Source organism: Apium graveolens, chromosome 9 (genome assembly GCF_009905375.1).
Source record: "Apium graveolens cultivar Ventura chromosome 9, ASM990537v1, whole genome shotgun sequence".
NCBI classification, from domain to species: Eukaryota; Viridiplantae; Streptophyta; class Magnoliopsida; order Apiales; family Apiaceae; genus Apium; species Apium graveolens.
Window position 1 is genome coordinate 54107755 of NC_133655.1, and position 72089 is coordinate 54179843.

The 72089-nt window shown below is 37.1% G+C and overlaps 1 protein-coding gene across 1 annotated transcript; it reads right to left on the reverse strand.

Moving 5' to 3' along the window:
- Positions 1 to 14498: 14498 nt before the first annotated feature.
- LOC141685261 (uncharacterized) lies at positions 14499 to 16963 on the reverse strand. The gene is made up of 5 exons (XM_074490374.1): positions 15182 to 16963; positions 15020 to 15105; positions 14862 to 14928; positions 14676 to 14774; positions 14499 to 14588 (listed from the first exon to the last, which is right to left on the reverse strand). The coding sequence occupies exons 1-5, from the start codon at positions 16961 to 16963 to the stop codon at positions 14499 to 14501; spliced, it is 2124 nt and encodes a 707-aa protein (XP_074346475.1).
- Positions 16964 to 72089: the final 55126 nt, after the last annotated feature.

Below are 72089 nucleotides of genomic sequence, written 5' to 3' on the forward strand. Positions count from 1 at the left end.
ACTGTCAGTACTACGTTAGGTAGTCCGACTATGAACTTGGCAAGAGTTCTTATTATCTTAGTGAACTTATTATCTTAACGTCCCATCATCTCTGAGGTTTATAATGCTTAGCTCTGATACCATTTCTGTAACACCCCCAAATCCGGGGTTGGGGATCCGGGTTGTCACGAGTTCCATTTCCCTTAATAACACCCACTCTTAATAAATAATCAACTACTCTGTACTGTGACCCCACAATAAACACACACACCACAAGTTATAGTCTCAGAGATGAATATCCAAAAATAATCACAAGTCATTTTATTCCACAATTATATGCCAATACACCTTAAACAGGTTTCTGAATAAATTTACATTTCTTTGCCATTATTACAATTCATAAATATACATAATCTGATACATCAAAAGTTGAAAGCCTAGCCTATTGGTAGTTCCTACCTCAGCTACAGCGACATCAACGCCTATAGGAAGCTGCGGAACGTTTCCTATCCGCTCGCGAATTGGGAGCTTGGTCCTGTTCATCTTGTCTATCTGATGTTGTGTTATGAAAGAAGAAAGCAAGGGTGAGCAGCAAGCCTACCAAAATAATATGTATAATGATTAACAATATATGAGCCTTCTCATAGTACTCATGAAGGTCTTGGTCAAAAGAAATGAACCAAGATGATATCTTAATGCGATGAAGTCGCAAAATATTCAGTATATATATACATATATACTTTTCAAAATATTGGAAGTCCTCTTCCATGCATAATACACATAGAGTTCCAGTGTATAACTGTATAAAAATATCGTTGCAAGGTGATCTCATATATCTAACCTTGTCTCAACATTTTTCTGAAAATCTTTGTCATGCATAAGATAATCATTTACTAGATATAAGTTTAAAAGATGAAGTTACAAGATACCCCAATATACTTATATCTTTTCCAAATACTACTTGAACTACCACCATTCAAGTTATAATTAGTTTCCAAATTTCATCACATAGATGAGACTACAAGACCAGATTTGAATAGATTAAATCTTTAAAATATCATCAAAATAAAATGAAGTTACGAGATACTTCATTTGATGCAAACATCATTTTGAAAACTTGACCCTGCCAACACTCAACAATCGCCCAACCGTAGCCTTTCTATCGAAGTGCTCTGGGTAGTGTTGCAGAAATATCCAATTGGATGATGAACTCATTACGGGAGTTTGCCGCGCCAGGAAGACCACTTACGATGATCAGTCGTAGTAGTGCAACCCCACCATTTTCTACATGTAGAGGAGAACCTGTCGGATTTACTTGTCAACCGAACACTGAACTCCTAAGGAATGGACCGCCTTAGCGGAACTTCCAGGCCATTTGGGCCAATATAATAAGGCTGGGCCGGCGCCACTCGACCACTTACGCCACTCCTAGTTCAGATGAAATCCATGACTCTGAAACGTAAAGCTCGTCCCCCTTTCCCCAAGTAGAAACTTGTTGGTATGGCTCCACCAAGAAGTCATATCTAGTTGGAAAGGAAAACTCACCAATATTTCCCAGGCGATGCCTGTTAATGGATTAACTTGTTCCAAGAATTTTACTTCCCGAGTGTTGGGTAAGTAATCAAAAACTCTTTTATCAGAATAGCAACCTTGTTGCGAATATAAAATACACCACAGAGCCGGATCCCTCAGGTTTTGAGCGTGTATTTAAATCCCCTTCGAAAGGAGGATCTTAAATATAAAAATGAGTTTTGGGATCCGCTCTAACTTTTAAAAATCATTTTGAAGACTCGAAAACATTTTTAAAAATGTTTGGAGTGATGCTGATTTAATAAAATAAATCAGTCCCAATATATAAAAATATCTGAATATTATTATTTAAATAATATTCCCATAAAGAATAATCTTTATAAAAATAATTGAAGTAGATGTTGTATAACTTATACTTGAAATGACTCTTAAATAACCAAAGATATACTTATACGAAAGTAATATCTTTATATGAATAATCAAAAGTAAGTTTGATTATCGACACATTATTCTTTAATAAAATAAAGAATATTATTAAATAATAAGCGGAGTCATAATACCTCGAATGAATATTATAAATAATATTCATTAAATAAAATAAGCTGAGTCATAAGCCCTTGAATGAATATTCGAAATAATATTTAATAAATAAATAAGCTGAGTCATAAGCCCTCGAATGAATATTATAAATAATATTCATTAAATAAAATAAAGGAGTCATACATCCTCAAATGAATATCCAAGTAATATTCAATAAATAATATAAAGGAGTCATAAGTCCTCGAATGAATATTCAAGATAATATTCATTAATAAAATCAAGTTATCGAATAAACCTTATTCGATTAATAGTTTTGAAAACTATAAACATATATATATATAATTATATATATATATAAAATCTACTCGGGATCCTCGACTCCCGGTTTTAGAAAATGTTCTCACCTTTCGGTCCCTATACTAAGGGTATATGCAAATTACTGCTATTCTCTAGCATAGGTATTATCAACTGAACCAACAGATATATTTGGCAAGAATACGAAACAGGCATGCATATATATATACCATATCAGCATGCTTCAATATATCGCAACATTTGCTAATTAACCAACATGCATCTATCGCAAGATAATGCATATACATATATACATCACAACAACAGTATAACGGATAGAAAACTTGTCTGAGCGACTTGGGGTGAAAAAAAAGCTCGGAACGAGTCTGGTAACCTATAAACAACAAGTAAGTTGGAATTAAACCAAAGTCACTTGTAAATCTATACTTTAACTAACTTAGACTCTAACACTTGTTTTGCGCTTACTGATTTGCTTAAGTCACTCGGGTACCCTCGGCTCCACCATTTTTAATAATTTAACCTTTACGAGTTTTAAGGCGATTCCTTCGCGAGTGTCTTACCAACTGCCTAACACACTTACCATAAATGTTTCATACATTAATTAACCCTTTTTGGTCTTTAACCTATGTTTCAAAGTAAAGCGAGGGGAAAAGTTTCGTTCGCGAAACGCCGTTACTTGAAACGGTCGTTTCTCCTAAACCGTACATCGGAATCAAACGAACTACATATCAAAACGAAGCTCGTAACATGAACTATCTAAACACGGCAATGGTCAAAATCTAGCAGGGTGTTCTCGGGTCCAAATGTTATGAACAAAAGCAGTCTAAAGTAAATCAGACATTACGACGGCTATGTTTACGCGATTACCAATGTTTAAACTACTCCAATTAACCACCAACCAACTCATAACCATCAATACAACAAAACTTTACCTAAACCATACGACATCAGTCCATAATCTCCAAGGTTTTCAACTCAAACAACCACAATCAAGACCTATGAACTATAATCAAGCTTCAATTACCAAAACACTTCCAAATCAAACCAAACTACTAATAATCACAATCCATGCTTCTCATTTCACAAAACCAACCATTAAGCATACTAACAAATAAAGTAAAGGCTAGGGTTTGAAGTTTATACCTTCCTTGGGAGGTGTTAAGTTGCTAGGAAGCCTTAGGGAGCCTCCTACAAGCTTGATCTTTCCAAAGAAATCAAGAACACAAAGTTAGGCTTTGAAGTTTCTAAAAGTCCGATTTCAAGAACTGTAAAAATGAGGGTCTTACCATGATTATTTGGACGAGACTTGTGAACAAGAGTTGTAGGCCATCTCAATACCTTTCCAATGAGCTATAGAACACAATATTTGAGTGAGAAATGAAGGAGATACAGCAGTTTTAGTGTGCTGGTTCTGTTTTGGCCGAGAGCATGAAGAACAATGCCTTGGTTTCTTTTTGATTTTGATGAAAAATGATTTTCTTGGCTTGGTTGGTTTGATTTTTGTGTTTGTTTTAGTAAATTACCTAGTTGCCCTTGATTTTGTGTGGTTAAAAAGCCACCACATCTCCTTCCTTCCCATGTCATGCTTGTGTCATCCTCATGATGTCATCCTCCCCTCCTTGTCCTCTTCTCATTGGTTGGGTGACATCATCCTCCCTAATCCCTTTGATTAACTTCCTAATTGTTTGCCTAATGACCGCTGATCTGTTATACAGTTCGCTTAACTTTCATTTTCGTTTATCGTTTGAGGGATCATACCCGGGATCTTATTACTTAGGTTCCCTTAACCTTTCTCAATACATTATATTCCTTTTTATGATCCTCTATTATAATCCTTTAATTTAAATCCTTTTATCCTGTTACCTTATACTCAATTCTTTCCGTATCTATTGGATTTCCGGGAAAAATCAAAGTGTTCGGATTTGGATTCTGACGATCTTTACATACACTTATATCCCATATAAAGTACTAATAAAATCTCAGAATATCCATATCAGAACCCCTACATAGTGTGGCATGAAAAGTTTTCTCATTCAGCTAAAACACTATTCACAAGGGTTACAAAAAGTTCAAAATTTTGGGAGTTATTACAGTCTCCCCTCCTTAAAAGGATTCCGTCCCGGAATCAGATAGAAAACAGTTGGGGATGCTTTTCTAGCATTGTGCCTTCTAACTCTCTAGTCAATTTCCCACATTATGGTTCTACAACCAAACTCTGACTAGTTTGATAACCCTTCCCCTAAGCACTTGTCCCTTTTCGATCTATAACCCTTTCTGGTTGTTCCCTATAGGTTATGTCTGGTCGCATGCCTATGCGCTCATATGCCCCTATTTATCTGGCATCTGAATTACATTTTCTTAACATTGATACGTGGAACACATTATGAACTTGCTACATATTCGGGGGTAGGGCTAGCTCATATGCTATCTTCCCAATATGTCTTAATATATCCAAGGGTCCAACAATTCGTGGACTTAGCTTCCCTTTCTTTCTGAACCTCATCCTTCCTTTCCAAGGGAATACCTATAACAATACTAGGTCCCCCACTTCCTATTCCTTGTCCTTTCGTGTCAAATCAACATACTTCATGTTCCCATCTTGGGCTACTACCAGCCGTCCTCTGATTAAAATTTATTATATCCTTGATCCTTTGGACTACTGCGGGTCCGAACATCTTGCGCTCTACAACTTCATCCTAACATAAGGGAGATCGACATTGTCTTCCCTCAAGGATCTCATAAGGCGATATCTCAATACTGACATGTGATCTATTATCGTAAGAAAACTCAATCCGTGTTAAGTGATCATTCCAAATTCTTTCAAGTCTATCGCATGGAATTTTATCACAGCTTCTAGCACTATAGCTTTGGCGTCTCAATACCCATTCTTTTCCAGTTCGTAATCGCTACTACCTTCCGTTCCTAATATTATATTGGTTATACTTTTGCTCGTTAGCGTTCTATAACCTTTTAATAACCACGTCAACCTTAGTATCATGAATGTATTTCCATTCCGAATACTACCACAACTTTATTACTCCTTTTTCAGCTGTTTCTATTTCCCAAAGTTTGATCAATCATATAGAAGTAAATGAATTTGTTGAGAGATCACTATGATCATGAACACTTGTTATATCGCTTAGTTAGTATAGAAGGTGGCCAGCCTTTAGTACTTGACAAGCAATTTAAACAATAGATGGTATCCTACTAGGCTTCTATCACACAGATAGATAGTCATTCGGCAATACCTCCCCTTTCTGGAAGGGTTGTTCTTCTCAGCTTACATGAAATGAAAAGAAGAGAAAAGAACGAATTGAAGAGAATTGTATATATGAAAAATATACTGCCATAAAATATCTGGCTTGGAACCTACCTCTGAACTATAGAGGTTTGTCATAGGAGAACAAAACATATATGTATTTATATCAGCATCAAGTATTATAGCATCATATTTCCCATGCCTAAATATTTCTATTCCGTCCATCATTCTATGGACCCATGCTCTTCCTCGAGCTTATACACAATCACCTTTGAAACTCCCTCGATATCGAAAATCGAATCTGGGATCTCATTCTAGACATCGTCGTTACTAGAATTCTATGCTTGCACCGTAACCTTCCTCGTATAATAATATGACTCTCTATTGATAAGAAAGAATAAATATTCAATAGGTAGATACTCTACTTAATTAGTCTATCAATGTTCTATCAATGATAACTTATACACTACCATGACCCGATTAGTGGTACTCAATCTCAACACCCATTCCAATACAACTCTCACGGTTGTAATCAACTCATTACTCGCGGAATCATTACTGCATTACTATGGTCCACCACTGACCTACTGTTGTCATTCACCTTTCCATAAAATCTTAATATCTAACCATACGGAGTCCATACATGTCGTATCAAATCCTTCTAAGGAGGTAACATAATCATCATTCATGATTCATGAAGAACACTCCTGATCCTGACATACATACATGACATGAAGCAGATAAAAGTGCAGAAGAGTTTCAATCAAAGCAACGATAGCAGGTTAATACCATTCTTAATCATACGCCCTAAATAGAAGACTTAACTCAAGGGTTCATCTAGTCCTTTTTGAAACATGGTCCTGGCTTATCTCAAGATAGGACCTTCTAAGATAGATAGCCCGTTCATGGCGATTACACGAATTAAACCTTTACCAACTACTATTACGGTTGGGTATTGCACAGTCATCAGGAGGAATGTCAATCTTCCAAACCATAATTCAACCTTCACAGTTTTAACCATCATCACTGTATTCTTTTGGCACAAGCGCCTATAATTATCCTCTTACCTTCAAAGTGTCGGCCACCTCTTTAGCCTTTCCTGATAGTAAAATTTCCTTACAGTCAATGTCATTTTAACCACCTCCAAATAAATTTTCTACCTTATTTCAATCACAGCTTATGTGAAAATGCTTTCCTTAAAATCTGATGAGTAAAAAAAAATCACCATTTTTTTTCCATAAGTTATTGCCTCAGTCTTTAGAGGTTAATCACTGTCATGACTGACTCTCAATCATAATTAGAACATCTTTTATCTTAAGTCCTAATTGCCCTGAACAATTTCGACCATTACTGGTTCGATCCATACTTTCTCGTGGTTTAACACGTGCCCCACTTGGCAACATTATAATTATGTCATATTTCCTTTATCAACATTTTTATTCTTGAGAATTTTGAATATTTCCTTTCTCCTTGTAAAACCTCTAAGGTTATCCTTTAATCGTTCCTCCTGTATTCCCTATATACAGGGCATATCAAAATACCACTTACTAATACTAGAACCATTGTCTATATACTTCTGAAGAATTTCTCCACTGATCCTTAAAAGTTATTATTACCTTAATCCTTTCCAATTCATACTGTCAAAACTCATACTATCCCTATTAAGGGTGAAATTCCAACCTTTATGCATTCCCCGAGGATTCATTTTAAGTTACCGATGTTCTATCCTTAATTCCACCTTTAAAAGGTACATGCATCCTTCCATGTATAAATCAAGTCATATATCCCTGATAAGGGTATCTTATTCAATCATTCCCACCTCGATAGTATATGCCTAATTTCACAATAACATCTGTATTCAAAATGAGGTCAATCAATATGGCCTCCAAAAGATAAGAACGGTTATCCGCTTTTCTTGCCTGATTCAGTAATGATAATAGGGATGTTCTAGAAGATGTTTGTCGTGTTCAACGTGAACCTTTTAGTTCTAACTACTCATTTACCTCTTTTATTTATCTCAACAGTCATCTCAATGTTGGGATATCTTTCATACCTGGCGTCTCCCTTTCTGGGTATCAAGCCACCGGTCTTACACTTCACATTCTTGAAGGTCACTTCCATCATCCAATTTTCCTAATTTCTTACTTCCTTGTCTCCTCAGTCTATCCGCGTCTCATTGTTTATCCTTCGAACTATCTCAATGTTTCCTCGAATCCTCCCAACTTAAAGGGGATAAAATATATGCATCTCTTATGCCTTCAACCGTCAACTTTAACTCATGGTGAATCACCCTCATCCTGACGATCATATACTTTTCTATTTCTATTAATATGAGTCTTTAGGGTTTCCTCATACCCAACTCCCTTATCATTCCTCTAACTCTGTTGCCTTTATATTCCTTTCCACTTCAATTCCTTTTTATTTTCCTTTCTCTTATCATTATTTCATGAACCAACACAACATAAGCAATGATTTCAAATATCCCGTCATTCTGGATTCGCGTCTTCAGAACGAATCTTAACAACTTTTACAGCTTAGATTCATAATTCATCATACTCGTCTGCCTTTGTTCTGGCTCTAAAGATTTTACACTATCTCCATAACCTTGGGAAGTACTTTCCTGAAAACAATTGACTGAACTTAAATCAGTTTATTATAATCTCTTGCTCCGTGCCTTCCTTGGCCTTTCACCAGCGGGTGGTCTCCCTCTTAGGAGGGTAAGTGACAAAAACAGTCTTTTGTGATTCGTCAATCATTCAGAATCTCAAATGATTCCTCTATTTCCTTTAGCCAGGCTCTTGCCTCGACTGGGTCAACCTGTTCCTTGGAACTCTGAGAGCTTAGAGATTTACAGGTCCTGAAAGAATTTCCTATCGCATTGTTTCCTCAAGGTGGTGGTTGGGGATAATAGTCTAAGTTCTGTCTAGACAGGTCCATGAATTGCCGTATAGGAGTACCGTCTCGGGTCTCCTTTCCTTACTCGACTTTCTGTTTCCTTAGTATGAAATGTTTCATCCTACTCCCCATAATTGGGGTCATCTTTTAATTTAAAATCCTCATTTTCCACTCCATTATGTCATGGGTTCCTTCTATCTTGATGGCGACCTCCCTGACTATCACGTTCAGGGTTTGCTCTAAATCTTATTCCTCAAACTATGGCTCTCATCTAAGTTCTCATCCTTACGCTCTTGAACTTTCGGAACCCAAATTCTATAGGAATACCTCATTATTCCCTTATCATCTTTCTCGGTATTAATCTCATATTTATTTGTTGGCTCTCTGCCTTCATTCATCACCTTTCTCTGGCACCGTATGCTCTTTTCCAATAATTCGATCTCTATTGCAATCTCAAATAGCTTTTCGGTACCGGCTCCGGTTACCTTCACTACTATTTCCAAAATCTCTTATAAACTCTCCCAAAGACATTATCATCTTGAGTCTCTCCTTTTTACTAAGGGCATCAGCCACCACATTGGCTTTCCCCGAATGATAAAGAATCTCCCAATCATTATTCTTGATTAGCTCTAACTGCCTCCTCTGGCATATGTTGAGCTCTTTCTACGTGAAAATGTACTAGAGCACTTATGGCTTAGGTAATTCTCGCACTTCTCTCCATACAAGTAGTGCCTCCAATCTTTAGGGTAAAACTATTGCCACGAGCTTAGGCGGGGATATCGAATTTCATATTACCTTAATTGTCTTAACGCGTACGCGATTACCTTGCTGTGCTGTATGAGAAGCACCCTAATTCCTTATGCGAAGCGTCACTACACTTCACAAAATCTCATTTTCCATCCGGCAACGCCAACATAGGGAACGTCACCAACCTTTGCTTCGGTTCTTAAAAGTTGTTCTCGTATTTCTCTGTCCATTCGAACTTCTCAGTCTTACGAGTAAGCCGCGTTAAAGGGGCTACTATCTTTACAAACTTGAACGAACCTCCGGTAGTGACTGGCCAATCCTACCTCTGGGAGTTGCCCTAACCATGGTCATCAATTCATCAGTGGTCCTTTATTCATTCTTGTCAGGATCCTCCACGAGATCCTCCTCAGCAACAATCCCATCTAAGACAACATCCTCAACCGCTACATCCTCAATATCAACATCATCCGGTCCTGCATTAGGACACTCTATCGGATCCACAATCCGATCTCCAATTAGTAATAAAACATCATCGCGCTGTTGCTCCTCAACCTCAGGGTTCGGAGTCCCGCTACTCTATACGATAACGAACTACGCTTCTATCGCTAAATTTATAAGGGTTCCCATAAGGGTTTTAACTGTCAGTACTACGTTAGGTAGTCCGACTATGAACTTGGCAAGAGTTCTTATTATCTTAGTGAACTTATTATCTTAACGTCCCATCATCTCTGAGGTTTATAACGCTTAGCTCTGATACCATTTCTGTAACACCCCCAAATCCGGGGTTGGGGATCCGGGTTGTCACGAGTTCCATTTCCCTTAATAACACCCACTCTTAATAAATAATCAACTACTCTGTACTGTGACCCCACAATAAACACACACACCACAAGTTATAGTCTCAGAGATGAATATCCAAAAATAATCACAAGTCATTTTATTCCACAATTATATGCCAATACACCTTAAACAGGTTTCTGAATAAATTTACATTTCTTTGCCATTATTACAATTCATAAATATACATAATCTGATACATCAAAAGTTGAAAGCCTAGCCTATTGGTAGTTCCTACCTCAGCTACAGCGACATCAACGCCTATAGGAAGCTGCGGAACGTTTCCTATCCGCTCGCGAATTGGGAGCTTGGTCCTGTTCATCTTGTCTATCTGATGTTGTGTTATGAAAGAAGAAAGCAAGGGTGCGCAGCAAGCCCAACAAAATAATATGTATAATGATTAACAATATATGAGCCTTCTCATAGTACTCATGAAGGTCTTGGTCAAAAGAAATGAACCAAGATGATATCTTAATGCGATGAAGTCGCAAAATATTCAGTATATATATACATATATACTTTTCAAAATATTGGAAGTCCTCTTCCATGCATAATACACATAGAGTTCCAGTGTATAACTGTATAAAAATATCGTTGCAAGGTGATCTCATATATCTAACCTTGTCTCAACATTTTTCTGAAAATCTTTGTCATGCATAAGATAATCATTTACTAGATATAAGTTTAAAAGATGAAGTTACAAGATACTCCAATATACTTATATCTTTTCCAAATACTACTTGAACTACCACCATTCAAGTTATAATTAGTTTCCAAAGTTCATCACATAGATGAGACTACAAGACCAGATTTGAATAGATTAAATCTTTAAAATATCATCAAAATAAAATGAAGTTACGAGATACTTCATTTGATGTAAACATCATTTTGAAAACTTGACCCTGCCAACACTCAACAATCGCCCAACCGTAGCCTTTCTATCGAAGTGCTCTGGGTAGTGTTGTAGAAATATCCAATTGGATGATGAACTCATTACGGGAGTTTGCCGCGCCAGGAAGACCACTTACGATGATCAGTCGTAGTAGTGCAACCCCACCATTTTCTACATGTAGAGGAGAACCTGTCGGATTTACTTGTCAACCGAACACTGAACTCCTAAGGAATGGACCGCCTTAGCGGAACTTCCAGGCCATTTGGGCCAATATAATAAGGCTGGGCCGGCGCCACTCGACCACTTACGCCACTCCTAGTTCAGATGAAATCCATGACTCTGAAACGTAAAGCTCGTCCCCCCTTTCCCCAAGTAGAAACTTGTTGGTATGGCTCCACCAAGAAGTCGTATCTAGTTGGAAAGGAAAACTCACCAATATTTCCCAGGCGATGCCTGTTAATGGATTAACTTGTTCCAAGAATTTTACTTCCCGAGTGTTGGGTAAGTAATCAAAAACTCTTTTATCAGAATAGCAACCTTGTTGCGAATATAAAATACACCACAGAGCCGGATCCCTCAGGTTTTGAGCGTGTATTTAAATCCCCTTCGAAAGGAGGATCTTAAATATAAAAATGAGTTTTGGGATCCGCTCTAACTTTTAAAAATCATTTTGAAGACTCGAAAACATTTTTAAGAATGTTTGGAGTGATGGTGATTTAATAAAATAAATCAGTCCTAATATATAAAAATATCTGAATATTATTATTTAAATAATATTCCCATAAAGAATAATCTTTATAAAAATAATTGAAGTAGATGTTGTATAACTTATACTTGAAATGACTCTTAAATAACCAAATATATACTTATACGAAAGTAATATCTTTATATGAATAATCAAAAGTAAGTTTGATTATCGACACATTATTCTTTAATAAAATAAAGAATATTATTAAATAATAAGCGGAGTCATAATACCTCGAATGAATATTATAAATAATATTCATTAAATAAAATAAGCTGAGTCATAAGCCCTTGAATGATTATTCGAAATAATATTCAATAAATAAATAAGCTGAGTCATAAGCCCTCGAATGAATATTATAAATAATATTCATTAAATAAAATAAAGGAGTCATACATCCTCAAATGAATATCCAAGTAATATTCAATAAATAATATAAAGGAGTCATAAGTCCTCGAATGAATATTCAAGATAATATTCATTAATAAAATCAAGTTATCGAATAAACCTTATTTGATTAATAGTTTTGAAAACTATAAACATATATATATATATAAATATATATATATATAAAATCTACTCGGGATCCTCGACTCCCGGTTTTAGAAAATGTTTTCACCTTTCGGTCCCTATACTAAGGGTATATGCAAATTACTGCTATTCTCTAGCATAGGTATTATCAACTGAACCAACAGATATATTTGGCAAGAATACGAAACAGGCATGCATATATATATACCATATCAGCATGCTTCAATATATCGCAACATTTGCTAATTAACCAACATGCATCTATCGCAAGATAATGCATATACATATATACATCACAACAACAGTATAACGGATAGAAAACTTGCCTGAGCGACTTGGGGTGAAAAAAAAGCTCGGAACGAGTCTGGTAACCTATAAACAACAAGTAAGTTGGAATTAAACCAAAGTCACTTGTAAATCTATACTTTAACTAACTTAGACTTTAACGCTTGTTTTGCGCTTACTGATTTGCTTAAGTCACTCGGGTACCCTCGGCTCCACCATTTTTAATAATTTAACCTTTACGAGTTTTAAGGCAATTCCTTCGCGAGTGTCTTACCAACTGCCTAACACACTTACCATAAATGTTTCATACATTAATTAACCCTTTTTAGTCTTTAACCTATATTTCAAAGTAAAGCGAGGGGAAAAGTTTCGTTCGCGAAACGCCGTTACTTGAAACGGTCGTTTCTCCTAAACCGTACATCGGAATCAAACGAACTACATATCAAAACGAAGCTCGTAACATGAACTATCTAAACATGGCAATGGTCAAAATCTAGCAGGGTGTTCTCGGGTCCAAATGTTATGAACAGAAGCAGTCTAAAGTAAATCAGACATTACGACGGCTATGTTTACGCGATTACCAATGTTGAAACTACTCCAATTAACCACCAACCAACTCATAACCATCAATACAACAAAACTTTACCTAAACCATACCACATCAGTCCATAATCTCCAAGGTTTTCAACTCAAACAACCACAATCAAGACCTATGAACTATAATCAAGCTTCAATTACCAAAACACTTCCAAATCAAACCAAACTACTAATAATCACAATCCATGCTTCTCATTTCACAAAACCAACCATTAAGCTTACTAACAAATAAAGTAAAGGCTAGGTTTTGAAGTTTATACCTTCCTTGGGAGGTGTTAAGTTGCTAGGAAGCCTTAGGGAGCCTCCTACAAGCTTGATCTTTCCAAAGAAATCAAGAACACAAAGTTAGGCTTTGAAGTTTCTAAAAGTCCGATTTAACGAACTGTAAAAATGAGGGTCTTACCATGATTGTTTGGACGAGACTTGTGAACAAGAGTTGTAGGCCATCTCAATACCTTTCCAATGAGCTATAGAACACAATATTTGAGTGAGAAATGAAGGAGATACAGCAGTTTTAGTGTGCTGGTTCTGTTTTGGCCGAGAGCATGAAGAACAATGCCTTGGTTTCTTTTTGATTTTGATGAAAAATGATTTGCTTGGCTTGGTTGGTTTGATTTTTGTGTTTGTTTTAGTAAATTACCTAGTTGCCCTTGATTTTGTGTGGTTAAAAAGCCACCACATCTCCTTCCTTCCCATGTCATGCTTGTGTCATCCTCATGATGTCATCCTCCCCTCCTTGTCCTCTTCTCATTGGTTGGGTGACATCATCCTCCCTAATCCCTTTGATTAACTTCCTAATTGTTTGCCTAATGACCGCTGATCTGTTATACAGTTCGCTTAACTTTTGTTTTCGTTTATCGTTTGAGGCATCATACCCGGGATCTTATTACTTAGGTTCCCTTAACCTTTCTCAATACATTATATTCCTTTTTATGATCCTGTATTATAATCCTTTAATTTAAATCCCTTTATCCTGTTACCTTATACTCAATTCTTTCCGTATCTATTGGATTTCCGGGAAAAATCAAAGTGTTCGGATTTGGATTCTGACGATCGTTACATACACTTATATCCCATATAAAGTACTAATAAAATCTCAGAATATCCATATCAGAACCCCTACATAGTGTGGCATGAAAAGTTTTCTCATTCAGCTAAAACACTATTCACAAGGGTTACAAAAAGTTCAAAATTTTGGGAGTTATTACAATCTACATTAACCAACCAACAACAAATATATAGCGAAAATAGTTCTAACACATTATCAAACATGCATCTTACAAATTCGATCATCAAGTACATTATGAAACCAGAATTTACAGTAGCGAGGCAAGGAAATTTACAATCTACATTTTGTCTTGAATGAAGTCGATAACATCACAGCGAACCTGGTCTAGCTCCTCTAGAGTGTAAGACTTGCGATTCTTGGTCGCCCACTAAAAATTGAGTAAACCGAAAAGGGAAATCATAAAAAAATGCATCTAAAATGCCACATTCAGTCATACAAAAATGAATGTACGGACCTTAGAAGTAAAAGAAATTTCCCTGTCCTCAATAATTTCCTTCATGTACCTCATGACCACATAACCACATTCAACCCCACCAGGCTGTTTCGGGGATCCCTGTTAAGATAAAAAAAAACTGGCTTTACAAACCGATTAAATTAAGATTACTGTCGTACTATAAAAATTATAATATAAATTACTTACTACAAGATTCTTGATTTTAGGAGCTTTGTTACCCCTTCCTGTTTGAGAATTAACTTGTTTTATTGTCCTGCATATTATAATGACACGGTGTCAAGAGTCATATTTCAAATACAAGAAATAAATGAAAACAACCTAAAAAATAAAAGGAATAATGTTACTCTGATAAAGCTTTTTCTAAATCATCAAAATGAGTTGGATGAGGCAAAGGATTGAGAATGTAAATGTCGCCATCCCATATTACGAGCTAAATCATGACACCATATCAATCATATCATATCAATCATAGACAAGAATGAGTTCAACACTTTCTTTTTTTCAACCTTCGACAAAGTAAAAGGGGAAGGAGGCAGATAAGTCTTCTTTTCTCCTACTTGAGGAGCTAAATCATGTCCAACACCCATATCAATCATATCACGATGTGCCGCCTCACTATCTTTTGACTTTCGCATATTTAATAACGTCCCAAGCAGATTATCACACATATTTTTCTCGATGTGCATAACATCGAGACAGTGGCGAACATGATGATATTTCCAATATTCTAACTCAAAGAAAACAGATTTTTTCTTCCATGGACATTCCACCTTCTTCGACTTCTTCACCTCTTTTCCAAAACAAAAATCAATTCGTTCCTGACGCGCTAACACTTCTTCTCCGGAAAGGGGTTGACATGCGTTCCCCAACTCTTGTTGTCCGTTAAAGGCCGCCTTCTGCCTCCTATAAGGGTGCTGCCTAAGCAAATAACGGCGATGACCTTGGAAGCACATCTTCCTACTGTGACTTAAATATTTAGCCACAGTATCGTCACCACAAATTGGACAACTCTTATAACCCTTATTCACGCAGCCTGACAAGTTTCCATATGCTGGAAAATCATTTATAGTCCACAATAAAATTGCTTTTAGAGTGAAATATGATTTACTATAGGCGTCATAAACGTTTGGTTCACCTTCTTCCCAAAGTTTCTTCAGATCATCAATCAAAGGTTGTAAATAAACGTCGATGTTATTTCCCGGCTCATGTGGACCAGGAACTAAAACTGACAACATCATGAACTTCCTTTTCATGCATAACCACGGAGGAAGATTGTACGTTACCAACACTACTGGCCAGCATGTATATCGATTGACTAGCCCATTAGTATGCGGGTTGATACCATCCGCTGATAAAGCCAACCTAATATTCCTAGATTCACTACCAAAGGCAGGCCACCGGTAATCGATATTCCTCCAAGAAGGAGAGTCGGCCGGATGTCGCATCTTGTCATCATTTATTCGCTGATTTGCATGCCAAGTCATGAGTTCAGCAGTAGAGGGAGATTTAAATAATCCTTTAAATCTTGGAATTATAGGAAAATACCACATGACCTTGGCTGGAACATTGACCCTAAGTTGGCCATTCTTCCGTACTTTCCAACGTGACAGCTTGCAATGAGGACACTGAGAAGCATCAGAATGTATGCCCCTATACAGTATACAATCATTGGGACACGAATGAATTTTTATATACACTAGACCTAAATCGGATAAAGTTTTCTTCGCTTCATATGCGTTAGGAGGCAACACATTATCTTTGGGAAGGATCGAGCCAACTGAAGAGAGCAGCTCAGTAAAGGCAGTGTCGCTAATACCAAACCTAGCTTTCCAGTTGTGCAATTTTAACATTGACTCTAACTTTGTGCACTCGCTGCCCTCAAACAACGGTTGTTCCGCATCAACAACAAACCTCTGAAAATCATATGAATCCTTATCGTAATTACCCGAATTAAAAGCCACTTCACAAACTTCAACAGTTTCTGATGCAACAAAGTGCTCTATAGGTTGGTCTGAAGCAGGATGTGTACTACCTATAGAAGACCTAGTACTCCTAGTAGATTTTTCTTTAGGCCAAATCCAATCAACATACCCCAAACTAAAACCATGATCGTAGATATGTCCCCTTATGATTTTGGTTGAGAATTTTTTAAAATTCACACATCGACCACATGGACAAGGAATTCTTTTAGGATCTTTACAATTTTCTTCAGCGAAAATCAAGAATTCTTCGACGCCAATTTCAAATTCTAAAGAATCCCTATCTTTCGATATCCACGACTTATCCATAAATGAAAATGTATGACCAGCAATCTAGCAACCTAACCACCAGATGGTCATTTCAACATCAAAGCGCGAATTAATCAATACAAGTGCACATATTCAAGTGCATATAAACAAAACCAAGAAAGTCAACATTGTTTAACTAGCATAATCAATACAAGTGCACATATTCAAGCGCGAATTAATAACAAACATGCCCTTAAAAAATTGAAAGATTTTACACAAATGACAACTAGTACATTCATGGCATCTCATCTATTAAAAGAGAACGATACACTAAATCTGATACATAAACAACAATCCAAATCAAATAATGTATACCTAAATAATGACAGATCGGTTACTGGTGAATCCCTTCCTACATAATGTATACAAAAAAAAGGAAAAAAGCAAACGAATAAGAATTTCTAACCTCCTTCTTGAAGTAAAATGTGCAGGCACTGTCAAATTCCGAGACTTGATGAGATAATCTGCAAATGGACAAAATCGAATTTAAAAACATACTATTACTTAAAACTTTAAACGGACAAAAATCGGAAGATATCAACCAGAAAAGAAAAATACATGCAAATATCAAACCTAATTGATATATTTAGGCAAACCTAAATATATATAGACAAGAACACAAACCTAATTTATGTTAAAAAATACAGATTTATGTAAATATATATACATGCATATTTAAAACAACTCAAGAAAAAATATAAAATTAGAGTACAAACCTTATTTGGCTCAATGAATTTCAAAACCTGTTCAAAAAGGAAAAAACCCATTAAAATTTATGAACAAACCCTAATTGAACAAATGTAACCTAATCGAACATACAAACCTAAATGAACAAACATACCTGTTCAGAAATTCGGGTTTCTCGTAGACGGATTTTGATTAACTGATGGTGTTCTTCAATTTGGGGTTTAATTAAAACCTATGTACTTATTATAAACTGATATGGTGTGTGTGTGAGATAGAGAGAGATGGAAGAGAGAGAGGGAGAGAAGCAGAGAGATGGAAGAGAGAGGGAAAGAGAACTAGAGAGAGTGAGCTCAGAGAGAGAGAGAGCAGAGAGAGTGAGAGTAAGAGAGAGAGCAGAGAGAGAGTGAGAGAGAGACAGGAAAAATAATTAGGGGGGAGAAACGGGTTTTTTTTTGTTAAGGGGGGGAATATTTGGGGAATAAGGGGGGAAAGTTTCCGCATTTTTTTTAATTTTTTTTAAGTTAACCATCGACAACGGTTGTAAAATACAACCGATGTCTATAAAACAAAGACATCGGTTATATAGAAAACCGATGTCTAACTAACGTTTTTCATTTTTGAAAAATAAGTATAGACATCGGTTATTTTCTGGACCGATGTCTAAAACAATAAGTAACATCGGTTTTAAAATAACCGATGTCTAAATGAACTTTAATATCGGTCGTCTGAGCAACCGATGTCTAAGGACCGATGTCTATTGACAGAATTCTAGTAGTGTGTCAACAGAAATTTAAATTGATCACCCGTCGGGTACATGCTTGTTATTCATCGGGTAGCCTTGTTGATCATCCGTCAGGTAGCTTTGTTGATCATCCGTCGGGTAGCCATTTATCACTTGACTCCATTTCATTTGTGCAGAATTACAAGACATCTTATATTTACATTTAATCAACCTATTCTGCACATCTACTAGCAGTCTACATGATTCATAAGCTACTATAGAATCTATACAAAGTTGTTTACAGGAATGTGCCACAATACTTATTATCACATAAGCTACTCACCCGGTGGATATCAATTAGTCATCCGTCGGGACTATATTGAATCATCCATCGGGAATATAATTAATCATCCGTCGGGTGCTACAAAATTCACTAAGTTAAATCCACTAAGGTGTTTTGTTTAGCTTATCATCAAGTACACAACATATTCCTAACAATCTCCCCCAATTTATGTCTACTGGAATTATAGCCATAAATTAAGAGAAACTTGATGATAACAAAACATCCTAAAGATACAGATTGAAAAATAGTAGATAAAACTGATAAGTGTTATAATTTGCTGAAAATTGAACAATGCAAAGTACACAAAGAAATTGCTCACAATTGTTATCAAGGTGCTCCTCTAGTCTGAGCAGATAAATTTATTTTCTTGATTGTCTGGATTTCTTTCCAAGCCTTCTGTTGCTTTTTTCAATTTGATTCTGGAGTTGTCTGTGGAATTCAAGTTCATCAGTTTCTGAGAGATCTAGCATTTCCTACATTTTCAAAAGAGTCTCATTGCTAGAGATACTCAATTGCTCCTCCAATCTGAAGAATCTTCTAACTCCTTTTTCATCCCTGAATTCCATCAGCCAATAGGGCCTCATATGCACTCTCTTTCCTGTGAAGGGAATTGAAAGAGTCTTTGGTAGAGCATATTTGGCTCTATAACTCCTCAGCTCCTCAATATTCTTTAGAACTAATCTTCTTGCTGTCACATTGTATCCAAAGTTCTTTTTGAATGAAGAGTACACTTTTATTATCACATATTGGCTTTCTAAAAGAATCCTGTGAAGTGGCCATATGATCTCTCTTCCTCCCATGTATTTGAACACCAGCCTTTCAGGGAGATGTCTGTGAGCATCAATTCCTCTAACTTCTTCCAATTCATCTAAGTAAAGGTTTATGTCAGAAAACTCCTTGATATCACAGATGTACAACATGTCTCCCTTGTTAACTATAGATTTGGCTTTGATTGGTGTCTTGGATCTGAGAATTACTGGATTCACTTTCTTGATAGCTCTTGTGTTTTTCTTCTTTGTCTTGAAGATGGAAAAGTTCAGCTCAGGAATTGGTAATGTAACGCCCCCAAATCCGGGGTCAGGGGATTTGGTCGTTACTATGAAACCTCAATCCAAATCAACCTGTTTAATCAATAAATAAATTCCAGCGGAAGATATTTAACATAAATGACCCCAAACTAATCCAAGATCTTTTAAGGTTACAGTTCTAGAAACAAGAATTCCAAATTCCATCAATAAATTCTTCACTTCCTTTTAAAACTCTTTTCAATAAATTCCAACTCAAAACTAAACCACTAGTAAAACTTCGAAGAGAAGTATACTAGGCCCAAAAATAACACAATTATAATATAATATATTATAAACAACTTTACACAATAAAACTTACACTAGCCCGCAAACCATGGACTAACCACCTTCCAAGAGCTTTTCTTTGCTTCCTCGAATTTCGCAGCTAAACAACGCAAGCTAATCCTCACTGGAGGTTAAATTTGAAAACAGGCAAGTATGAGCGAAAGAAATGCTCAGCAAGATCATTATAGCGAATATAGGGTCGTTTTGATATAAAACTGACATCTACATTAGAGCAGAACATTTAAAATCATAATTACTGAATCATAAAATTTTAGTTGAGGAATCCCAGAATTAATTCCTTAATTGTATTCAAAACCATTTTGATATTTTTGAGCGAAATACTTCAGCAATACTTTAAATCTTGACGAGAATAAAACTCGTAAAACAGTGTTTACGGAAATATCGTAAACAATAATAACAAGAAACAATGATTATGGATTGAATCATAACTTTACTCCAAACCGAATTCTCCACATTAATACTTATTTTGCTATCATATCAAATTAGATATCAATACAAACTTTGATGCTCACAACACCCATACTAAAGTCAACATCAGTCATCTATACTAATACCACATTTGATATTTAACAACAACGTAAGTATCAGCATAAATCAGAATCTGAATCAAAATTGCATTCACCATTATTCCAAAATGAAAACAGTTGATAAATCATTTATTCTGTGAATATCAAAAATGATATGATAATTTAGATTAGGATCATTCTCCGACGGACATACTATCACATGTTGATCAGCCCGTGTGATAGCACAAGGTCATGATTCGTAGAAACGTGACCCCAAAAACACGAGTACTCAACAAAAAGGCAATGTACATGCCTGTGGCAAAAATTGTGTCATAATATTCCATATGGCACTTAAAAATAGCCCTCCGCTGGACCGTCCGTCCTGGTCACTTACGCAATTATGATCCAATCTTAAAACCTTTTATTGAAATGGGGTAATGATAATCGACACCCGAAATAATTTTATTCCCCCAATTCTTGGGTAGGAATATTCGCAACCAAATCACTTTTCTCAAAATCCAAAACATTTATAAATCCGATAATTCGATAAGTAAAATCACTTGACTATTCTGAACATAGAATAGCAGATAAGTATTGGCATAAACATAATTATTTAATTCAGCGATATGAAAACATTTATCGATTCTAAACTGAGAATAGGGAAAGCAATGCTTGCATCAAAAGATTTATAATAAATATCACTTGAACAATAAGTGATGATAGGGATACTTGCCTTTGGATTTTAGCAGTTAGTCACACTCGCAAAGACGCATCTATTTTGACATTCTGCCTCAAAACATCACCGTCTTTATTCAACTAATCATTTGGTCTGCTGCTCATGCAGTGCTGCAACCCAAGATTCCATACTATTCAACTCTACTCTTCACCCATTCCATCTAGTCCTGATCGACTTGAGACATCCGCATCTATAATTAAAATATAGAACTTTAATCGTCTAAACGATAATCACTCGACGAACTGCGCATCAAAAGCCTATCGTCTACCCATACGATAGCCAACACATAAATATAACAGACAATCACAGAACTCTTGATCCACATACACACATAATTCATATAACACGTAATCACATAACTCACGTATCACATAATTCATATAACACAGGACTCTGTACGTTTAAAACTGAAATTGGTTCAAAATACGATTTATCGATCAATAATCGACTTAGAATGACTTGTAAAACAAGTAACCTTTCGAAACAAAATGATTTGGGTCTCAAAAGTATTTTTAATGAAAGCGGAATATTTTTCTGAGTCTGTACGCGTTCGTTTCGTATTAAACAGACGAACGGTTGATTTATTATGAATTTTTGAATATTTTTCGGAATTAAAACGGGTCTCCGAATCATTTTATAACTAAATAATAGTGCTCGAACACCCGAAAATAACTTTATAAGAATTATTGAGCCTGGACTATAATTTAAAATAATATTTTAAAGCTTCGAAACTATTTTTCGGAATTTTTAAATCATAAGACATAATTAACTCGAATTCAATAATCAATTAAAATTCATTAACTAAATAATTTGGATTTATTTTCGAATAATAATAAAAATAATAATCTTCAGAACTAAAAATAGTATTTTCTTGGAAATCGGACAACACCTCCTCTATTTCTCGGACTGCCAGTCGATATCATATCGACACAACCAACAACAATCAACACAATACTTTATATTTACGCGTATAAACACTCCAGAAATGAATAACACGACCACCTGAACCAAAACTCGGACCAAAAGTGACTTCTCCAACAATTTCTAAAAATTATGAAATAAATATATAAATACTAACATGATATAATATACAAAAGTACGAAGGCGGAATTTTGGAATCGTTACCCAAAATAAATTTTGATCAACCCGAAGAGAATATCTAATGTCCGGAAAATATCTCCAGAAAAATCCAAAATTAATAGCCATAGACATATACACGCTGAGATGCCATGTGGAGTAATCACCACCGTCATACTCCTTTTTAATGTCCCGAAAATAAATTAAAACGGAAATATAACGGAAATATGTCCCGCAAATTTTCTTCTCAAAACCTTGCAATATATATACCTATGCGTAGGTATCAAAGCACTGATCGTTTATATATATAATAATTGAAATTTGGATATACGGTTTGCAAGATATGAATTTTGGAAAATTAAAAGTATATAAATTATACCAAAGAAAAGGGAGCAGAGATATAAATGGAAAGGGGGGTGTTGTTGCGTGCAGGTGAGGGGGGCGGTTGAACAGAGAATGTGAAGAGGAGGCGGTGGGTATGGGTTGCATGCGTGTGTTTTTTCTTTTTCCTTTTTTTTTTAAAAGCAACGCATAACGCAAGAGCTGCTATTCAACTGCCACGCATCAATTAACTCACAGGGATATAACACGTGTAATCTGCAGCCCCTGGCAGCCTGGATTTGTCTCGCGTTTTACGTTTTAACAGGAAAAAAAATTTGGGCGAAAATAACCCAAAAATTACCGAAATAATTCTAAAATTCTCGAAATATTTAAAAACTAATAAAATAAAATTTTCATAATTTTTAGAGTATTTTTCACTTGCGCGATATACCCGCATTTCACAATTAACGAATGCTAGCTGCACTTGAAACAAATTCAGAAAATCATGAAAATAGTCTTAAAATGTTAAAAATATCCAAAAGTTTATAAAAACATAAATTTCGTAATTTTAAAACAATTTTTGAAACGCAATTTATACCCGCTTTTAACAATTGAACGAATCAACGCGCGGGTAAAATTAATCCTAAAAATTCCCAAAATAATTTTAAAATTCTCAGAATATTCCAAACATAAATAAATATGAGTTTCATAATTTTTGAAAAATTTAGGAATTAAATACATATTTTACAAATAAATGAAATCAGAAAATCATACAGGGCTAAATAATTGATGAAATATTGATTTCTAAATTTTATAAAATCCCAAAAATAATTGTTGTAATTATAAAGTCATAAAAATAATTTTAAAGATAATTTAAATATTTATGAAATTAAATTTTCAATAAAATCACTTTTTAAAGACAAAAACAAAACGATACGACTCAGTATTTAATAATACAAAAAATTCCTCAATCACAACTGAGTCCCACATAATTAATATTACATATAGCACATAGCAGACAAAATATCCATCCAATCCCTAATATTACTAAACGAACTCAATTTACCGATATCAATAAAATGATCGGTTTTCAAATAAACTTTTGAAAATAATACATTTAAAGAAATATTTTCAGAAATTAACAAGGATCGATATAACACTTAACAATTAACACATTACCTTATAATAACACCAATTCGTCAAACAAGAATAAAATATCCACCGTTTTATTCCTTCTAAATCAGAAAATCACATAAACATATTCATATATTAATAATAATAATTCTGAAAATACGGGATATCACAGGTAGACTATCACAGTACAATGGTTCATCCTTTGGAATTATGGGCTCACCATGTATATTCCTTGTTGGATCTACCACCTTGAATTCTTCAAATACCACTGAGGGTTTTGATGTATGAGTTGTAGTTGTAGACTTTTTGAGAAATTGGTCTTTCTTTTCCTCATTATTAAAGTTCAATTTCCTTTTGGCCCTTTTGGCCCTTTCCTTGTATCTGAAAGTTCTTTTCTGTTGTGGTTCAGCTTGCACCTTTAGATCTTGAGATTCAGCAATTACAGATGGTTGTGCAGAGGTTTCTGTTATGGTTTTTACAGCTTGAAGCTTGGCCAAGATAGCAGTTTGCTCCTTCTTTTATCTGTGCTTCTTAGCATCTAAGGCAACTTGCTTCTTTTCTAGCCTGATTCTTTCTTTCTCTTCCTTCTTAGCTTCCACGAACAGTGGGTGTCCAACCACCACACAAATCTCCTTACCATTTATGTTAATTTTAGCAATTCTCCTTTCAAGCACTAAATCAGTTGGATCCTTGTAGAATGCAATAGACCTAGCCAACAGCTTCTTCTCATCTGACCTAGGTGTTTCAAACACTGAATCCATAGGATTCTTGTCTGAAAACTTAGAGTAGTTCCTTTTGGCCTTTATAATGAGATTTTTCTTTGGAGATTTGATGCAGGAAGTTTGACCCATTTCCAGATAGTTCATACTTATATCATTCACAGAGATTTTCATGACTTGAGAGTGATGACTGAAGACTTTGTCTGGCTTCTGAATTGGGCCAAACTTTTGTTGAATATATGTATCTATCTTTCTCCATTTTTCTTTTATTTCCTTCTCAGCTACTGCTATATCAATCTTTAGCAGTTTGTCATCTATGTTCAGTTTTGCTGTTGCCAAATTTATGATATCAACGCTGTCCAGGGCTGGTGGCTTTGTGAAAGAAATTGTTGGCATAATCACTTTGCTGACTTGTATGTTTAAATGAAGCTCCCCCTTACTAGAGTCTTTCTCCCCCACACCCTTACTTGAGCTTTTCTCCCCCTTTTTGTTATCATCAAGTAGAGTGGAGGATGAAGATTGTGCAGCCACTAGTTGTTGTAGCAGTTGAGTTTGTTGAGCTTGATGTAGATGTATAGCTGTTAAAGAAGCTTCCGTTGTAGTCATTCTGGTATCCAAGGAATCTATCTTTGTGGCAAGATCAGAATTCTTCCTGAGTTGTCTCTTAATATTAAGCATTGCAGCTTCTGGAAGTTTAGAATCCAACCTTTCCGAAATGTCCCTTTTTTTGATCAATTTTACCTTTGATAGAAGTGACATCCTGAGTATGTTAAAAACATTGGATTTGTTCTAATTGAAGAGAAGCAGGGTGTGCTTGTAGGAGCTTCTTGGTGCTGGAATTTGTTGTGGATTGAAGAGCAGAGTTTGTCTGACTTATAAGTTGAATGAGGGTGGTCTTGAAATAGTGTTCATCACACTGCTTTGAAAATGCCCAAGATGACATACCAGATCTGGAACTAGGGCCTACTTCTCCCCCTATGTTCAGTGACCCCTCTTCACTTGCATCACCAAAGAAATCAGCAGATTCCCCAGTCCCATAGTCAACATCATCATCAGCTCTAGGTGGCATAGCTGTGATGGCATCCTTAGCTCTTTGCATTGACTGGGTGGTGTGCACCAAGTTCAGCATCCTTTCTGCATCTTCATTGCCTTGTCCAGCCAGAATTTGATATGCTGGAACAGGATGAGTAAACGCCTCAGCATCTAAAGAGATGGAACCTAGAAAAGCTTGATTATGCTGAGATAGTTTCTCAATATCTGCATCATTAGCATTCATTGACTCACTAGCAATGATATCCATCCTTATTTTTCATGTACCTGCCTTTCTCTCATTTTCTCTCTGTTTTTGCATCAAGGGCTCCCCTTGGCTCACCACCCTCACACTCTCACCTTCACCATCTAAGGTGGGACTCCTCTCACTCACTTTTTCCAGTCCTGAAGAAATGGACTGCAGTTGTTCACTCTTTTTCTCTCCTTTTTCCTGGGAGCAACCCAGACTCTCACTCAAATCACTCCCTTCCCTCAGTCCTAAGAGTGATTGCACTACTACTAAGTCTTCTACACTTATAAGAATTGAAGAAATTTGAAGTTGTACAGGGACACCCGACGGATGAGGAATATTCATCGGGTTAGTAGTATGGCTATCCGACGGATGACTGCTGTTAGGCTTATCCGTCGGGATACAATCACTACTCGACGGATGATGAATATCTATCGGGATAGTAGAAATGAAAGAGTTTGGAGTGGAGACTATTGTAGACTCTGTGCAGATTGATGAGAATTTTGGCACAGATGTATCAACAGTCTCAGAAAGAAATGGTAAATGAGCCAACAAATCATCTAAAAGATGATGCTCACTTACTTGGATTTTTGGCTTCTCCAAGAGAGTTAAAGATGGAGAATTTGGAAGTGATGTATTAATCATATCAACATCCAGTGAGTGTGTAGGAGAATTTGGTATATCAGGTGCTTCAATTATGAAAGATTTTGGCTGTGACTCTATATTTATTGGAGCCACATCAACCTGATTTTGAGAAGGTGCAGTGATTGTGTCTTTAGCACCAGTTTGCACAGTGTGTGAGCCCTGTGCATCCCCAAGGGTTTTTTATTTCTTCTTTCTGATATAAGTTTGGGGTGAGCTCTTGTCCCCTACCCTCTTGGCATGTGCTCTTGGCTGAGAGCTTTGTTCAATAGTTACATCCTTTTGGGAGGATGCAACTAGTAATGAGCTTAGATCCTTTTTAAGCACTGCAGTTTATTGAGAAACTGCAGTGTGGCTAGGCTGGGAAACACTCACCTCTCCAACCTTATATTTAGGGCTTCTTTGATTTTCACCCTGTCCCTCACTTTTCTTACCCTCCTTCACACTCCCATCTTTAGGTTTAGTAGATTTTACAACTGATTTCTTTTGAAAGAAATCAGAGGGGGCTTTTTTAGCTTTGGATTTTGGAACTTTTATTTTGACAACTTGGGTAGGCATCTCTTTGATCATTTGCACAGATGTCATAGCTACACTAGAAGGCAAAGAAGTGTGTGAGGTTGGAAGAGTAGAGACAATAGACATTACCTCACTTACCTGTGATCCCTCCATTACTGGAAAATAGTACAAGGGCACCTCCTTGTGATGATTTGCTCTATTTAAATCTACAATAATCCTTCTTTCTTGAACCCAACAATATAGCTTGTTGGTTGGGTTCTCAATCTCAATATTCTCAATAAGATGGTTAGAAAGCATCATAAAGAATCTAGCATAATAGACACTCTTACCTCTCTTATCATGTTCTCCTAGCTTAAAGCCTAACTCAAACAAAACCAAGTCACTGAATTTAAAGTACTTATCAGTAACTAGCATGTAAAGCATGCTAAGCATAGAAATGTTAACAGAGTCAAAGGTGCTAATTTTACCAGAAAACACTTTAGTTACTACATCACACAGATAACTCCATTCCTTCCTAAGACCCAACCTCCTAATTTCACTTAACTTAGAGATAGTGAGTGCATAGCCCATGGAGTTAAGCATGTTAACAATATCAATGTCTGTTACAACCGGCATTTTCGTGTAATATTATATGTAAATTTGGTGCAATTTTAAAGCTGAATGCCAATATATTCAACTATTGTATGCTAGTGTGAATGAAAATTTCTGCGTCCTAAATTTACTTTATGTGGTATATGATTTTTCAAAGCAAAAGTTTATTTATTTCTTTTATTTTTGATTTATAAGAAATATTTTAAACCTTGAATAAATTTCTTTTTAAAAGTCATTTTGTTCACAAATTTCAAAAGTGGTTTTATAAAATTTCTAAAAATCCAAGTTATTTTATGGTATAAATTTTATAATTTTTAAACTTGTATTTTATTTTATAAAAATAAATCTTTATAAATTTTAGTTGTCATAATTAGCAAATTACAAGGAAGCCCTTGCATGCAAACCACCCTTTCATTCTTTTCAAGGACAAAGAGGACAATTCCAAACCCACTAACTCATGAACTAGTAGCCAAATTACCTCCTTGACCTTGCATGCAAGTTAGCTTAATTCTAGCTAGAAGGATACCCTTGTCATTTCTCAAACCAACTCACAATATAGTCAAATCAAGACATAAAAACAACTCAAGGAAGTGATCACCACTTCACTTCACCCCACCATTTCACTCTCATCTCCTTCCTCCCCCTCCCTCTTGGCTTTTCCCCCTCCCCTCTCGGCAATTCCCAAAATCCAAGCCCCCATCCCCTTCTTTCTTCATTTCTCACTCAAACAATCATCTTATTATCAATTAATCCTACTCCCTACATGTTGTTCTTGTATATCTTAAGAGTTTAGAGTAGAAAAACTTATGTGTTGACCTTGCATGGTGGTGTTTTGTTAAAATTCCAAGTGAATATCCTTGATTCTTGTGAATTCAAGGCTTTCACCATGAGTTATAGTAATAAAGGGTTGAGAATGGCTAGACATGAGTATGCTACACTCATGCACTTTTTGTTTTCACCCTAATCCATTCGGCCATGACTTGATAGGAGCCGAATGGATGGTGTTTTGGTTGTCATGTTCCACTTTGTGTGTTTTTGTGATGATAACATGAAAATCTTAGTGAAGTCTTGATAAAACCCTTTGCATGCTAAGTGATCATCTAGATATAGTTTATGCTAGGCTTGCATGTCAATTTCATGGTAAAATATATTTAGAAAACATGTTGCTTTGATTGGTAAAACTCGAAGACATGCATGCATGTAAATTTCTCTTGGAATGTTGGAAGATTTTGATCATTTGGAAAGATTTTGTTAGTAAACTTTAATTTCAGTAGGAATAAGGTGTTAATATTGATTAGTGCTCCTTGATGTATGGTAATAATTTGTGTATATATTATAAAAATACATAACTTGTTATTTCAAAAACTTGATGACTTGTAAATTGTGCAATGTGATTTCCTTTGTTTTGCCATGATTGCACCTTAGGTAAGGATGATCTCCACCAAGATTATTTTGAGTGTAAGGGAGTTAATTCAGTAGATCACCATGTTTAAGTCTTGGTTTGGGTATTGGGTTGTTGGTGGTTGAGTTTGTTAAGTAAAAACCTTGGAGAAAGAAGAGTCTTAGTTTCTGCAGAAAATCAGTTTAGTACCCTGAGGTTTAGAGTGAGTTTTGACCATGTCATTCATGTGCACTTTGAGGCCCAGGCCACCAGAAGTTAGTATTAGGAGTATATAAAAGGTTTTAGGAGTTGGTTGGATTTTTGCATGTCGTTTGGTTAGGTGCACAAGTAGAATAACAAAATCTGTCCAGCAGGGGACAGTTTTGTTGCAACTTAGAAATAGGGAGATTTGACCATGTCATGGGTAGGCCCTCATTAGGCCCTATTGGGCCTTAGTTAGAGGGATTGTCAGAGAAGTGTTTCCAACCATAGTTCATAGGATATGAGTTAGAACCATGTACCACAAGTTAATTCAAGTCAGGGCATTTTCTGCCCAGGAAAACAGGGGAACCTTGGACTTTAAGCTTAGGCCCAAGAAGGCCCAAGCCAGGCCCTTGAGCCACATAAAGTTTGGGAGATGTCCTAAGGTCAGGAGAGTCTTGTGTGAAAGTTTTGAAGGAAAAATTGTAGTTTAAGGGTGTCTAATGCACTCAAGAAACCATAGATGTCATTCTGAAATTTACACCAGTGAGCACTTTTACTTATCACCTAGTTTTAGAACACTTAGGAGTGAGATCTAGGTTGACCACCATAGTTGTAAGATAGTGTAAGGTCAGTAGAGAAAAAGGCTCAAGTGAGGGTCTATAGGTCTTGGATAGTTTAGTAAAGGCACATCGAGTTAGGAAGCCAAAATTTGAAGACTTTGTCTAGTTTAGCGACCAAGTGACTTAAGTTGTGAGTCGAGATCATCCAAGCCTAGTGTTGCATTATGGTGTATGTGGTATTATTTGGTATTAAAATATGATATGTGAGTATATGTGGCTATGTGTGCAATTATATTTTTAAGGTGAATATAAATTATGTGCATATAGGCCTAAGTGTCATCCGTGTTTAAATTCGGGTTGTAAATAGGTTAAGTTGGTGAGAATATATTATAATGAGGATTATTATTTATGTAGGATCTCGAGACGAGGGTAAAATTGCCATAAAGGTCGAGTGAAGCTTCCAGTTGCTCCTACCAGTCAGACCAGACCAGCCTTCCTCAAGGCAAGTGATTCAACTTGTCTTTCGTATTCACTGCAAATAGCTCATATATATTGATGCAACTATCATGAGTCATTTTGATATATTTAAATCAAGCGTATCTTATGTTTATCTTTGAATTATATAGAAATGCCATGAACCCTCGAGTACGTATTGCAAGTAGTTCAAAAGTCTTATCATGATAGTATATTAAAGTAATTTGAATGACATGATAAAATAAAGAGTTGTTATAGCACTTGGTTGATCCTCTTGATTACCATGCTAATGATTCCTAAGTATTGATATCTCATCCTAATACTTGAACCCCTATAGAACCTTACCTTGATACCTGAAAGCCAGATATATATCAAAGTTGATCCTCATTGATTGATACCCCTCTTTCTTATCCTAAAGCTTGACAATTCTGATATATCCTGAGTTAAAGATCATTTCTTCATACCTTAACACCCTTAGTATTCATGATGTTTATCTTCTTGATGATCTAGCACTTGCACCTTGATGAGAAGCCATTGCTTTAAGCCCAGTTTGGCATTACCCCTTCATAATATCCAATAGCCTCACTAAATTTCCTTGTCCAAGTTTTGATATATGAAAACCTTTCAGTTACCCTAATAGAGTAAAGTTTAGTGGATCATGGCCCTGAGATCTAGTACCATATTTCCCGTGTTTCGAGTTGATCTATAATCCCTTAATAAAAATGTTTACGGTCAAAAGAGATTTTGTCATAAATCGGCATCGATTTTTAAAATGATTAAAATGTGGATTTTCAGTCCCAAAGGGGGATAAATGTTTTCTCTGAATAGTGGATCTGGACTGAGACGCGAGTCCTTTCCACACTTATATTAGGCTTAAAAGTTGCCTAGGGATCCCATTAATGTTTTAGAACCCGGCGAGGTTCGGGATTACTTCGCGGCTGATCACCGGCTGTAATCCGTAGCGTCATAAAATGATTTTGATTAAGATATGATTTTGAAATTGTTTTGATACAAGCAAAATGATGCCATCACCCAAAGTTTTATCTCTCGTTATCATTGGTTATGTCTTCCCATTATCATTCTTTAATGTATTTCTCGATTTATATTTTGTATCGTACTATTTAGCACTTGTTGAACATTTGGCTCACTCCTTGCTTTACCCTGATATTACAGCTAGTAGCTATGGTTAGATTCCAGCAGACCGCCCGTAAGACCTGTGATGCTGATGCTTATGTTCGAGCTCAGGTAGAATAAGAGATAGTAGTTTGTGTGAGGACTTGATATTAAAATCAATTGTAATAGATGGTAGTGTTGGGCTGTTCCAAACCCTAAACTGTAAAATCTTGGATTTGGTTATGTTTACTTCTTTTAAAATGTTATAATAGTCATATTTAAATTATTGGTAAAGTTGGGGTGTGACAGGTTTTGGTATCAGAGCTACGGTTTAGAGTCCCTGGACAGCCCAAATAGGTTATAGGGTATATGTATAGGTTATAGATAATATGCGAGAGAGTAGGTTAAGTAAATTTATTATTAATACTCCTCTTATTGGTTGTCAGCAAAGGGCGCATTCCTCGTCATCCTCTGGGTCGGACGACACTATTGCTTTCTCCGTGTATGCTGAGTTGAGGTGCGAGTTTGATATGCTTCAAGGCAAGTACGACCGACTAATAGACCGACTGAAGAACGTGTACCCGGACAGCCGAAACTATGAAGGGAAGCCCAAGGAGCAGATGACTGCGAGACTTGAGACCTTGGTACAGTATGTCAACACTAAGCTTGAGGAGATGCCAGTGCACCGGGACCGCACCAGCCAGTATGTCATTCAGATGGTGGCGGATGAGCTCCAGAGCATTGTGAAGACGCTTCGAGAGGAAAAGACTACCAAGCCCCGTTCAGATGGAGTGGAGCCTTAGTTCTTTCCACTTACCTTTTCATGTTGTTGTACTATCAGACTCCATAGAATTCCCAGTTGTTTCCGTTATTTCCTTTAAAAAAAACCTGTTGTTCCTAGAATCAGACTTTGTCCTAATCCTGATGTATTGTGACCTTTAAATTTCAATAATCATGCACTATTGTTCCATTTGCTCTCAACTGTTATTTTAAGCTTTTATATGCATCGCCATATTTGCTTAATTTGAAACTTGACCTCATAAGTAAACAAGAATGCCATGCGATACCCTCAAATTATTTTATCATTCATATCTGTTTTGACGTAACTCTTATTTCAGGATCATGCCTCCCAAAAAGAAGAACCCAACAACCACATCTACCACAGACCCAAATATTCTTCGATTACTGGAAACTTTGCAACAACAAACCAATGTTATAGCTCAACAACAACTAACTCTTCAACAACGAATTGAAAACCAAGATAACCGTGAACCACACCAACCACCTAAACCACCAGTACCACCTAGACAAGTTGTCACTTTCAAGGCATTTCAGAATGTGAATCCACCTGCATTTCATGATACCACTGATCCAGTAATAGCTAACACATGGATTAAGGAAATGGAAAGGGCTTTTGAGTTGGTACAGTTAGGAGACGATCAGAAGACGCCATATGCTACTTACTTCTTGAAGGGCAAAGTCATCTATTGGTGGGAATCAGTAAAAGCTATGAAAGTAACTCAGCCGGTTTCTTGGGAGAGATTTAAGAAGTTATTTCTGGAAAAATATTACCCTAAGTACATGCAGAATCAGATGGAGCTTAAATATTTGGAGTTGAAGCAAGGGAACTTGACTATACTGGAGTATGAGAAGAAGTTCACTGAGTTGTCAAGGTTTGTGACAAAGTATACCAGCACTGAGGAGGAAAAAGCAAATAAATTTCAGCAAGGATTGGAGCCTTGGATCAGAGATAGAGTGGCTATGTTTGAACTTGAAACCTATGCGGGAGTAGTATAGAAAGCTGCTCTGATTGAGAATAATGGGATGCAGTCAAGGAAGGAAAGGGATAATAAGAAGAGGAAGGTTCCATTTTATGGAGAAAAGTCTGAAGCCGGAAGTTCACAAGATTGGAATGTAAAGAGGATCGGATTCCATAAGGGTGGAAATTTTCAAAAGAAGGGAAATTTGGGCAAAAGGCAAGAATCAAAGGGGAAAAACCAGGCAAGCCAATGCCAAGTTGGAGAAAACAGGTTCCAGAGACCAGAATGCAAGCACTGTGGAAGAAGGCACCCTGGAGTGTGCAATAAACTGAGCATGACCTGCTATAGGTGTAACCAGAAGGGGCATTTGGCGAATGAGTGCAAGATGCCGAAGCCAGGAGTTACGTGTTATAAGTATGGGAAGACTGGACACATAGCTAGGGAGTGCAAGGCAACCGGACCAGTCAGAGCTCTAATAAATGTGGCAAGTACCAGTGCGAGTGTGCCAGCTGAGGTATTGGCATTACCTCCACCACCTACACCAACCCCGCAAGCAACAACAAGGACATTTGATCTGAAGATGAAGGATGCTTTTCAGAATTCTGAGGTGATAGCAGGTACACTTTTACTCAATAATGTCAAAGCTAAAGTATTGATTGATTCGGGAGCAACAAGATCTTTCATATCAGAAACTTTTGTTGATAAGCTTCAATTTGATAAAATGATTTTGAGTGAGGTAGTAAATGTGGTAATTGCGAACCAAGAGAAGATTACTGTGAATCAATTCTGTCCGAAGTGTGAGATTGATATTTCGGGGTATAAGTTTTCAGCCGACTTGATACTTTTCAAGTTGGGGGAGTTTGATATAATTTTAGGAATGGATTGGTTAGGAGAGAATAACGCTCAGATTAATTGTAAGACCAAGAAAGTGTATTTAAAGATGAAGAGTGGAGAGAAGGTAGTATTTAAGGGGCGGAGGCAAGAACAACTATTCCTTACAATCGTTCAGGCTAAGAAGCTACTTAGAAAAGGTTGTGAGTCGTTCCTAGCTTATGTAGTGGATTCAGAAAAAGGGAGTCCCAGCATAGAAGATATACCTGTAGTTAACGAGTTTCCCGATGTATTTCCAGACGAACTACCAGGCTTACCACCAGATCGATAAATTGAGTTTGAGATCAACCTTGCTCCAGGCACGGAACCAGTTTCAAAGGCCCCATATAGGGTGGCACCAGCAGAAATGAAAGAGTTGGTGAGCCAGCTACAAGAATTATTGGATAAGGGAGTGATACGACCAAGTACGTCGCCATGGGGAGCACCTGTTCTGTTTGTAAAGAAGAAAGATGGGAGTATGCGACTATGCATAGATTATCGGGAGTTGAATAAGGTAACGATCAAGAACCGCTACCCGCTACCAAGAATAGATGACCTTTTTGACCAGCTAAAGGGAGTAAAATGCTTTTCAAAGATTGACTTGAGATCGGGATACCATCAATTAAAGATCAAAGAAGAAGATATTCTCAAGACAGCATTTAGGACCAGATATGGGCATTATGAATTCCTAGTAATGCTGTTTGGATTGACCAACGCCCCGACCGTATTCATCGATCTGATGATCGAGTATTTAAGAAGTATATGGACAAGTTTGTTGTGGTATTCATTGATGACATCCTTATTTATTCTAAGTCGGAAGAAGAACATAAACAGCACCTCTGGATAGCATTGGAGATACTTCGGCAAGAGAAGTTGTATGCCAAGTTTTCCAAATATGAGTTTTGGTTAAAGGAAGTTCAATTCTTGGGACACGTCATTGGAAATGAAGGAGTTAAAGTGGATCCGGCAAAGATTGAGGCAATTATGAGTTGGGAGAGGCAAAAGACTCCTACGGAAGTGCGAAGTTTTCTAGGATTGGCAGGATACTATAGAAGGTTTGTCAAGGATTTTTCAAAAATCGCCACGCCATTGACCAAGTTAACCAGGAAGAATCAAAAGTTTGAATGGAGTGCAGAATGTGAGGATAGTTTTCAAGAGTTGAAACAGAGATTGGTAACAGCTCCGGTGTTAGTACTACCAGATGACCAAGGAAACTTTGTGATATTCAGCGACGCTTCACATAAAGGATTGGGCTGTGTGTTAATGCAACACAGTAAGGTGATCGCGTATGCGTCAAGACAGTTGAAACCGCATGACTTGAAGTACCCGACGCACGACTTGGAGCTAGCCGCCATAGTGTTCGCACTTAAGATTTGGAGACATTACCTCTACGGAGAGAAGTGTGAAATCTACACAGATCATAAGAGTTTAAAGTACATTTTCACTCAGAAGGAGCTCAATATGAGGCAGAGGAGATGGCTGGAATTGATCAAGGACTACGATTGCTCGATAAATTACCATCCTGGAAAAGCGAATGTTGTGGCCGATGCACTAAGCAGAAAGGAGAGATTGAATATAATGGCAACACCAAAGGAATTGACTGAAGAAATCAATAGATTTGAACTGGAACTCCGTGATGGTGGAAAAGTTAAAGAAGTTTGTCATGTAATGACTTTTCAGCCAACCCTAGTGGAAAAGATAATGAAATGTCAAGAAGAAGTAATGGAGAAAGAAAAGAATCAGTTAACTGGAGAGGAGATTAATACTCAAAGGGATGAGCAAGGGATTCTAAGGTTTTCCTCCAGAATTTGGATTCCTCATGTACCTGAATTAAAGAATGAGATCCTACACGAAGCCCACAATTCGAAATTTCCAATCCACCCGGGAAGCACCAAGATGTATCGAGACTTAAAGAAGAACTTTTGGTGGCCAAATATGAAGCGAGACGTGGCAGAATGGGTTGCGAAGCGTTATACTTGTCAGAAGGTGAAGGCAGAACATCAACGACCAAGGGAATTAATTCAGCCCCTAAAGATTCCAGAATGGAAATGGGAAAATATTGCTATGAATTTTATAGTGGGACTACCGCGAACGAAATCCGGACATGACACTATATGGGTTATAGTTGATCGTCTTACGAAGTCAGCGCATTTCCTTCCAATTAACGAGAAGTCGTTATTGGACAAATTGGTTCATCTGTATGTGCGCGAAATCGTACTAAGGCATGGAGTACCCGTATCAATAGTTTCAGACAGAGATCCCCGATTTAACTCGAGATTCTGGAAGCAATTTCAAGAATGTCTTGGCACGAAGTTGAATATGAGCACGGCGTACCACCCGCAGACTGATGGTCAGAGCGAAAGGACAATTCAAATAATCGAAGACATGTTGCGCAGTTGTGCAATCAATTTTACAGGAAATTGGGACGACCACTTGCCATTGATTGAATTCTCTTACAACAATAGCTATCATTCCAGTATTGGCATGCCACCATACAAAGCTTTGTACGGGCGAAAATGTAGATCACCAACAAGTTGGGATGAAGTAGGAGAAGGAAGGATTCTTGGCTCGGAATTGGTGCAACAGTTGCATGACACAGTCAAGCTAATTCGGAGAAGGTTACTTGCTTCTCAAGATAGACAGAGGAAGTATGCGGATCCAACGCGTAAGGATGTTCAATTTCAAATTGGCGAAGCTGTTTTGTTGAAGGTATCGCCTAGAAAAGGGTTGTCTAGATTTGGCAAGAAAGGGAAGTTAGCACCTAGATATGTAGGTCCTTTTGAAATTTTGAGTCAAGTGGGGAAGGTGGCCTACGAGTTGGCCTTACCACCTCAGTATCAGCATGTGCATAATGTGTTCCATGTGTCGTTGCTTAAGAAGTACAATCTTGACGCTATCCATGTGATAGAATATGAACCTGTAGAAATTCAGGCAGACCTGTCATTTGTGGAGCAACCGGTCAAAATACTCGACTGACAAGAGAAGAGTCTTAGAAATAAGTCAGTAAAGTTAGTAAAAGTACTTTGGAGGAACCCTAAGGTCGAAGAATCGACTTGGGAGTTAGAGTCTGATATGCGTTCCCGGTATCCTCATATGTTCTCTTAGATTTTGGGGACAGAATCCCTTAAGGGGGAGAGGATGTTACAACCGGCATTTTCCTGTAATATTATTGGTAAATTTGGTGCAATTTTAAAGCCGAATGCCAATATATTCAACTATTGTATGCTTGTGTGAATGAAAATTTTTGCGTCCTAAATTTGCTTTATGTGGTATATGATTTTTTAAAGCAAAAGTTTATTTATTTCTTTTATTTTTGATTTATAAAAAATATTTTAAACCTTGAATAAATTTCTTTTTAAAAGTCATTTTGTTCACAAATTTCAAAAGTGGTTTTATAAAATTTCTAAATATCCAAGTTATTTTATGGTATAAATTTTATAATTTTTAAACTTGTATTTTATTTTATAAAAATAAATCTTTATAAATTTTAGATGTCATAATTAGCAAATTACAAGGAAGCCCTTGCATGCAAACCACCCTTTCATTCTTTTCAAGGACAAAGAGGACAATTCCAAACCCACTAACTCATGAACTAGTAGCCAAATTACCTCCTTGACCTTGCATGCAAGTTAGCTTAATTCTAGCTAGAAGGATACCCTTGTCATTTCTCAAACCCACTCACAATATAGTCAAATCAAGACATAAAAACAACTCAAGGAAGTGATCACCACTTCACTTCACCCCACCACTTCACTCTCATCTCCTTCCTCCCCCTCCCTCTCGGCTTTTCCCCCTCCCCTCTCGGCAATTCCTAAAAATCGAGCCCCCATCCCCTTCTTTCTTCATTTCTCACTCAAACAATCATCCTATTATCAAGTAATGCTACTCCCTACATGTTGTTCTTATATATCTTAAGAGTTTAGAGTAGAAAAACTTATGTGTTGACCTTGCTTGGTGGTGTTTTGTTAAAACTCCAAGTGAATATCCTTGATTCTTGTGAATTCAAGGCTTTCACCATGAGTTATAGTAGCAAAGGGTTGAGAATGGCTAGACATGAGTATGCTACACTCATGCAATTGTTGTTTTCACCCTAATCCATTCGGCCATGACTTGATAGGAGCCGAATGGATGGTGTTTTGGTTGTCATGTTCCACTTTGTGTGTTTTTATGATGATAACATGAAAATCTTAGTGAAGTCTTGATAAAACCCTTTGCATGCTAAGTGATCATCTAGATATAGTTTATGCTAGGCTTGCATGTCAATTTCATGGTAAAATATATTTAGAAAACATGTTGCTTTGATTGGTAAAACTCGAAGACATGCATGTAAGCTTTAATTTCAGTAGGAATAAGGTGTTAATATTGAATAGTGCTTTGATGTATGGTAATAATTCGTGTATATATTATAAAAATACATAACTTGTTGTATCAAAAACTTGATGACTTGTAAATTATGCAATGTGATTTCCTTTGTTTTGCCATGATTGCACCTTAGGTAAGGATGATCTCCACCAAGATTATTTTGAGTGTAAGGGAGTTAATTCATTAGATCACCATGTTTAAGTCTTGGTTTGGGTATTGGGTTGTTGGTGGTTGAGTTTGTCAAGTAAAAACCTTGGAGAAAGAAGAGTCTTAGTTTCTGCAGAAAATCAGTTTAGTACCCTGAGGTTTAGAGTGAGTTTTGACCACGTCATTGATGTGCACTTTGAGGCCCAAGACACCAGAAGTTAGTATTAGGAGTATATAAAAGGTTTTAGGAGTTGGTTGGAGGTTTGCATGTCGTTTGGTTAGGTGCACAAGTAGAATAACAAAATCTGTCCAGCAGGGGACAGTTTTGTTGCAACTTAGAAAAATGGAGATTTGACCATGTCATGGGTAGGCCCTCATTAGGCCCTGTTAGGCCTTAGTTAGATGGAGTGTCAGAGAAGTTTTTCCAACCATAGTTCATAGGATATGAGTTAGAACCATGTGTCACAAGTTAATTCAAGTCAGGGTATTTTCTGCCCAGGAAAACAGGGGAACCTTGGACTTTAAGCTTAGGCCCAAGAAGGCCCAAGCCAGGCCCTTGAGCCACATCAAGTTTGGGAGATTCCCTAAGGTCAGGAGAGTCTTGTGTGAAAGTTTTGAAGGAAAACTTGTAGTTTAAGGGTGTCTAATGCACTCAAGAAAACATAGATGTCATTCTGAAATTTACACCAGTGAGCGCTTTCACTTATCGCCTACTTTTAGAACACTTAGGAGTGAGATCTAGGTTGACCACCATAGTTGTAAGATAGTGTAAGGTCAGTGGAGCAAAAGGCCCAAGTGAGGGTCAATAGGTCTTGGATAGTTTAGTAAAGGCACATCGAGTTAGGAAGCCAAAATTTGAAGACTTTGTCTAGTTTAGCGACCAAGTGACTTAAGTTGTGAGTCGAGATCATCCAAGCCTAGTGTTGCATTATGGTATATGTGGTATTATTTGATATTAAAATATGATATGTGAGTATATGTGACTATGTGTGCAATTATATTTTTAAGGTGAATATAAATTAAGTGCATATAGGCCTAAGTGCCATCCGTGTTTAAGTTGGTGAGAATATATTATAATGAGGATTATTATTTATGTAGTTACTCGAGACGAGGGTAAACTTGCCATAAAGGTCGAGTGAAGCTTCCAGTTGCTCCTACCAGTCAGACCAGACCAGCCTTCCTCAAGGCAAGTGATTCAACTTATCTTTCGTATTCACTGCAAATAGCTCATATATATTGATGCAACTATCCTGAGTCATTTTGATATATTTAAATCAAGCGTATCTTATGTTTATCTTTGAATCATATAGAAATTCCATGAACCCTCGAGTACGTATTGCAAGTAGTTCAAAAGTCTTATCATGATAGTATATTAAAGTAATTTGAATGCCATGATAAAATAAAGAGTTGTTATAGCACTTGGTTGATCCTCTTGATTACCATGCTAATGATTCTTAAGTATTGATATCTCATCCTGATACTTGAACCCCTATAGAACCTTACCTTGATACCTGAAAGCCAAATATTTATCAAAGTTTATCCTCATTGATTGATACCCCTCTTTCTTATCCTAAAGCCTGACAATTCTGATATATCCTGAGTTAAAGATCATTTCTTCATACCTTAACACCCTTAGTATTCATGATGCTTATCTTCTTGATGATCTAGCACTTGCACCTTGACGAGAAACCATTGCTTTAAGCCCAGTTTGGCATTACCCCTTCATAATATCCAATAGCCTCACTAAATTTCCTTGTCCAAGTTTTGATATATGAAAACCTTTCAGTTACCCTAATAGAGTAAAGTTTAGTGGATCATGGCCCTGAGATTTAGTACCATATTTCCCGTGTTTCGAGTTGATCTATAATCCCTTGATAAAAATGTTTACGGTCAAAAGAGATTTTGTCATAAATCGGCATCGATTTTTAAAATGATTAAAATGTGGATATTCAGTCCCAAAGGGGGATAAATGTTTTCTCTGAATAGTGGATCTGGACTGAGACGCGAGTCCTTTCCACACTTATATTAGGCTTAAAAGTTGCCTAGGGATCCCATTAATGTTTTAGAACCCAGCGAGGTTCGGGATTACTTCGCGGCTGATCACCGGCTGTAATCCGTAGCATCATAAAATGATTTTGATTAAGATATGATTTTGAAATTGTTTTGATACAAGAAAAATGATGCCATCACCCAAAGTTTTATCTCTCGTTATCATTGGTTATGTCTTCCAATTATCATTCTTTAATGTATATCTCGATTTATGTTTTGTATCGTACTGTTTAGCACTTGTTGAGCATTTGGCTCACTCCTTGCTTTACCCTGATATTACAGCTAGCAGCTATGGTTAGATTCCAGCAGACCGCCCGAAAGACCTGTGATGCTGATGCTTATGTTCGAGCTCAGATAGAATAAGAGATAGTAGTTTGTGTGAGGACTCGATATTAAAATCAGTTGTAATAGATGATAGTGTTGGGCTGTTCCAAACCCTAAACTGTAAGATCTTGGATTTGGTTATGTTTACTTCTTTTAAAATGTTGTAATAGTTATATTTAAATTATTGGTAAAGTTAGGGTGTGATAGTGTCTGTGTGTGGAGCAGTTATAGTATTATCAGGAATCCAAAAGCATGTTTTGATAATATCACTATTTATGCAAAACTGCTTACCTTTTAGAGTGAATGTGATGGTCTTGTTAGTTGAGTTGTACACTGCAGTTGTCCACATCTCCTCTACAACCTCACAATAAATGGTGGGTGATTCCAGCATGGCATAGTTGAGTTTGCAGTTCTTCACAAAATCCATCATTTTGTGATAGTCACCAGACTGTTGAATTTCCTTGTTTACTAGAGTAGAGAAGTTGTTTTTCTCATAGATGTAACCGATTTGAGACATGATTTTCACTACAGGTGTCATTGCTAAAGATTTAAAAGTTTGCAGAGAGAGAATTTGCTTTTGAGAAGAAAGAAGTTTGAGCAATTGAATCTTGAGAATGATAAAAGAAAAGAATGAAAAATAATTTAGCTTTTATACTATCTCAGAGATAAACTGACAAAAATAATAAAGAGAAATAAAGGACCAATAAAAATTGCCCAAAATAGCCGTTTAAAAATAAATAAACTGTAAAAATTCCGTCACTTATCCGTCGTGTCATGCTTACAGACTGTAAGTATACTCGATGGATAATGTTCAGAGTTTTAACGACTAAGATTGAGACAATTCGACGGATGAGTATAAATCATTTATCCGTCGAGTTAAAAAAAATTCAAGAAAATTAATTGATTTTCATTTATAAATTGTATTCCGACGGATGATCAAACTCGATGGAAAAAATAAGCATACCTAACTCACTTACCAACCTTGAAAAGGTGGATTCATCAAGTGGCTTGGTAAATATGTCTGCAAACTGTTTTTCACTTGGAACAAAAATGTAGTTCCACAGTACCATTCATTACATGTTCCCTTATGAAGTGGTACTTGATATCTATGTGCATTGTTCTAGAATGTTGTACTGGATTTTCAGTGATGGCAATTGCACTTGTGTTATCACGGAAAATAGGAATCCTATCCACTTGTAGACCATAGTCCAACAATTTATTTTTCATCCACAAAATTTGTGCACAGCAACTGTCAGCAGCAATATATTCAGCTTCAGCTGTATAAGTAGAAACTGAATTTTGCTTTTTACTGAACCAGGACACAAGTTTATTCCCTAGAAATTGACAGGTTCATGTTGTACTTTTTCTGTCTATTTTACAACCTGCATAATTTGCATCTGAATAACCAGTTAGATCAAAACCAAAATCTCTAGGGTACCAAATGCCAAGTTTTGGTGTTCCCTTGAGATATCTGAAAATTCTCTTAATAGCTACTAAATGAGATTTTCTAGGATCAGCCTGAAATCTAGCACAAAGACAAGTAGCAAACATTATATCTGGCCTACTAGCTGTTAAGTACGAAAGTGAACCAACCATGCCCCTATAACTTGAAATATCCACAGACTTTTCAGTAGTGTTTAATTCAAGCTTAGTTGCAGTGGCCATGGGAGTTTTTGCAGATGTGCAATCCATTAGATCAAACTTCTTTAAAAGATCATGAATGTATTTAGTTTGACTAATGAACATTCCATCAATAACTTGCTTAAGTTGCAAACCAAGAAAGTAAGTTAGTTCTCCCATCATGCTCATTTCATACTTACTTTGCATCAATTTGGCAAACTTTTTACAAAGTTTTTCATCTGTAGAGCCAAATATAATATCATCTACATAAATTTGAACAAGTATATTAGAGCCATTAACATTTTTAAAGAATAAAGTTTTATTAACAGTATCTCTTGTGAAGTGATTTTCCAAAAGGAACTTTGATAAAGTGTCATACCAGGCTCTAGGTGCTTGCTTTAGTCCATAAAGTGCTTTCAATAGATAGTAGACATGATTTAGGAAATTTGGATCTTCAAAACCAGGAGGCTGACTTACATAGACTTCCTCCTCCAAATATCCATTCAGAAAAGCACTTTTGACATCCATTTGATAGACCTTGAAATTGGCATGAGCTGCATAGGCTAAGAAAATTCTGACAGCTTCAAGTCTTGCAACAGGAGCAAAAGTTTCATCAAAATCTATTCCTTCTTGTTGACAATAGCCCTTAGCAACCGATCTAGCTTTGTTCCTGACCACTATGCCATTTTCATCCATCTTGTTTCTGAATACCCATTTGGTGTCAATTGGATTCTTTCCTTTAGGCTTGGGTACCAGCTTCCATACTTTATTCCTTTCAAATTGATTTAGCTCCTCCTGCATAGCTAAAATCCAATCAGGATCCAATAAAGCTTCTTCTACCTTCTTTGGTTCTTCCTTAGATAGGAAGCTGCTATATAGACATTCTTCTTGAGTAGCCCTCCTTGTTTGAACTCTAGAAGATACATCACCAATGATGAGCTCAAAGGGGTGATCTTTTGTCCATTTTCTTTGTTGAGGTAGATTAGCTCTAGATGAAGAGGCCTCATTGTTGTCTTGATGTGTGACTGAGTTTTGATTATTAAAAACTCCCCTTGAGTTTGTGAATCTTTAATTTGAGAAAGGAGAATTTTCTGTAAGTGATCTATTCTGACTTTCAGCTTCTTTTGAAGACCCGACGGATGGTGCACTTTATGTTCCGACGGATGAGGCTGATTGTCTCCCGACGGATAAAGCAGATTGTCTCCCGAAGGATGAAGTATTTTGCAACTCGACAGATATTGAATTTTATGCTTCATTAGTAGTAGATTTTTCTGCATTATCCTTTGCCATTGTTTCCTGGTCACTTTCATCATCACTGTCATCACTAACCATCTCCACATTATATAAAATTTGAGACTCTCATGAGAATCTTCATCTAGCATTCCTTCAATATTTTTGTCATCAAATACAACATGTATTGATTCCATAATAATGTTGGTTCTTAGATTGTCGACTCTATATGCTTTTCCCACAGCATATCCAACAAAAATACCTTCATCTGCTTTAGCATCAAACTTCCCATGTTGATCAGTCTGATTTCTGCAGATATAACATTTGCAACTAAAGACATGAAGAAAGTTTAGAGTTGGTTTCTTGTTCTTGAATAATTGATATGGTGTCAGGCACTTTGCTTGATTAACCAAAGAAATATTCTGAGTGTAGCAGGCAGTATTCACAGCTTTAGCCCAAAAATATGTTGGTAACTTTGATTCTTCAAGCATTGTCCTTGCAGCTTCAATAAGAGATTTGTTTTTCCTTTCTACCACTCCATTTTTTTGTGGAGTTCTTGCTGCAGAAAACTCATGCATTATCCCATTTTCTTCACAAAATGATCTTATTACAGAATTCTTGAACTCAGTTCCAATGTCACTCTTGATTCTTCTTACTTTGAAATCAAGATGATTGTTGACTTGCCTTATGTGATTGATGATGATTTCACTAGCCTCATCTTTAGACTTTAGGAAATATGTCCAAGAGAACTTTGAGAAATCATCTACAATTACTAGGAAAAATCTTTTCCTAGAGATGGACAACACATTGACTGGTCCAAATAAATCCATGTGTACTAATTGCAAAGGTTCTTCAATTGTTGAATCAAGCTTCATTCTGAATGATGCTTTAATCTGCTTTCCCTTTTTGGCAGGCATCATACAGTCCATCCTTAGAAAACTCCACTTGAGGAATTCCTCTAACCAGTTCTTTCTTGACAAGTTCATTCATGGTCTTGAAGTTTAGATGGGATAGCTTCGTGTGCCATAGCCAACTTTCATCTTGACTTGCTTTACTGAGAAAACAAGTGACAGATTATGTATTAGATGAGTTAAAGTTAGCTAGATACACATTTTCTCTTCTCACCCCAGTGAGAACCACTTTGTTGCTTCTTTTGTTAGTCATAACACAGGCTTCTGAGTTGAAGGTTACTGAATTTCCCTTATCACAAAGCTGGCTGATACTCAGCAAATTATGCTTGAGACCATCCACTAGGGCAACCTCCTCAATGATGACATTGTCTTTTGAAATCAAGCCATATTCCACAGTTTAACCCTTGTTGTCATCTCCAAAAGTAATACTTGGGCCAGCTCTCTCCTTGAACTCTGTGAGCAGGGTAGAATCTCCAGTCATATGCCTTGAACAACCATTATCCAGGTACCAAAGATTCTTTCTATTTCCCTACACACATCAAAACCAAATCAAGTTTATTTTGGTACCCAAGTTTCCTTGGGTCCTTCCTTGTTAGATTTCTTCTTTTATTTCTTAGGTTTGATCTCATATGACTTGGGGATATCTGATTCATCCTTAGTCATCTGATTTGGACCTTTGAAACCAGTCATTAAAACAGAATTATCATGCACATTTTGATTAACAGGAAAAGGCATGCTATTTGCAAACATGTTATTCCAGTAAGGCATGCTAAATGGCATTTGAGGTATACTAAATGCAGCATAATAAGGATTAGGTACAAATGGCATATTAGCAAATTGTACATTCATATTCTGAGCATCCATAGGCATAGAAGGCATGGCATTCATGTTGGGAAAAGAAGATGGTACAGATATAGGAGTAGGCATGGCAAGTTTGCAATTAACAGACAAATGATTAATACTACCACACTTAACACAGATTTTTCTTTGAGCATACTTATCTGGTGTGTAGTTGTTATGTTTGTTAATCCCTACTTTCCCATTTCTATTATTTTTCTTTTTAGTTTCTGTTTTAACCTCAATCTTTTCTAATCTGTCATTTAATTGCTTGATGGACATATGACCAACATTCACCTTCTTCTCCTTCTTCACTTGACTTGATTCTCCTGGATCAAAATTTTTGAAAACTGATCCATATTTTTCATTTAACTTGGAAAGTTTGGCTTTGCTCACAGGTTTGCTCATAGCCGACGGATAAGGATTTATGTCACTCGACGGATAATCCTATTGATTATCCGACGGATGACTCTCATCATCCGTCGAGTCTACATCTGTTAGCGATCCTTCAACCAAATTGGATTCCAACTTCTCCTTAGTCTTTTTCCAGACTGCATCACAAAAGAACTCAATACCTTGAACTTTAGTGATTTGAGCATGGACATCTCTGGATGATTTCCATGCTTTAATCACTTTCTGTTCTCGTTCAAGCTGCTTCTTCAAAATCTCCTCTTTCTTCAAGGACTCGGTTAATTCATCCTTAGCAATCTTAAATTCAATTTTCAATTTTTCAAATTCAATAAACTGAGACTCTAGCACATTATTCCTCTCACTTAAAAATAGTTTGTTTTCTTTGATTTTAGCATTTTCCTTAGTGAGGGACTTAAGTGTAACACGCAAATGATATAATTCTGTAGACATGTCATTAATTGCATCATTACACTCAGCTTTAGATAAATGTTCTAGGTTAGTGGTGATTACCTGATTACTTGAAGAACTTGTTTCTGTTTCATCAGACTTGGCCATTAGGGCTAGATTGACATAGCTGACATCTTCATCTTCATCCAAACCACCAGCTGCCCAGTCATTTTCTTGTGTAATGAAATCCCTTTCCTTTTGTTTGAGCAACTCAAAATACTTCTGTTTATAATCAACAGGCTCAAACTTCTTTTTATTGGAATCTGACTTTCTACACTCACTGGCACAATGCCCTGCCAAGCCACATTTGAAATACTTGAATTTGGATTTATCCACCATGTTTCTATTTGGCTTAGCTACTCCAAAGTTCTTATTGAACTTGAGCTTGGCAAATCTTCTGGAAAGAAATGCAAGATATTCATCAATATCATCCATATCATCTTGGCTCAAATGATCTTCAGTTTCAGCTACCAGCCCCTTGCCCTTGTTCTCACAGACCCTTGAAGTAGACTCAACAGCTTCTACCTTCACCTCCTTCTCCTTTTCCAACTCAGCAACCAGTGCTATGGACCCTCCTTTCTTTCTTCCTTTCTCCATCCTCTCATCTTGCTCTATTTCAAGCTCATAAGTTTTCAGGATGCCATACAGTCTCTCCAGAGTAAACTCTTTATAATCTTGAGAGTTTCTCAATGAGACTATCATTGGTTTCCATTCCTTTGGAAGAGATCTAAGGAACTTGATATTGGAGTCTTTTGTCTGATAGACTCTTCCATGCAACTTCAGAGCATTTAGTAGTTTTTGAAATCTACTAAAAATATTAGTGAGAGACTCACTATCTTCACAATAAAAGTACTCATATTGCTGAATTAGCAGCTACATCTTATTCTCCCTTACTTGCTCAGTACCATCACAGATTATCTGAATTGTGTCCCAAACCTCCTTGGTTATTTTGCAGTTAATGATGTTATCAAATATATCACCATCAACTCCATTGAATAATATATTCATGGCCTTCTTGTCTTTCCTGACTTGCTCAATATCAGGATCTGACCATTTATGCCGAGGCTTGGGAACATATGGTTCATTCCATGTTGCAGCTCTCATTGGTATATGAGGACCTCTCTCTAAGCTAACCACATAGGCCTCATCTTGAGAAAGAAGATGTAGGTGCATCTTCACCTTCCAGTGGTGATAATTGTCTTTGTCCAGAAATGGAATCTTCACTCCAACATCCTTCTTGTTCATCTTGTTGTTTTGTTGTGATCTTTAAACTCTTTATACTTTAAGAGCTTGCTCTGATACCAATTATTATTCCCTAACAATACAACAAGAATTACAGAAGGGGGGTTGAATGTAATTCTGGCTTCTTTTTGAGATTTATGAAAAATGGTTCTAACTCAATTTATATCTAACTGTTTGATTTGCAAAGTGCGGAATAAAGAGTTAAGTAAATCAAAAACAAAGTAATAAAAACTCAGGTCTTTAAAACTTTCTGGTGGATTTTAATGTGTCTACCAGAGATATATATATATATATATATATATCGAGTGAGAACCCTGTGAAACTTGAATAGCTCACAGCTGCTTACAAATATGAACAACTAAACTTACAGAGAAATGCTACAGGATTCAGCTTACAAATGTTTCTCTGAGAATGTATTTGCTTAGTCTTGTTAGTTGTTCTACTTGCTACACTTAGTTTATATATCACCAAGTTTACATAGTAATAAGACAAGATAATAAAACAAAACATATCAAGTCTAACTCCATGCTGCTTCACTACAATATTCCAACATCTTTGAATATCTTCATAATAGCATGGAAATGGTAATGCTTCTTTGTTCTCAAAACCCTGCTAAACAGGTTGCCACATTCCTTTTGCAAACACTCGACGCATGTGACTGTGTTGTCACTGTCAACAGATATTTGAATTGATCATCTGTCAGGTACATGCTTGTTATCTGTCGGGTAGCCTTGTTGATTATCCGTCGGGTAGCTTTGTTGATCATTCGTCGGGTAGCCATTTATCACTTGACTCCATTTTAATTGTGCAGAATTACAAGACATCTTATATTTACATTTAATCAACCTATTCTGCACATCTACTAGCAGTCTACATGATTCATAAGCTATTACAGAATCTATACAAAATTGTTTGCAGAAATGTGCTACAGTACTTATTGTTACATAAGCTACTCACCCGATGTATATCAATTAGTCATCCGTCGGGACTATATTGAATCATCCGTCAGGACTATAATTTATCATCCGTAGGGTGCTACAAAATTCACTAAGTTAAATCTACTAAGGTGTTTTGTTTAGCTTATCATCAGGTACACAACATATTCCTAACAATCTATATTCCACTGGAATCAGTACAGATTGTTTAATGGGTATATGCACAAAAGGTTTTGTTAACTATAGTGAAGAAGATGTCAACAGTGATCCGTATGAAGTTCATTAATATGTTCAGGCATCGGAGGAATAAGGTTAGAGTCATTCGAAGCAGTTGTCAGAATCAGTGTGAAGAACTCAAGGATTCCTAGTGTAGTTGGTTAGATTTAGTAGAAGACTTAACAGTGGTTTATACAGGTATAATACGAAGGCCTGAGAGCGGAACTAGTCGTCTATGAACCAGACCCGTGCACGAGACGTCAGTGATCCGTGAAAGGAAACAGAATATTATTTATAAGAACACTATTAAGTGGTTTTTGTACTCAAGGAGTTTGGAAGTATGTTGAGGTACAAAATCCCAGAGATTAGATGGCATGCAGATATAGAAGAGTACAACTCAAGGATTTACGGGATTTATTTTTAATCAATGACTGTTTTTTTATTAAATGAATAAATGAAATTTATATCATTTATTTATTTAATTTTAGATTATAACTTGATTTTAAAATAAATAAATAAAAATTGATTTTTATTAAATAAATAAATGAATCTCAAAACATTTATTTATTTGATTTAATGTCAATATTTAATTTTGGTAAATTAAAATCAATGTTTGAATTTTATTTAAATAAATAAATAAACTCAAGTTTATTTATTTATTTACTTTAAATATCAAGTATTCATTTTTAGTTACCAGCCATAAAATGCGATTATTTGATAGCAAAAAAAACTGAGCTGTTGTTTTGGTACAAAGAAAATTTAGAAGCAAAACAGGTGCAATTCATTTGTGTGCTTTTTTTTAAATATTAGTCTCGGGACCCACATGCATGTGCTCGCCTATACTTGTACAAACAAAGATAAATGAAATACAAAATCAGTACAAACAAAAGCTGGCAGCATTTTTTCTTTTGTGTGTTCTCCTGAGCTGCCCACTCGTGCGTGATGCGCACGAGGGGATCAACCTCTCTTCTCCGTGGCGCGTGCTTCACAACATCAGCTTTCTTGGCGCCTGTGCTTTCCTTCCTGCCTAAACAATCCCTCCTGCACATGATTGACAAACCAGTCTTGTACTACTTGCTCTTATTTTAAACAAGTCAAAATCGAAGGACTACACCTGCATGTGGTCTCCATAGACGGAGAAAAGTCCATGGAAAAAGGGGGCTGTTCTTTTCTCCACTCGCGAGTGTATAGCATGTCTGGCAAATCCCTACTTCACTTGCACCATGTGAATCGACACCTCCCCTCCTGTTGTTGGCTTTTGTCCAAAAGAAAAAGAAATCAAATGCATGCAAATGATTTCCTTCCTCTACTGCATGAGTCACCATAGGGGAATTATACTCCAAGGAATAGACGGCTCATACACTGGTCACCACAAAATACTAATCTAAGTCGCCACATACACTCTTGTTCGCCATACAGATTAGTCTTACAAGCTGGTCAAATTAAAATATGTGGACATGGTTAAGCCACATATTTAATCCTTACCTCTCCTACATTCTACCTCCTACATAAACCAAATTTACAGCAGATTGAAAAAAACACTTCTAAGCAAAAACATTATCGAAGCTCTGCAGAATTTTTCTTGGAAAGTTAGTTGATTTCATTTATTGAAATTAATGAGAGAAGTGCTGCCCAATTTATTCCACACCAATTAAAGCCTTACAAACTTGTAACACTCATTATTTAAAGCTCTCTTAATTGTATTTAATATCTTTTGACAGAAGCTTTAAATTCTAAGAGTGATAGATAGAATCCTAGATTGATAGCTATTATTTTGGTTCTCTCTATATTTGTTGCTTCGAATTATTTATATTCGGAGGTGTAAGCAAACCTTACGGTTTAATTTCTTAATAATAAGAATTATTCTGTGAATCTCTTAGTATTTGTTTATTTCGTTTTCAAGGTTTATTTTCCACTGCAATTAATTTCAGAAAACGAAGAACATACATTCACCCCCCTCTGTATGTAAATTTGGACCTAACACTATGAGTAATATTTCTTTCCTCTAAACTTCAATTACTGGATTGTTTTGAAGGTTAGATTCGAATTACTTAGTTTCTGGATTGATCTAAACAGTTTAAGATTCAAAGTTCACGTTTCTGGATTGATCGTGTTCTTTTGAAATATCCTCTCTTCTCTTATCCCTTTTCTTCTTCTTCTTTTCTTTCACTGTGGAGCGATCCACATCAACTTTCTTCACTTCTCCCTGCACACAATGAGTTTTAAGTGTGTTTAGCAACCCAAGCAGTGTTGGGTACTTTCTTCTTGTTAACTGATTTAGCAGAAGTAGAATGAGGTGTTTTAGAGAAAATAGAATTCAATGACTGTTGTGCATTTTCCCCATTTGATGTAGACCCAATGTTATGGATCAAAAACTACGGTATACTAACTGTTATGTTTATTACTAGGGAAGGTGAGATTCGAGGCTCGATTTGACTGCTCTTGTGTTTCGTGACTCGATCTGCCTTACAAGATGCCTACGTACCTTGTTGTATGCCAAGGATCAAGTCAAAAAATGTAGTTCTGATTTGTGGGGTGAGGCCCCTTATATAGATATTGGGAGTCCTTGAATTAGACTTGGGTTAGGAGACTTGGTGGTCAAGTCTCAGAATTAGAATGGACTTTGGAGTCCTAAGAGGTAGGAAGCTGATTTCTTATCCCACCAGATTCCTTGGAGACCAATATACAAGGATATATTTCTCCACTAGGACTCATCTTATCAGCTGACTTATCCCTTATTAATTAATTACGAAATTAATTAATATTCAGGGTTTTGGGCCTTCTCAAATGGGCCTAGCTGTTGGCCCAATTCTGATATGATTAATGCAACATTAATTATATACCCAGGCCTTATTTTCTTCCATATCATTTGTCCCCCCAACTTTTGGGAAACAGTGACTAGGTTTCGCAGAAGTTAAGTTCATTCGTTCCCTTACAGGGTATCGTTTTTTCGTAAAGTGTGGAGCGACCTACACATTTACAGCGATTTTCTTTAATCCCTATTATTTAGGAATTATCTTAATTTTCAGGAATTTTCCCTGAATTTCTGGGATTTTCCTTAATTTTCAGGAATTCTTCCCTTAATTCTGGGATTTTTCCTTAATTTTCTGAAATTTTCCCTTAATTCTGGGATTTATCCTTAATTTTATGGAATTTTCCCTTAATTCTGGGATTTTTCCTTAATTTTCTGGAATTTTCCCTTAATTCCAGGATTTCCCTTAATTTTCAGGAATTTATTCCTTAATTCTGAAAATGTTAATATTTTTCAGAAAATATTTAAGGAATTTCCTTTAATTTCTGGATTTATTCCTCATTTTATGAAAATATGTATATTTTTAGAAAATATTTAAGGAATTTCCTTTAATTTCTGGATTTATTTCTCATTTTTTGAAAATATGTATATTTTCCAGAAAATATTTAAGGAATTTCCATTAATTTCTGGATTTATTCCTCATTTTCTGAAAATATGTATATTTTCCAGAAAATATTTAAGGAATTTTCTTTCATTTCTACAATTTTTCAGGATTTTTCTTCTTTTTTTTCTTTTTCATTTTTCTCTCTTTTTTTTATACCTGGTTCGACCAGGATCCTGGTCGAATTATCCCCCATATAGCCCAGGTCGAAGCCATTTTGGGTAGGAGGTATTCGAGTAGAATCTTGGTCGAATTTCGGCCAAGATTTTTATCCATATTTATTTTATTTATTTTTATTTTTTTTCGATCAGGAGTCCTAACCATTTCGGTCAGGATCGATGTTTTTTGACCGAATTAACTTCCTTTGTTAGCCTTGGTCAAAGCTGTTTCGGGCAGGATCCATTCGATCAGGATCTTGGCTTACTTCCTGGTCGACAAATTCCCTTAGGGTTAAGATTTTTCGATCAGAATCCTGACCCTTTCGGTCAGGAATTAAGATTTTGACCGAATTAACCCTTTTTTCTAGCCTTGGTCGAATACTTTTTCGACCTCACGCATTCAATCAGAAAATCAATGGGAATTATGATCGAATTGGGTCAGGATAATTATAATATTTTTTGGCCCATCCACTTTTTGGGCTTTTATCTTAATTTTGGGCTTCCTTGGGCCCATTTTTCAACTGGGCTTTGGCTCATGGGCCTGATTTAACCCCATTTAAACATATTGGGCCTTATCCCTGGGCCTTTTTACCTGGGCTTTTGTATTTGGGCCCTTTATTGATTTTCTTTAGAAAATCTTAGGTATGGACCTTGACACTGGGCTTCTTGGGCCCTAAACACTTGGATTTTCTAGATTTGTCTAGAGTTGGGCCTTATCCCTGAGCCCAAATTCCAGATTTTTCTAGAATTTCTAGGGTTTTTTCTGGATTCTTCCAGAATTTTCAAAAATATTCATTTAATTTAAGTTTTATTTCTGGATTCTTCTAGAAGGTTCTTTTCTTTGGCCCAAATGGGATTTTTTAGGCCCAAATTGCCTCCCTTGTGGCTATATAAGAGTGGGGTGGGGGGTGTGATTTCATTCACACTTCTCATTTCAAATTTTTCATTTCCTCTCAAAAACTCTCTACTCTCCTCTCAACACTCATCCTCTTCTAGTGATTTTTCGGCCACCGACTTTTTTTCAAGCTTCCAAGCCTTCCTCATCCTCCATTAATGGCGGACAAAGGTGCTGAGAGAGCGGCTAAGATTGCCTCTACTTCAAAACGAGGTAAGGATATCGAAATCCGCTCTTCTTACATGTCTTTGTTAGATATAATTAATACTAGGGGGGACGAATATCCCTCAACTACACATCTTGACTCTTTCGATCATTGCAACACATGGCACAATATAGATTTCGATAAGTTAAACGCACGTTATAATGTTCATCCCCATCTTAGGCTAGTTCCAGTTGCCAGTGGCGATCTTACTTGCCACTGGAAACCCGATACTCTTTTTGTTTACACAGATGCCCTTGATGCTGGGCTTAGGTTTCCTTTTCATCCTTTCATTCCTCACCTCTGAGTATATTTACAAATTAACCCCTGTTAGCTTCCTCCAAACGCCTGGAAGAACATTTTATGTTTCATGGTTTGTTATCTTAGGAGAGGTTTTCCCTTATCAGTAGATGTTTTAGGAAGATTTTCCAATGTTATAACAGTTCTTCGAGTATTTGTGGTTGGGTCTACATTAAACAAAAGCCCGAGTGCAAACATATTTTTAACAATGCCTCCATTCCCGACAATAACCAACATTGGAGGAATAGTTTTGTCGGGTTAAGGTGGGAGAATGGTGACTGGGGCACCCTCTTCAGATCTTCCTTCAGGAAGGTTAGTGATGGTAGCCTCAAATCCATTCACCTAACCCCCGAGGAAACTATCATTTATAATGAGCTTATTCGGGATGATGGTGCCACCACTAGCTGGACCCTTTTAGAGGAGTTTTCTCTTATTCACGTGGGGCTATCCTCCGTTTCTCAACAGGGTATTTTTCTTCCCTTCTCGTTTTTATTTTTTTCCATGCATTATTGACACCACTTATTTTGTTTTTCTCTTGTTTTGCAGCTGCTAAGGAAATCAACGAGGATAATGTGCCCCTCGTTGAGGAGACTGCGAGGATGAAGAAAGCTCGCCTTGCGGGATTGGATACTCGAGGGAAGGCTACGGAGCCTAGCTTCCTACGGAAGCACAAGAAGCCCATGGTGGAGGTTCCAGCTGAGGGAGCTGAAGTCCACAGTGCCCCTATCACTGCTTCTACTCCTATCTCTGCTGCTATGGGCACCTTTCAGCCTCTTTGGGGATTCCGCCGAGGGGATACCGTGGTTGGATCCACAAAGCACGCCTGGGATTGGTCTTACCATGGCATAACCCCCAAGGACTTTACTAATGTGGTTGCTACCCCCGACCTGGAGAGGATAAAGCTCATGGGAGCTCAGTCCCTGGCCTCGGTATGACCCTTCCTTGAAATTTTTCTTTTTTTTTACTTGTAGCAGTTTCTTGCCTTATTATATCTTCGTTTATTGTTTCATTTTAGTCTAATGCCTACTTCCAAGGTGCTGTGAGGCAAGCTGAATCATGGAAGAGGGCTTCTGACAAAGCTGACAATGCCCTCAGGAAGCAGTAGAAGAAGTACGCTGCTTTGGAGAGAAAGTTGAAGTGTAAGGAGGAGGAGCTCGTAGAGTCCAACGCTGAGCTGGTTGTGCTAAGGGCCGAGAAGGACAAGGCGATTGACAACTACTTGGACTCGGAGGAGTTTACTAGTCCATGAGGGTGAGGTACGATTCAGTGTTCCCTGGGTTTTTTAGGACTGGTTGGGATACGGCCCTTGGGACCGTGAACGAGGCTTGCCCTGATATTAACCCAGCAGACTATGTCTGTCTTGACGACGAGGCTTTGCTACAGAGGTTCCGCACCCGAGTGGTTGTCTCAGATCGTATCCCTCAGGACCCGCTTCTTCCTCACCCGAGTCCTCTTCTAGGACCATCGCAGATGATAGCTCTTCCTCTTCCGGGACTACTGAGACTTTCAGCGAGAGCGGGGAAGACGATGATATGGATGCTGAGGGCACCTCTGCTCCTTAATTAGAGCTTTTCTATCCCTGCGTGGCTTATTCATTTTATCTTGTCTTTGAGACTTAGCTTATCAGACTTTGTATTACTTATTTGAACATGTTTTATTTATCAAACTTTATGCTTTCATCTCATGCATTTAGTTTACTTGTCTTGCCACTGGAATTCAAACATATTTTAAAAACTTTCTGAATTTCAAAAATTGTTGGGATTCATCCCTTACACAAGCCTTAATAAACCTCAAAATAAAACCAAAACATGTAAATCCTGAGCAAGCAAAGCTTCAAGGTGCTTTTTAACCTACTTGTCATCTTGACAAGTGAGAATCATGCTCAACCGCTTCACACATAGTAAATCTTCAGGTTTTGTGCATGCCAAGTTCTCGGGACTTCAAAACCATCCATAGTCTCAAGCTTGTAGGTTCCTCTACCCTGAACACTTTTGACCTTGTATGGCCCTTCCCAATTTGGGGCAAGTTTCCCTTTCTGCCTTAACCAGAAGCTTCCACCTTCCTCAAGACTAAGTCACCATGTTTAAAGAACCTTTCCTTAACCCTTAGGTTGTAGTAGAATGAAGCCTTTTTCTGATATTCCACTATCTTCGCATGTGCCTCATCTCGTACTTCGTCGATTAGATCCAGGGCTAACCTTTACCCTTCCTCATTTTCCTCGGCATTGAAAGCTTGAATCCTGGGAGAGGAATGTGATATTTCTATAGGAACAACTGCTTCTGCCCCATATGCTAACATGAAGGGAGTTGCTCCAGTCGTGACTCTACAAGAAGTCCTATAGGCCCATAGTATTGGGAGTATTTCAACCACCCAGTTATTCCTCGACTTCTCGATCCTCTTCTTTAGTCCATCCAGGATTATTCGATTCGCCACTTCTGCTTGCCCATTGGCTTGAGGGTGAGCCATGGAGGTGAACCGTAATTCAATTTCAGTCTCCCCACAATACTTCTTGTATTCCTCATTGTTGAACTGTGTTCCATTGTCAGTGACTAGGATGCGGGGAATTCCATACCGGCACATGATATTTTCCCACAGGAATTGTGCAACCTGCTTAGTTGTGATTTTGTCCAAAGGCTTGGCTTCAATCCACTTAGTAAAATAATCAATGGCAACAATCAGGAACTTCCTTTGTGTCGTGGCCATGGGGAAAGGCCCAAGTATATCCATTCCCCACATAGCAAAGGGGATGGGAGAATTGATTGAAGTCAACATCTCGGGGGGTTGTCGAATAACAGGTGCATGTTTCTGACAACGATCACACTTCTTCAAATACTCCTTGGCATCGGCCATCATTTATGGCCAATAAAAGCCTAAACGGGTTATCTTATGAGCCAGCGCTCTGCCTCCCAAGTATTGCCCACAGATACCTTCATGTACTTCCTCAAGAGCCAAGCGTGCCTCATCGGGCCTAAGACATCATAAGTAAAGAACCGCATAAGATCTTTTATACAAAATTCCATCTATCAAGGAGTATCTCAGTGCTCGAACAACCAATCTTCGGGCTTCAGTATCATCATTTGGCAACCAACCGGTTTGAATATGGGCCTTAATGGGATCTATCAATGACGTCCCCAGATCTATAGGAGCTACAAGCTTAACATCAATGCTCCGTGTCTTCAGAACGCGGAAGTATACACTTCCTGAACTTTCCTCTATCTCAGATGAAACAAACTTTGATAATGCATCTGCCTTAGCATTTTCCTCCCTTGGAATGTGCTCAACATGGCATTCATCGAATTGGGTCATCACAGCTCTTACTAGGAGGACGTACTTAGCCATCGTATCATCCCTTGCCTCAAACTCTCCCTTCACCTAGGATATGACCAACTTCGAGTCTCCACAGACCTTCAAGTTCTTGACTCTTAATGTCCCTGCTAGGCCGAGGCCAGCTATCAGAGCTTCATATTCTGCCTCATTATTTGTGGTTGGAAAGTCTAACTTCATAGCATATTCAATTAAGAACCCATCGGGGCTTTACAAAACCAAACCTGCTTCACTTGAATTTGTTTTTGATGCTCCATCAAAATAGAGGACCCAATATTCCTTTTCCTTAACTTCCTTCTCTTTGTCCCCTTTATCACCTTTTGTGTTTGGAGGTATAGTATCTTCCTGCCCCCGACTTCTTGGTTGATTATGGTACATTCCACCACGAAGTCAGCCAATACCTAGGCTTTTATTTCCATTCGTGGCTTATACTTGATGTCGAATTCTGCCAGCTCTATTGCCCACTTGATCAACCTCCCACTAGCCTTGGGACTATGAATGATATTTCTTAGGGGCTTATTTGTTTGCACCTCAATTTGATGAGCCTGAATGTAAGGACGTAACTTTCTTGAAGCCATTACCAAAGCTAAAGCAAACTTCTCAATAGTTGAATAATTTAACTCAGCTCCATGCATAATTTTGCTGATATAGTATACGGGTTTCTGGATTTTCAGTTGCTCTTTAACCAATACAGCGCTCAAGGCACTCTCTGAAAAGGCCAAGTACAAGTATAAAACTTCATTCAAAGCTGTCTTGGCCAACAACGGGGCCTGAGCCATATATTTCTTTAATTTCTTGAATGTATTTTGGCCTTCCTCACTCCATACAAAATCCTTAACCTTCTTTAAAGACTTGAAGAATGACAAGCACTTGTCTCCAGACTTTGAGATGAATCGTCACAATGCAGCAACCCTTCCAGTGAGCTTTTGAACATCTTTAATAGATTTTGGGGGCTCCATGTCCAGGATTGCCTTTATTTTATCGGGATTGGCCTCGATTCCTCTCTTGGAGACCATCAATCTCAAAAACTTTCCAGATCCTACTCTGAAAGCACACTTTGTAGGATTTAACATCATCTTGTGGTACCTCAGGACCTCGAAAGCTTCCCTCAAATGGGTTATATGGTTAGTCTTTACTAGACTCTTCACTAACATGTCATCAACATAAACTTCCATGGTCGTGCCAATAAGATCCTTAAAAAATTCATTTACCAACCTTTGATAGGTGGCTCCTGCATTCTTGAGACCAAATGCCATAACAAGATAACAATAAACACCAAAGACAGTGATGAAACCTTTGGGATGTCATTCTTGTGCATCTTGATCTGATTGTATCCACAAAATCCATCCATTAAGCTCAATATCTCATGTCCAGTAGTGGCATCTATCAAAGTATCTATCATTGGCAACGAGAAACAGTCCTTAGGGCATGCGTCATTCAGATCAGTGAAGTCCACACACAAGGTTTGCTAACCATTCTGGAAATTATATCTTCTCGATAAAACCAGCCTCTAAGAGCTTCTCTACTTCCTATTTTATAGTTTCTTGCCTCTCTGGAGCAAAACTTCTTTTCTTTTGCTTCACTGTCTTCCGATTTAGATCCACATTCAGCTTGTGAGTAATCAGTTCCGGGTCTATGCCTGGCATATCAGCTGCTGACGACACTATTTTCTTGCAAAAATTTCACCAACTTCCCTCTAAGGGGCTCCTCTAGTGTGGCTCCAACGAAAGTCACCTTCTCAGGATCCTCGGGAGCTAAAGGAACCGAAACCAAGTCTTCTGCTGGCTTCCCTCTTTTCTCATCATTCTCTCAGATATCCAGATCTTCAATAGGCAGAACCTGCCCCTCAATTCCATCTGCCCTCAGTGAGGCCACATAACAACTTCTAGCCATTTTTTATCTCCTTTTTCTTCTCCAATCCCATTCCGGGTGGGAAACTTCATTATTGAATGGTAGGAAGAAGGGACTGCCTTGAAGGCATGTATCCCAGTTCTTCCCATGATAGCGTTGTAAGTTGAGCTAGCCTTCACCACCACAAAGTCCAACATCTGTGTTACTTGTCTCGGTTCCTGACCTATGGTTGTTGGCAACTTGATTATCCCTTCCACGGGGCACTCCACTCCCGCAAATCCATATATCGGCATGTCGGTCGGGGTTAATTGAGAATCATTATAACCTGTTAGGTCACACAACACTGTAGAAGGGGGTTGAATACAGTGTAGAATACAATCAAATCGATTTAGAACACAAGTAACTGAAAACAGATGTATTCGATATAATAAACTCTATTACAATGGAACTGTTCTCTCTCAGTGATGAACAAATATCATGAGAGCTGCTAGGTTACAATCTCGATGATCGTAACTCTTATAGAGTAAAACCTATGTCTGTGTTTATATAGACACACAGTTATAAGATAATTTCTAATTGATATGGAATATAATTCTGTCTCCTAAAATATATCAATCAGATATCTTATATAATTCTTCTAGTCCTCTGACTCTTTCCTTGCATATCTTCTTCTTGTATTAGTCTCAATCTTCTTTCCTGTAAATCAGCTTCCTTCCTTAACTGTTAGTCCTCCAGTACTTAAGTTCTGATATCCATCTTCTGATATTATCTTCTGATAATCTAAGTCCTAATATCCTTAAGTCCTGACTTCAGTAAATCCTGATTCCAGTAAGAACTAATATTTCCTGTTAGTTAAGATCTGAAAACTAAACATGAAACATATTATACATGACATCTCAAATATATCCAACAATCTCCCCCAACTTGTAAATTATACAAGAATGTACAAGTTAATAAATTTGATGATGTCAAAAGCATTTAAGTTCAAATGCAATAAGAGTTTAATAAGACTATTAACTATAACTTACAAAACATCCAGCTTTACCAACATCACTAAATCAATCTGAATCCATAATAATTCTTAACAAAATCATTATCAGATAATCTTCAGCTTTCTTCAGAACTTCAGCTAACTGTGCTTTGATCTGCATCAGTTCTTCTTCTTTACTATCACCAATTTGATAAATGGTTGTTCTGAGAGCTTGAATGGGTGTTCTTTCAAGTCCATCACCAAGTCTGATAACCTTAGGATGTGAAGAGTTTTCATTATAACATAAGCATCTTCCTTTCATAATAACTTCCACCTTAGCAGAATTCTTCAGCATAGGAATTTATCTTCCATCACCTTCAGTAATCATTGGACTGTAATGAGAAGTCTTTGTACCAGAGATTCTAAATAGATCTCTTATAGCCTTCAAAATGTATTCTGACCATCTTCTTGTAACATCAGATTTTACTTCCAGAAGATAATGAATATGTTGAAGTTCTCTGATAGACTTCTTTAGTACATCAGTATTAGCTAATCTATAAGTTCTTCCATCATTGAGAAATAAGATCAATTTCTCTTTTAGATTTTCCTTATCATGAGCATCTATCACAACTTGAGCAGACAATACCTTGTTAAGGTGTCTTTGTTTAATTTGTTCATATGGTTTGTCTGTCAATATGAAAGGATCTCTTAGAGTAACCTCTACTCAAGTTTGAATCTTCTCTTCGTCAGAACCTAATCAAGCTCTATCTCTAGGTTGCTTGGCTCTCAAGCCAAATGTAGCGAGTTGATTAATTACGAGATTGGATTTTAGTTCAAATGGAGTAGCTTTCTTCCATAACAGCTTCTTCTTATCAGTAATTGTCATTTTATCCAAATCAACTTGAGCATTTTCAGTAGTTGATGTCTTGATAGCTTGATCATAATTTGTTGTTTCTTCTGTACCTTCCTGTCCTTTATTCTGAACAACAACTTGAGCAGTGTCAGAGGTTGTTTTAGAATCTTCATTTATCTTTCTTCTTTTCAGAATTTGAACAGTTTCATCTTCAACAAGATTATCATCAATTACTTGAACCATTTTACACACTGGTTTCATCAGATCTTAAGAAGTTTTCAAGTCCAGTGACTTGGTTGGTTCATAAATTTTTCCTTTCCCTTTGTCTTTGGGATCACTCTCAGTCTGTGATCTAGTCTTGATCTTTGAAGTTTCAGAATTTGACTTTTCCTTGATCACAATGCCTTTTTCCTTAGGCCTTGGAGGTTTCTTTGCATCAGAAGCTTTAGACTTAGGATTTGTCTTTTCAGCAGCAAATCTAGCTTCTTCCTCCTTGAGAGTTTCTAAATCCATTCCTGGATTGTGTTTCGGAAATAATCTTCTTGCTATCTCCTCATCAAGTGTCTGGATTTTAGGATCTTTGTAATAAATAGTAGTCTACTTCCCTTTTAACTTCAGAGTTTGCAAAAACCTCTGAGAGTCTTCAGATCCCGACTGAATCAGAATATCAGAACTTGACATCAGACTTTGCTTATCACCACTTGACTTCAGTCTTTGAGCATTCACAGCATCAGAACTTGACTTGTTCTAAATAGAAAATTTTCCTTGAACTTTTCTTTGACCTCTGCTTCTTTCAGAGTTTCCTAGGTCATCACCTTTATCATCCTTTTTTTTCAGTTCTTGAGTAGGTGAGCATTTGGACTTAACTACCTTCTCCCCCTTTTTGGCATCATCAGGAAGTAAAAGAGAAAGAAGAAGTTGAACTAAAGATTGGATTTCATCCAATTGAGCTTTCTGAGAAGCTTGATTAGCCAAGACCTCAGCAATTTGGGCATATTGCTTCTCTTGAGTTTTTTCAATGGCTGCAACTTTTTCAGAAATAGGTCTGATATACCTGTTCTTGTCAAGCTTAATCTGTAGATCTAGCTTATCAACTTTTTCTCTGAGTGTATCAACCTTTTCATGAGTAGAAGTATGTAGACCTTGAAGATGTTTAGTAGACAGGGCTGTGATCTTGAGTTGTGTTTTGAAATCAGCATTTGTGAGCAACTCGTTAGCTTTTGCAATATGCTCTGTCAGAACTTTAGAACATGGAATAAAATCTGATTCATTCCACTTCTTGGTCCACTCAACACCTCTGTGAGTATCCTCCCAACGAATAGGTGCTTCCTTTTCAACAAATTTCTTCACCAATTCTTCCTTGCCCAGAGTAGGTACTAGAGTCTCAACAGAAACACTGTCATCAGAACTTGAGGAAGACTCATTCTGTTCTGATAGCTCAATAGTGTGTGAAGCAACTGGAGATTCAGAAATAACATCATCTAAATTCTGATCAGCAGAATTTATCTCCAGAGCTGGTATCTTTGATGTAGATGGAGCTTCCAGATAAAGAACTTCAGGTATATTCAAATTATGAATATCTATTTCATAATTATCAGTTTGTTCTTTAGCATCATCTGTAGCTTTAATAGTAGAGACAGGAGGGGTAACAACTGTGTCATTAGCAGTATCTTTGGCTTGAGCTGGAAGGGCTTCAATGATAATTGGTTCCTGTGAGATCAGAGATTCCTAATTCCCTTCCTCAGCTTCTTCAGTATCTTCTGATATAGCCTTAGCCAAATACCTCCTAGCCTTCATTTTCTTCAATCTCCTTGCCAATGAAGGAGTTGCTTCAGCAGCATCATAATTTACAGATTTCCTTTTCAAAGTATCAGAACTTTGAGCTGCTTTCTCTTCCTGAGAAGTAACATTCTCAGCTTTGCGCGTCACAGGTTCAGATGCATGAACCCGTGCTTCAACTATTTCCTCTTCACTCTCAGACTCGTCTCTGAGAATCATCTTCCTTCTCTTTTGTGGAGGTTGAGGAACAGACTTTGTCCTCTTAGATGGTTTGGAAGATGAAGGTCTGGTTGTTTGTGTTGATGGTTGAGAAGTCTGAGGTGTTTGTGTACAGGTGGTAGGTGCTGATGGTTGAGATTCTGATGGTTGGACATCAGGATATAGTGGAGTGTATTTAACTGGATCATAGGTTATTAAGGCTTGTTTGACAGATAAAGGAATGATGGAATTAATTCACTAGCTGATTGGGGCTTATCATCACAATAAAAACTATAAATAAGCTGACAGAATCTAGCAAAATAAACAGTATTTCTATCTTCTGTCATCATATCCCCAATGAAACCTAAGACAGCACTTGCATAATCAAAATTAGTTTGATTAATGAGAGCATACCCGATTTGTTGACTGAATATGGGGATTGCATCGAAGTTAGAACATTTGTTTGCAAAAGCCTTGGTGATGTAGTCAAAGAAGAAACTCAATTCCCTCCTTATGTAAGGTCTCTTCAATTGACCCAGCTTTGCCAATGCCTTTTCCTACCCCAGACTGGCCGTCATATTTTGAAGAATAGGCTCCTCAACATTTATATAGGCTTTATTTTCAGGCAACTGCGGTGCTTGGCGTACTGTAGCCAAAGTTACAACATGCTCATCTTCCCCTGTTGTAAAGATTATACTTGGGTCCCTTGAGCACCACCATCATCATATACTCCACTTCGCCAAAACTCCAGCACTTGAGTTCCAGAGACAGAGCGTACCCAATATCAGAATTAGCGAGAAAATCCTGAATGAAGTGAAGTTCCGATGGAGCTTCCGCCTTGCTAAGAATGGCAGAGTAGTTGTTAGGAACAAACTTAGCTCCATTGAAAATTACGTCTTTTGGTGCCATCTATGTAAGAAATTTAAATGAGAAAGAGAGTGTTCGCAAAGTGTTTGTTAAAAGTCCTGAAAGAAAACGCTTTAGAGAATATTAGAGAGAGAGAGAAAGTAAAAGAGATTAAGAATAGAAAAGTATGTAAAAGATTAGAAAATCTTTTAACTCCCATATATATACTCTCTCCACTCAACAGTTATATTTTTGAAGCATTGGATACACTTTACACCTGGCACCGTGTGAACAGTCCATAAACGGTTAGAGCAGGAGTTAATGGGCACGTAAAATAAGCAATAATTACCGTGCACATGCAGTTTTTCAGTACATACAAGTTAACCACTAACCCATAATGATTATGACTGTTTTTATCTCACCCAAATTTATTCTGATTCAGATATGACTGTTTCAGATTTTACCACAAATAAGTCAAGTAAAGAAAAATGCCACGTAAGCATCAAAGATTCCATCAGGATTTAATATCAGAACTTAACTTATATCAGATTTTTAACAGTCATCAGAACATGGCTTCTGTACTCAAACAGTGAATATCTTTTTATGTGATTCTTCATACAAATACTGACTTGTTTTCTTCAGAGTTTAATCATCAGAACTTCCATCAGAACTTGTCCTCAGAATTTATGCAAATGACACTTAACTGTTTGTCAAAAACAAGTTAATCACCACAGTAATTTTTATCATTCATATGGAGTGAAAGTGTGTGCATTCAACAAAATATCAGATAAAGATTAAAGTCTGATAAACTACAGTACATCTTAGAAATAAGGCATAACTAAGAAAAATGCTTAAAATCTGTCATCAGTCATGAAGTCTACTATAGAACAAATTTATGCAAGAGTCCACCTCAACTGTTTGTGCTCATTTTATGCATCTTTTGAAATTCCTTTTTACAGTGGATTCTCAGTGTAAGTGAGTCATGACTGCTTATCAGAATTTATGCTGTCATCAGAGTATTTCTCCAGTCATCATAGAGTGTGAAAAGTCACCAAGAAAATTTTTTGCTTTTCTAATACATATAACTTAATACCAGCAATGCACTTGGGTCTTCCCTTCCACATTTTTACTCTAGATCTCAAAGGAGTACCTGACTTTTATTCTTTTCTTTTCTTTTCTTTTCTTTTGATAAGTGAGCTTATCAGCACTTAGTTCATTCTTAAGATTTACTGACATCAGAATTTGACAGATAAGAAAAAAGAATCTAGTTTGTGACTTAGTAATAAGATACACAAAGTAAACTTGACTAAGCTCAATATCAGAATCTGCTTGTGTTAATGAGTTTCCATATAAACAACTAATTCAAACATGGAATTTCTAGTATGTTAAAGACTACTAGGTCAACATCTAGCACAGTTATCCCCATTGGATTGAATAGTCACTAGACATTCAAAACACTTATCAGAGTATATAAATCCACATAAGATAACAATCAGTATTTAATGAATTTTCAAATTAAGCACAGATTACATATAGATAATACAATTTGTAAACACTGATTATAAAGTCTAATGCATGAGAACAAAAACTAAGTAGATTTAGAGAAAGAACCTGAAACCATTCCAAGTTCATTTATCAATCTTATAAAAGTAGCTTCACATAGTGGTTTTGTGAAGATATCTGCTAGCTGTTGATCTGTTGGAATAAAATGCAATTTCACTGTAACTTCATCCACATATTCCCTTATAAAATGGTACCTAATACTGATGTGCTTTGTCATTGAGTGTTGAACTGGATTACCTGTCATTATCACAGTAAATAGGGATTTTAGAAAATTCTAACCCATAATCCAGTAACTGATTGTTCATCCAAAGAATCTGTTCACAACAGCTTCTTGCAGCAATATATTCTGCTTCTGCGGTTGAAGTGAAAATTGACTTTTGTTTCTTGCTAAACCAAGAAACCAATCTGCCTCCAAGAAATTGGCAGCTTCCACTAGTGCTTTTCCAGTCTATTTTGCATCCTGCAAAATCTGCATCTGAGTAACCAATTAGCTTAAAATCTGATTCCCTAGGATACCACAATCGTAGATCAGCTATACCCTTAAGGTACTTGAAAATTCTTTTCACAACTAATAAGTGAGGTTCTCTTGGATCAGCCTGAAATCTTGTACAAAGACAGGTAGCATACATGATATCAGGTCTACTTGCAGTTAGATAGAGTAAGGAGCCAATCATACCTCTGTAGTTAGTAATATCTATTGATTTACCAGTATCCTTATCTAACTTGGTTGTAGCGGCCATGGGAGTGGATGCAGTTGAACAATCTTGCATTCTAAATTTCTTCAGTAAATTTCTGGTGTACTTGGATTGAGAGATAAAAGTGCCTTCTTCAGTTTTCTTGACTTGAAGGCCTAGAAAATAGCTGAGTTCTCCCATCATACCCATTTGATATCTCGACTGCATTAGCTTTGCAAACTTCTCACACAGTTTGGAATTAGTAGAACCAAATATGATATCATCAACATATATCTGTACCAAAAGTAAGTCCTTTCCATGGTTGAGGTAGAATAAAGTCTTGTCAATTGTGCCTCTGTGAAATCCACTTTCCAGAAGGAATTGAGCTAAAGTCTCATACCATGCTCTTGGAGCTTGCTTAAGGCCATAAAGTGCTTTGTCAAGCCTGTAGACATGATTGGGAAATTTAGGATCTACAAAGCCTGGAGGTTTTTCAACATATACCTCTTCTTCCAGTTCTCCATTGAGAAAAGCACTTTTCACATCCATTTGAAAGACTTTAAACTTCTTGTGAGCAGCATAAGCAAAAAAGATCCTTATAGCTTCTAATCTAGTAACTGGTGCAAATGTTTCATCATAATCAATACCCTCTTGTTGAGAGTAGCCTTTAGCAACCAGTCTTGCTTTATTCCTTGTAATTATGCCATCACTGTCAGTTTTGTTTCTGAACACCCATTTTGTACCAACAACTGATCTGTTCTTTGATCGTGGCACTAAGGTCCAGACTCTATTCCTTTCAAATTCATTTAACTCTTCCTGCATTGCTTGCACCCAATCAGCATCTTGAAGAACTTCTTCCACTTTCTTTGGTTCAGTCTGAGATAAAAAAGAATGATAAAGACATTCATTTGAAGTTGCAGTTCTAGTTCTGACACCTGCTTCAGGATCTCCAATGATTAAATCAGGTGTGTGCTTTAGTCCACTTCCTTGCAGATGGAAGTTGATCTCTAAAAATGGATCCTCCCTCGTGATCCATGTTGTCTCTATCAGCATTTTCATCAGCATTTTCTGATGCTCCCCCTGTAGTTATGCTCTCTAAGACTTCAGAATTTGAGTTTGATTTTTCAGGAGTTGAAGAATCAAAGCTTCCAAAATTATCAGAATTTGGCTTATCAGAACTTGAAGAGCCAGTGACAGGTTCTGATGCTTCTCGAGAGTCTTGAGATGTGGTAGGATCTTCATTTTGCTCCCCCTGGACAGGTGCATTTTCCTTTGGAGTTGTTACCACAGTTTCAATGATATCAGAACTTAATCCATCAGAATTTACAGGATCAGGATATAAGTCATCAGAATTTCCAGAATCAGAATTTAAATCTTCATTCTCAAATCTCAGCTGATCATGATCATTGAAATCTTCAAGTCCAGTAATCTTCTTATCATCAAAAGAGACATTGATAGAATCCATGACAACCCTTGTTCTTAAATTGTAGACTCTGAAGGCTTTTGTGGAAAGTGGATATCCAACAAAAATTCCTTCATCAGCTTTTAGATCAAATTTTGATAGTTGCTTAGTATGAGTCTTAAGAACAAAACACTTGCAACCAAATATATGAAAGTATTTCAGATTTGGCTTCTTTTTCTTCACCATTTCATATGGTTTTTTTCCATGCTTGTTTATGAGTGTAGCATTTTGTGTAAAACAAGCAGTCTCTACAGCTTCAATGAGAGTCATGTTCTTTCTTTCTACAACTCCATTTTCCTGTGGAGTTCCAGGTGAAGAAATTTCTCTTTGATTCCAATATCTTTGCAAAACTCTTCCATGATTGAATTCTTGAACTCAGTGCCATTATCACTCCTTATGATTGTTAGGACAGAAAACATGCGCTAATAATACACGCAAGTATACGCGTTCGCAAGTAATATAGAATACTTTCTAGTTCGTTCCCACAGAGACTCAGACTAATTATGTTCAATTAACACTCACTCACCAATGTATAATTACTTCTCAATGTCAAGACAATAATGCTTAGATTTGATTAACTAATTATTAACTACAATTAACTACGAGAATTTAACACTTAATTGACACTTGAATTAACAATATTAAACACACATGAGATCATAACTTCATTACTACTTCCTTCAATAATTATTGTTATTACCCTAAGCATGTAACGGTGATGATATTAATCGAACAACACGAAACTGATAAAAGCCAAATTTTATTGTACTAATACCATTCTACCAAGCATCCACAATTAAGATAGAAGTTGAATAGGCATCAATTATGTTGAGACCCTATATGTCTACAGAATTTGACAACATAACGATTTAAGCACAAGTTATTCCTTATGATTACACAGGGCAAGTAAAACGGTTAGGGTTACCCACTAATCATGCATACACATACATGAACCTATGCTAGCATGGCAAGTTCTAAACCTCAAGATCCACTGTCGCTTCACAAGAGACTAACACCCTATCTTACATGTTCGCGATGCATATAAGACAAATAAGCACAACCAATACTAGACATCATACAATCATCACACACTAAAGTATTAAACACCTAACTAAAGAATTCCATAGCAAATATGTTACGACCCCATGATCACGATTAGCCCATGATAGAATTCATCGTCACCATGGGTTCATATGAAAACATGATAATAACACACGAGAATAATTAAATAAACTACTTAAATTAAACCAAAGTATGTCACAAGAGTAAATAGGTTCAAAGTAAAGAAAACTAGCATCCATTGTTATAACGAAATAAAGAATCACAAGAAACTATGCTTCCTCTTCGTTGTGGTGTGCTAAAATGGTCTTCTTCCTTATCTCCTCTCTCCTCGATTGATATTACGATTTAACACCCCGTAAAACGTCTCTGAAAACTTCTTATATAGGAGTCCCATAAAACCCAGCTATCTCAGAAGTTGGAAGCTCAACATAATTAGGAGTCTAAAAATAATTATTTTAATTTACGTCCCTGAGCGGCCGCTCAGCAATCCTGAGCGGGCGCTCAGCTTCCTGAGCGGTCGCTCAGCAGAGCTGAGCTGAGCGGGCGCTCAGACCCCTTCTGGAAAATACTCTGTTTTTGCTCCCGTTCTTTGCTACATTCTGCTCCTAACTTCCCCCTAGCAATGCCAAGCATACACTAAGGCTTATTCTTGACGAAATCCCTCCACAAATGCAAGTAATACCCTGAAATACACAAACACTAGAAAAATGCATCAAATACACAAAATACTTGATTTCAAGATATCAATTCAAGCCATTATAAGACGTTCTAAGTGGTATAAAATGCCACTTATCACACCCCCAAACTTAAATCGATGCTTGTCCTCAAGCGTCACAGACTCAAAAACAAAACAAAAACATGCATGAATGCAATCTATATGAAATGCTGCGATCCCCCTCACTATGACCAAACCAACCCACTTACGACATCTCAACAAATGCAATTAGGCGAATAAAGATCAATCAAATCATGCAAACTAACATACAGCCAGAAATGTGGTGTGTGTGGATGCTTAACAAATATGCTTCAAAACTAGATCAATTATCATAACTCGACTATCCTCAAGGTAATCACATGATTATATGAAGAATAAATTTCTAGGCACAAAATGACTTATAACAATTCAAGATTACTGGAGCTTATTACGGAATCATGCTTATTATTTAACACAACAAACAAATGCTTATTTGACCGTGCAATGAGTGAGGTCCACAAAAGACTTATGCAATGGCATCCATTTAGCGAGCGTTAGGTTAGCGGATCCCGGACTATAAAAGCCTTAGGTCACTAGGCACAAAGTCCCCTAAGAACTTAATAACTCGAATACCAAAGAGCCCACTCGTGATCAATTATGCATTAACTCTTTATTATTTTTTTTCTTTGTTTTCTTCTTTTTTTTCTCTTTTTTTTTCTTTCTATTTTTTTCTTCTTTTTTCAAATTTCTGAGCAAGTGTGTTTCGCTCCATCTTGCTCAACCCTAGACTACTCGCATAAAAATATGAGCCGGCTACTAGCCATTTGACGCCTAGCCACACTTAGCAATGAATTCCACTTTTTACTCCAATTTTTCTTTTCATGCCTTTTATCACTAAGAACCTATTATAAATTCTAATCATAATCAATAGATTAACCTTGAAAACCATCAAACCATGACAACAATCTAGTCCTTAAGCATTCTCTAAGACTTAGTGAATTACAAGTGTTTCTAGCATGCATGTCAACCTACAAGACTCAACATCACTCTAACATTATCACTACACTCGCATCAACATCACAAATCAATTAGTAAAGCAACGCAAAAGGGATCATGGTAAATACATGAGCTAAATGGCATGATAAATAAAGCAATAAAATAAAATAAAATAAAATAAAAACTATATGGCAAAAATATGCAGTTATATGAATTAAACTATCATGAATATGCAACTAAATGACACACACACAAAATATTCCTTAACTATCACCCCCAAACTTAAAATCTTCATTGTCCCCAGTGAAGGTAGTAGAAAGGAACACAGGGTATACCTACTCGGAGAAATCATCATCACCCTCAGAGGGTGGAGTATCAGGAGGCGGATACGCAGAGTCCTCACCAAAAACGGGCCACTGGATGTCAGCTCCAAGGCCTCTAAAAGCAGTCTTAAGTGCAAGGGTGAGCTCCTGAGCAAACCGGCTCTGCGTCTCGTACATAACATCCATCCTCCTCGACAGCCTCCTATATTGGGCATCAGCCATCCCAGCACCCTTCTGAGCTCTAGAAAAGCCTGCCTCATCACGCCCCGGTCTCGCCATGGTAGCACCAGCTGCTGGACGCCCTCTTGGAAGATGATAACCTATCCCATGCTCTTCGGGCTCTCCACCAGTCCACTCCTGCATCGAACTCAGAGTCCCGGAATCAATAGGAGCGGCCGACAGCTGCAACTGCTCGTGAGAAGGCCACTGAACTCCCATTGCTCGGCAAAGCTTTGTAACTGTAGATGCATAAGGGATATTCATGTGCTTCGCTCCCCTCAAAAACTTCAGAATTCCTTGGTAGATGAACTCACCAAGGTCCACATAGTACTCCTCATTCAAAATACCCCATAACAACTGTGCTCGCTCAACTGTAATCTCATGTGCATGTGAAGTAGGCAGAATATTAGCACAAATAAAGGCATTCCATGCACGGGCATACCTATTCATCGCAATCGCCGAAAAATGATGATACTCGTTAATCCCAGTCTTGAAAGTCCAAACCGTATCCGGCCTACATAGAGTAGCACAAATCAAATCCAATTCAAAATCTTCAGCAGTCTTCTCGTTCCAATTCTCCTCCGTGGGCTTCCTCTGGTGCTGCCCAATCATACGATGAATCGCCTTAGGATGATAATCCACCGTCAGTCCACGCACAACAGAAAACCCATTCTTTTCAGCTTTCGCATTCGCATAGAACTCGCGAACCACGCTCATCGGAACCGCCTCCGGTGACTCACAGAAAGAAATCCAACCCTTTTCAGCAATCATTGGCAACAACTCACCATCCCACCCCGATGGTAAGAATCCCCTCTCCTTCAAAATTGGCTTACCCAGAAGCCTAGTATACTCCTCCTCAGCAGCCCTATCAAACAAACGAGGTCTCGCAGCAGTACCCCTCGAAGAATCAGCAGTAGGAACAGTGCTGCTGCTATCAATCATCCTGGATCTCTTGGGTGCCATTGAAACTGAGAAAAAGTGCTTAAGATTTGTGTTTCTGTATATGGGAGAGAGTTTAAGGTTTGAAAGTGTATGGGGGAGTATATGGAATAGTTGTATGTATATATAGGGTAAAGATTAGGTTTAAAATTTGATTAGGAGTGGGGTTGAGGGTTAAAAACGTGGGTTTATGGGAAAATAGCTCATGGGTTGTGGGTTTGTGTTTTTGTATTTTCTGATTTTTTTTGGATTTTTATTAAGCTTAAAAAAATTTCAGGCAGTCGGGCCCTGAGCGGTCGCTCAGCAGAGCTGAGCGGGCGCTCAGGGACCTTCTGGAAAAAAAAATTCTTGGCCTGGTTTTTCATATTTTTTGTGGTTTTGGATAAGTTACTAACTTCTAAGAGTTCCTATAACAACAAATCATGGGTTGCCTCCCAAGAAGCGCTTATTTTTCGTCATTAGCTTGATGTAGGGTACTTCGCTCAAGTTGACAATAAAACGGCACTAACCACTTCCCGGTTTGCCGTGTCCCCATAGTAATGCTTCAAACGCTGACCATTAACCTTGAATGCTTGGCCCAGATCATTCTCAAAAATCTCCACCGCTCCATGTGGAAACACAGTTTTGACAATAAAAGGTCTAGACCACCTTGATTTCAACTTTCCAG

Coding starts and splice junctions, on each gene's coding strand:
- LOC141685261 (XM_074490374.1), bottom strand. CDS start 16,963: ATGGATAAGTCGTGGATATCGAAAGATAGGGATTCTTTAGAATTTGAA. Junction 14,775..14,861: donor CTAAAATCAAGAATCTTGTA/GTAAGTAATTTA, acceptor TTATCTTAACAG/GGATCCCCGAAACAGCCTGG. Junction 14,589..14,675: donor AAATTTCTTTTACTTCTAAG/GTCCGTACATTC, acceptor CTCAATTTTTAG/TGGGCGACCAAGAATCGCAA.